This window comes from Hemiscyllium ocellatum, chromosome 38 (assembly GCF_020745735.1).
Source record: "Hemiscyllium ocellatum isolate sHemOce1 chromosome 38, sHemOce1.pat.X.cur, whole genome shotgun sequence".
NCBI lineage: Eukaryota > Metazoa > Chordata > Chondrichthyes > Orectolobiformes > Hemiscylliidae > Hemiscyllium > Hemiscyllium ocellatum.
Window position 1 is genome coordinate 33,858,945 of NC_083438.1, and position 72,089 is coordinate 33,931,033.

The 72,089-nt window shown below is 49.4% G+C and overlaps 1 protein-coding gene across 1 annotated transcript; it reads left to right on the plus strand.

Moving 5' to 3' along the window:
• Window positions 1–7,340: 7,340 nt before the first annotated feature.
• LOC132833980 (serine/threonine-protein phosphatase 2A 65 kDa regulatory subunit A alpha isoform-like) lies at window positions 7,341–52,547 on the plus strand. The gene is made up of 15 exons (XM_060852690.1): window positions 7,341–7,424; window positions 10,029–10,119; window positions 11,485–11,585; window positions 13,334–13,566; window positions 21,909–22,056; window positions 23,444–23,599; window positions 26,526–26,640; window positions 27,883–27,953; window positions 32,763–32,897; window positions 35,918–36,091; window positions 36,916–36,976; window positions 42,785–42,939; window positions 45,709–45,851; window positions 51,336–51,427; window positions 52,284–52,547. The coding sequence occupies exons 1-15, from the start codon at window positions 7,341–7,343 to the stop codon at window positions 52,298–52,300; spliced, it is 1,776 nt and encodes a 591-aa protein (XP_060708673.1). The 3' UTR covers window positions 52,301–52,547.
• The last annotated feature ends 19,542 nt before the right edge of the window (window positions 52,548–72,089 follow it).

Consider the following 72,089-nt stretch of genomic DNA (forward strand, 5'->3'; position numbering starts at 1 on the left):
AGCTACGACAACCAGCATCCGAGCTACAAATCTTTACATAAAGTTTGGGCAGGTTCATGTTTTGGTACAAACCTTTGAAGGTATTAATTGTAGCATGCTTCTGTAAATCCTCATCTAATCACAACTGCAGGTACATGTGGCTCATGTCCAGCTTCCTGAAGGACAGCCTTCCTACCAATTTTGCATATAAATGCTCTAATCAAGGGATTGAGTATTTATCCAGCTGCGAAAAGCACTTCCCAATAGATTAGATTACTTATGGTGTGGAAACAGGCCCTTCGGCCCAACTAGTCCACACCGACCCGCCGAAGCGCAACCCACCCCTACCCCTACATTTACCGCTTACCTAACACTACGGGCAATTTAGCATGGCCAATTCACCTGACCCGCACATCTTTGGACTGTGGGAGGAAACTGGAGCACCCGGAGGAAACCCACGCAGACACGGGGAGAATGTGCAAACTCCACACAGTCAGTCGCCTGAGTCGGGAATTGAACCCGGGTCTTAGGCGCTGTGAGACAGCAGTGCTAACCACTGTGCCACCGTGCCACCCAGCAGGTAATTGAGAAACAAATTTGTAAGGAGCTCTCAGCTATCTGTAAGAATAAAGGGGTGGCAATGGTAGAGGATTTTAACTTTCCAAACATAGATTGGGACTGTCATAGTATTAAGGACAGGAATTTGTTAAGTGTGTACAAGAAAATTTTCTGATTCAGTATGTGGATGTACCTACCAGAGAAGATGCAAAACTTGACCTACTCTTGAGAAATAAGGCAGGATAGGTGACTGAGATGTCAATGGAGTCAAGGCACTTTGGGGCCAGTGACCATAATCCTATTAGTTTTAAAATAGTGATGGAAAAGAGTAGACAGAATCTAAAAGATGAATCGCTAAATGGGAGGAAGGGCAATGTTGATGGTATTAGGCAAGAACTAAGGCATTTGATAAGGTTCCCCATGGTAGGCTTATGCGGAAAGTCAGGAGGCATGGGATAGTGGGACATTTGGCCAGTTGGATAGAGAACTGGCTAATCGGTCGAAGTCAGAGAGTGGTGGTAGATGGTAAATATTCAGCCTGGAGCCCAGTTACAAGTGGAGTTCCGCAGGGATCAGTTCTGGGTCCTCTGCTGTTTGTAATTTTTATTGATAACTCGGAAGAGGGAGTCGATGGGTGGGTCAGTAAATTTGCAGACGATACGAAGATTGGTGGAGTTGTGGATAGTGAGGAGGGCTGTTGTCAGCTGCAAAGAGACTTAGATATGATGCAGAGCTGGACTGAGGAGTGGCAGATGGAGTTCAACCCTGTCAAGTGTGAGGTTGTCCATTTTGGAAGGACAAATAAGAATGCGGAATACAGGGTTAACGGTAGGGTTCTTAGTAAGGTGGAGGAGCAGAGGGATCTTGGGGTCTATGTTCATAGCTCTTTGAAAGTTACCACTCAGGTGGATAGAGCTTGTAAGAAGGTCTATGGTGCATTAGTGTTCATTAGCAGATGGATTAAATTCAAGAGTCGTGAGGTGATGTTGCAGTTGTACAGGACCTTGGTAAGGCCACATTTGGAGTACTGTGTGCAGTTCTAGTTGCCTCACTTTAGGAAAGATGTGGAAGCTTTGGAGAGGGTGCAGAGAAGATTTACCAGGATGTTGCCTGGAATGGAGAATAGGTCGTACGAGGATAGGTTGAGAGTGCTAGGCCTTTTCTCATTGGAACGGCGAAGGATGAGGGGTGACTTGATAGAGGTTTATAAGATGATCAGGGGAATAGATAGTGTAGACAGTCAGAGACTTTTTCCCCGGGTACAACAGAGTGTTACAAGGGGACATAAATTTAAGGTGAAGGGTGGAAGGTATAGGAGGGATGTCAGGGGTAGGTTCTTTACCCAGAGAGTGGTGGGGGCATGGAATGCGCTGCCTGTGGGAGTGGCAGAGTCAGAATCATTGGCGACCTTTAACTGGCAATTGGAGAGGTACATGGATAGGTGCTTAATCTAGGATAGATGTTCGGCACAACATCATGGGCCGAAGGGCCTGTTCTGTGCTGTATTGTTCTATGTTCTATGGTCTAACTTTGATTGGGCAGAAGTTCACAGGTAAAGGGACAGCTGGAAAATGGCAAACCTTCAAAAATGAGATAGCATCCAGATACAGTATGTTTCTGTTCGGATGAAGGGCAGGGCTGATAGGTGTAGGGAATGCTGGATGACTAGAGAAATTGAGGTTTTGTTCAAAGAAAAGAAGGAAGCATATATCAGTATGAACAGTAGGGATCAAGTGAATCCCTAAAATAGTATAAAGGCAGTCGAAGCATACTTAAGAAGGAAAAAAGGGGCCAGGAGATGGCTTTTGCAAATAGGATTAAGGAGAATCCAAAGGGATTCTACAGTTACGTTAAGGACAAAAGTGTAACTAGGGAGAGAATATAGCCTATGTATGGAACCGCTGAGATGGGAAATAATAAATGACTATTTTGCATCAGTGTTTTCTGTGGAGAAGGGAAATAAATAGTGACATCATGAAAAATGTCCATATTACAGAGGAGGAAGTGCTGGATGTTTTAAAACACATAAAGGTGGATAAATCCTCACAACCTGATTGGGTGTACTCTAGAATTCTGTGGGAAGCTAGGGCAGTGATGTTGGGAGCCTTGCTGAGATATTTGTATCATCAGTAGTTACAGGGGAGGTTCAGACAGACTGGAGGTTGGCTAACATGGTGCCACTACTTACTAAATGTGATAGGAAAAGCCAGAGAACTATAGACTGGTGAGCCTGATATCAGTGGTGGACACATTGTTGGAATGAATCCTGAGGGACAGGATTTACAGGTATTTGGAAAGGCAAGGACTGATTGGGGATAGTCAACATGGCTTTGTCCGTAGAAAATTTTGTTTTACTGGCTTAATTGAGTTTTTTGAAGAAGTAATAAAGAAGATTGATGAATGCAGAGCAGTGGACATGATCTATATGGACTTCAGTAAGGTGTTCGACAAAGTTCCTCATGGTAGACTGGTTAGCAAGGTTAGATCACATGGGATAACTAACCATTTGGATACAGAACTGGCTTATAGGTAGAAGACAGAGGGTGGTGGTGGAAGGTTGCTTTTCAGACCAGCGGTGTGCCACAAGGATCGGGGCTGGCTCCACTGATTTCCATCGTTTACATAAATGATTTGGCTGTGAATATAGGAGGCATGATCAGTAAGTTTGCAGATGACACCAAATTGGAGGTGTAGTGGGCCAAATATTGGCAAATGGGACTAGATTAATGATATCTAGTCGGCATGGAGGAGATGGACCGAAGTGTCTGTTTCTGTGCTATACATTTCTATGATTCTAATTGGTGACTTTTGCTGCCCATTCTGCAAACTGGACTGGTTTGATAATTCCTTTGCAGCCTTCTGATTTCTGCCTTTACTTTTGCCTCTGAGGTGAATGACACTGGGCAGGCCTTGCAGAATTACAGAATGGCTTCCTGGTCAATATGCAAGGTGGCCTAAGCTTCTTTGGCAGTCCCTAAACCTTCCTTAAAGATTTCTGGGTATTTAATTAGCATTTCACTCAGGCAGCTATTTTCTAATTGAAAAATGTTGAACCAGTCTAGGTGAATCTTTATCAAACAATTTTGCCCCATCCAACGATGGTGCCAACAGTTGTGGTCACTGAACCAGCTGCCCCAGGAAAGGTTTGGAGGGATATAGGCCGGGTGCTGGCTGGCAGGACTAGATTGGGAGGATATCTGGCTGGCATGGATGAGTTGGACCGAAGGGTCTGTTTCCGTGCTGTACATCTCTATGACTCTATGACTCTCATTAAAGACCAGAACTGAAGCTGTACCATTAATCTGTAAAGGTTCCTTGATACAGGTTCTCAGTCTGACCAACCTTAAGGGTTAGACTTCAGAGGGAAGTTGGCTCTGTGATTACTGAAACGGCTGTGCCAGTATCGATCTCCATGAGAATCAAATGGCCAATTTAACCAAGTTAAAAATCACACAACACCAGGTTATCGTCCAACAGGTTTAATTGGAAGAACACTAGCTTTTGGAGCGACGTTCCTTCATCAGGTGATAGTGGAGGGCTCGATCGTAACACAGAATTTATAGCAACAGCTGATGAAGGAGCGTCGCTCCGAAAGCTAGTGTGCTTCCAATTAAACCTGTTGGACTATGACCTGGTATTGTGTGATTTTTAACTTTGTACACTCCAGTCCAATACCAGCATCTCCAAACCAATTTAACCAAGAGTTGATTTTGATTGGCCCTGACTTGGATGTTGCTAAGCAATTTAACTGTTCAAAACAAGATGGAGGTGGACTTTCCAGGTGGAGGTGCACTCTACTGTATACTGTATTCAGACCTTGTGGAACTCTTTTGCGGTCTGTAGTCCACATACGTGCAGAAACTACAATGGCTTGCCAGGCCAGAGGCTGCAGGAAATTTTAATCATTTGGCCGAGGCTTGGCTTTGTTTTGGGGTTTCGCTGTGGACTGTTCTAGAGTCCCTCTGTTCTGAATACGTCCTGAGAAAGGTTACGCAATTGCCTTCACTCAAGTGGTGTTCCCAAGATCAATCGGACTGGCGAGGGTGTGCACTTCCATCGGAATACCCAGGTAATTCATGTGCTCCACATGCTGCATTTTGCAATGATAAAGCAAGTTATAGTGCCTGTTTAAAGTCCAATTGGACTTCAGCTTGTAGGCGCTTTTGCATGGCTACATCATTAATCCCACATATCGAACACAGTCTCTCAGTATCTCATTAAGTGTTAAACTAAAGTCACATGCCTCTGCCAGTCATCTAAACCTGGTCAAAAATCCCAATACAGATTTGCCTGGTTCTCAAATTGCCAAGTAAAACTGATACAGTCTCAAAATTATAGGAGGCTTGGGGTCATTATATCCCTGAGTTAAATTCATCGTCTCTTGAAACGTTGTAGTATCTGGCGACTCAGGGACACTTAGGCTCCTAATAACCAAAAAAGCAGCGGGTACGCAAGCTGTCAGGGGAATTCCATGATGCTTTTCAACTACCCCAGCGTCATTGTCCTGATATTAATGCATTCTTTCCACATACTGGGCTCAATCTTCAATGGCAGGATCAAACGAATCAAGATTCCCAAATAACAGCATGACGCCAGAAATGCTTACCCCAATCAAAGACAATTGTTGCAAGTGAATTTCTTCAGGAGCAGGCTTTCCTCTCGCAGACACAGAAATGACCTCACAGAGGCCGGTATCCTGTCGCCAAGTCACCCTTTTGTTTACATGTGAAAAGTCGTCGGTACTGATCCAACTCCCTCAGAACCAGCTCCGAGAATGAACAGAACCCCTGACACTTCAGCTACTATCTGTAAGCTAAAGTTCCCTGATTGGACCAGATTAACAGCCCCAAACAGGGAACTCATATTCTATGAGAATCGCCATGCCAACCTCATTACAATCACTGCACTGATTGGTCAGGAACGGGCAAGCATTGGTCTGGGTGGTGGCAGCTGAGGACAATGCACAAAGGCCAATCCCCTGATTACAGGATCACTCCTACAAATCCACAGTCCCACCACTGCCCATCCCGCACATCGCTCACCCCCACAGGATCATCCCCAACCTCCAAGGACCCCCCTCTTCGCCAAGCGCCCTTATGTACAGTAAGTGGCATGCCCCAGCTGCAGGTCTCTCCATCAGACACTAGCCCCTCACTCAGACTCTCTCCCTTCAGAATCTGCCCCCTCAGGGGCACAAACCACTCAAGTCAGGAGCCTCCATTCCCCAAATCCCCACTCCCATCCCGACCCAGTCTCCTTACCCCATCATTAGCCTCCCACCCCTCCCCAGGCCACACATCCCTACCCGCCTCAGACGCCCTCTACTTCCTGCTGGCCTCTTGCCTGTTCCCTTACCCCTCCAACTTATTCCCAGCCAACTCCCAAGTCCACCATCAATCAGATTCTTCACTGAACAAGGATCTAGCCCCCATAAAGGACTACCCCCCACTAAAGCCCAGCCCCCTCCAAGGGACCACCCCCTTGCAGCTCCGCCCACTCCAATAGCAACCCCACTAAAGACCCGCCCTCTCCAAGGGACTACCCCTTGCAGCTCCGCCCACTCCAATAGCCAATCCCACTAAAGACCCGCCCCCTCCAAGGGACTACCCCCTTGCAGCTCCGCCCACTCCAACAGCCAATCCCACTAAAGCCCAGCCCCCTCCAAGGGACTACCCCCTGCTGCTCCGCCCACACCAACAGCCAATCCCACTAAAGCCCAGCCCCCTACAAGGGTCTACCCACCTGCAGCTCCGCCCACTCCAAAGGTCAACCCCACTTAACTTAGGGGCGGCACGGTGGCACAGTGGTTAGCACTGCTGCCTCACAGCGCCAGGGACCTGGGTTCGATTCCCGCCTCAGGCGACTGACTGTGTGGAGTTTGCACGTTCTCCCCGTGTCTGCGTGGGTTTCCTCCGGGTGCTCCGGTTTCCTCCCACAGTCCAAAGATGTGCAGGTCAGGTGAATTGGCCATGCTAAATTGCCCGTAGTGTTAGGTAAGGGGTAAATGTAGGGGTATGGGTGGGTTTCGCTTCGGCGGGTCGGTGTGGACTTGTTGGGCCGAAGGGCCTGTTTCCACACTGTAAGTCTAGTCTAATCTAATCTAATCTAACCCCAGCCCCCTCCAAGGGACGACCCCCCCAGCAGCTCCACCCACACCAACAGCCGGCCCCACTAAAGCCCTGCCCCCTCCAAGAGTCACCCTCATGAAAGCCCCACCCCCTCCAAAAGCCTCACCCACCAATGCCCCGCCCACTCCAACGGCCAACCCCACTAAAGCCCCGCCCCCTCCAACGGACTCCCCCACTGCAGCCCCGCCCACTCCAACAGACAAACCCATTGACGCGCCACCCCAAAAAGCCCCGCCCACTCAACGGACAATTTCACAGAAGCCCCGCCCACTCCAACGGCCAAACCCACTAAAGCTCCGCCCCCTCCAACTATCCTCAAAGCACCGACCTCTTCAACAACAGCCCCCACTGAAGCCCTGCCCCTTCCCCACCATCACTGAAGCCCCTCCCCCTCCCACCAGTCTGGACCAATCCCACCCTATGTCATTGCATCCTCAGCAAGCCCCTCCCACCTGGTCCCCACCCATCCAATGGCCACCCTCATTTAGACCTGGCCCCAGAAGCCCCGCCCTTCTACACCCACCCTAACCACGCCTCTCTCTGTCCCCGCCCCCAAACGCGCCCGAGCCCAGCCTCCGGCCCCGCCCCACACCCGGCACGCTCAGGCCCCGCCCTCTTGCCTGCCCCGCCTCCTCAGTCTAGCCCCGCCCACTCCCGCTAGCCCCTCCCCAAGTCATGGCGGCGTCAGCGACGGTTACTGACGACTCCCTGTACCCCATTGCCGTCCTGATCGACGAGCTGCGAAATGAGGACGTTCAGGTGAAAGAGAGAGCGAACCAGAACAACATCGGGAGAGCACAGGCCCCGCGCTCCCTCACAGAAACAGCCTGTTAAAGGAAGGAGGGGCTTTCAGTCTGGGTGGGGTCAGTGAGGGGAGGGGTCAATGTGAGGGGGAGGGGTCAGTGTGAGGGGGAGAGGTCAATGTGAGGGGGAGAGGTCAATGTGAGGGGGGTCAATGTCAGGGAGGGGTCAATGTGAGGGGGAGGGGTCAGTGTGAGGGGGGTCAATGTCAGGGAGGGGTCAATGTGTGGGGGAGGGGTCAGTGTGAGGGGGGTCAATGTCAGGGAGGGGTCAATGTGAGGGGGAGGGGTCAGAGTGAGGGGGAGAGGTCAATGTGAGGGGGGGTCAATGTGGGAATAGAGATCAGTGTGTTTGGGAGGGGTCAGTGTGAGGGGGTGGGGTCAGAGTGAGGGGGAGAGGTCAGAGTGAGGGGGAGGGGTCAGAGTGAGGGGAGAGGTCAAAGTGAGAGGGAGGGGTCAGAGTGAGGGGGAGAGGTCAATGTGAGGGGGAGAGGTCAATGTGAGGGGGGTCAATGTGAGGGGGGTCAATGTGGGAATAGAGATCAGTGTGTTTGGGAGGGGTCAGTGTGAGGGGGTGGGGTCAGAGTGAGGGGAAGAGGTCAGAGTGAGGGGAGAGGTCAATGTGAGAGGGAGGGGTCAGAGTGAGGGGGAGAGGTCAATGTGAGGGGGGATCAATGTGGGAATAGAGATCAGTGTGTTTGGGAGGGGTCAGTGTGAGGGGGTGGGGTCAGAGTGAGGGGGAGGGGTCAGAGTGAGGGGAGAGGTCAATGTGAGGTTGAGTGGTCAGTGTGGGAAGAGAGATCAGTGTGTTTGGGAGGGGTCAGTGTGAGGGAGAGGGGTCAGTGAGATGGTAGAGGTCAGAGTGAAGGGGAGAGGTCAATGAGATGGAAGGTCAGAGTGAAGTGGTGGGGGTCAGTGTAAGGGCATGGTCAGGGAGGAGGAGAGGTCAGTGTGAGGGGGAGAGGTCAGAGTGAGCAAAAGGGGTCAGAGTGAGAGGGAGGGGTCAGTGAGGGGTCAGAGTGAGGCAGAGGGGTCAATGTGAGGGAGTGGGGTCAGTGTGAAGGGGAGAGGTCAGTGTGAGGGGGAGTGGTCAGAGGGAGGGAGAGGGGTCAGAGTGAGATGGAGGGGTCAGCGAGATGGGTAGAGGTCAGAGTGAAGGGGAGTGGTCAATGAGATGGAAGGTCAGAGCGAAGGGGTGGGGGTGAGTGTAAGGGACAGGGTCAGGGAGGGGAAGAGGTCAGTGTGAGGGGGAGAAATCAGAATGAAGGGGCGAGGTCAGTGATATGGAAGTGTCAGAATGAGGGTGTGGAGTCAGTGAGAGGGGCAGGGTCAGTGTGAGGGGGAGAGGTCAGTGAGAGGAGGGGTCAGTGAGAAGTCAGTGTGAGAGGGTGGGGTCAGTGTGAGGGGGATGGGACAGGCAATGGAAGGTTAAACTTGCAAGAACAGTTAACACAGATTGGGCTTCTGTTCTTTCATGGTGAGAAGTTTATGGTTTGATGGATTTGGAAAGATGAAAACAGAGAAATTTCATGAGGGACATGGATACGATAAATAGACAAAGTCTTTTCCCTGGGGTGGGGGAGTCCAGAACTAGAGGGGCATAGGTTTAGGGTGAGATGGGAAAGATTTAAAAGTGACCTAAGGGGCAATGTTTTCACACAGAGGGTGATGTGTGTATGGAATGAGCTGCCTGAGGAAGTGGTAGAGGCTGGTACAATTACAACATTTAAAGGCATCTGGATGGGTGTGTGAATAGAATCCCTACAGTGTGGAAACAGGCCCTTTAGCCCAACAAGTCCACACTAAACCTCCGAAGAGTATACTACCTCGACCAGTTCCCCTACTCAACTACTCTATATTTATCCCTAACTAATGCACCTAACCTACATATTCCTGAACACTAAGGACAATTTACCACGGCCAATCCACCTAACCTGCACATCTTTGGACTGTGGGAGGAAACCCACGCAGACACGGGGAGAATGTGCAAACTCTACACAGACAGTCACCCGAGGCTGGGATTGAAACCGGGCCCCTAGCGCTGTGAGGCAGCAGCGCTAACTACTGAGCCCACCGTGCCATCTTCTGTAGGAAGGGTTTGGAGGGATATGGGCCAAATGCTGACAAATGGGACTAGATTAAATCAGGATATCTGGCCGTCATGGACAGGTTGGACCGAAGGGTCTGTTTCCATGAATCAATGAGTGTGTGAGATGCCAGGCCTGATGGAAGAGTGCCAGATTTCAAAATGGGCACATGGTACATCTGACTGGCTGATGTGCAGCCATGATTGAAACCACAGGAACCAGTAGACCATGGGTAATTAACACAAGCCACGATATTGGATCATGTCCCTTGTGTTTGCAGAGAATGACTCGGTGTGTCTGAACACAAGCAATTTCTCACATGTGTAAACAAATCAGACTCAAGTGATTCTTGTTAAATGGAGTGTTAGTGCAGCAGTCCGGCTGGTGGTCATTGTTGTCAGGGAAGCTTTAGTTGTGAGGAACATTTTTGAGAAGCGTGTATTAGAGAGTGAGGACATTACCCTCTTCCCCTCCAGCTCCGTCTCAACAGTATCAAGAAGCTGTCCACCATTGCTCTGGCTCTGGGGATGGAGCGGACACGGAGTGAGCTTCTCCCATTCCTGACAGGTGAGTGTGACAGAGAGAGGGAAAGGTTTTTCCCAGCTGTGCCTCCTTCCTTGATATCCCACGCTTTGTCTGGTTTCAACTGCCAAGCCCTCCACGAGGAAGCTGTCACGAGGAATTCTGAGACAGGGCATTCAGTTCATCTGCTGTGCACCAGCATCGTCCCACCATTCGGCCTCGTCATCACCTCCTTCTAATCCTTTCTCCCTCAAGTTGGTTCCACTCTCCTTAAGCTCAACCACACCCTGTGGGTGTCAGTCCCACATTCTGCCACCCCCAACTCTCTGTGGGAGTAAGGATCACATTCCCCCTGCATTCTGCATGGGTGTGAGTCCCACATTTCCCCCCATCATTCCACATTGGTGTGAGTCCCATATTTCACCCCACCATTCCCATGGGTGTGAGTTCCCCATTACTGAGGGATACTGAGACTGGAACTGCGCACAGTGCTCCAAATATGGTCTAACTGAGGGATATGGAGACTGGACCTGTGCACAGTGCTCCGAGTGTGGGTCAAACTGAGGGATACGGAGACTGGAACTGTGCACAGTGCTCCGAGTGTGGGTCTAACTGAGGGATACGGAGACTGGAACTGTGCATGGTGCTCTGAGTGTGGGTCTAACTGAGGGATACGGAGACAGGAACTGTGCACAGTGCTCTGAATGTGGGTCTAACTGAGGGATATGGAGACTGGAACTGTGCACAGTGCTCAGAGTGTGGGTCTAATTGAGGGATACGGAGACAGGAACTGTGCACAGTGCTCCGAGTGTGGGTCTAACTGAGGGATATGGAGACTGGAACTGTGCACGGTGCTCTGAATGTGGGTCTAACTGAGGGATATGGAGACTGGAACTGTGCACAGTGCTCAGAGTGTGGGTCTAATTGAGGGATACGGAGACAGGAACTGTGCACAGTGCTCCGAGTGTGGGTCTAACTGAGGGATACAGAGACTGGAACTGTGCACAGTGCTCCGAGTGTGGGTCTAACTGAGGGATATGGAGACTGGAACTGTGCACAGTGCTCCGGGTGTGGGTCTGACTGAGGGATACGGAGACAGGAACTGTGCACAGTGCTCCGTGTGCGGGTCTGACTGAGGGATACGGAGACAGGAACTGTGCACAGTGCTCCGTGTGTGGGTCTAACTGAGGGATACGGAGACTGGAACTGTGCACAGTGCTCCAAGTGTGGGTCTGACTGAGGGATATGGAAACCAGAATTCTGTTCAGTTAAGCCAAAGCGATCTAATTAAAACTCAATGCAAATTGAACAAAATGGTTTTACTATTTTAACTGGAAACAACTTCCAGAGCTGAGTTTTCATTTCCAGAGGATTCTGAGTGGACACAAACCTATCCATTTCATATTGTAGATACCATATACGATGAGGATGAAGTTCTACTGGCCTTGGCTGAACAACTTGGGTCCTTCACTCCCCTTGTAGGAGGCCCAACACATGTCAACTGTTTGTTGGTGAGTCTTAACGTAACTTCCCTATAGAATAGAATCCCAACAGTGTGAAAACAGGCCATTTGGCCCAACAAGTCCACACTTACCCTCCGAAAAGTAACCCTGCCAGGCCCGTTCCCCAACCTAATTACTCTACATTTCCCCTGACGAATGCACCCAACCCACGCATCCCTGGACACTATGAGGTAATTTCCCATGGCCACTCCACCCTAACCCGCACATCCCTGGGCACTATGGGACAATTTAGCATGACCAATCCACCTTAACCCGCACATCCCTGGGCAGTATGGGACAATTTAGCATGGCCAATCCACCCTAACCTACACATCCCTGAGCACTATGGGAAAAAATTTAGCATGGTCAATCCACCCTAACCTGCACATCCCTGGGCACTACGGGACAATTTAGCATGGTCAATCCACCCTAACCTTCACATCCCTGGACACTATGGGCCAATTTAGCATGGCCAATCCACCGTAATCTGCATTTCTTCGGACCTGGGAGGACACCAGAGCAAACCCACGCAGACACGGGGAGAATGTGTAAACTCCACACAGACAGGGGGAATTGAACCCAGGTCCCTGGCTCTGTGAGGTAGCAGTGCTAACCACTGAGCCACTGTGCCACCCATCTTCCCCTTCTGCCAAGAAGCTGCCTGATATTCCCAAATAGGTTTCAATGAAGGGAAGGAGAGAAATCACTAAATACTAGAGGACAGCTCCAACAAATCGGTTTAATCAAAGGATAATATAAGAACATCTTTTCTGTCAAGGCAACGGGATTACAAGAAGATTGAAATGATAATTGGTGCTCTGCAGACCAAGGTCAGGTGCCCACTTTGGGTCGAAGTTCCAGGCTCTGTAACTGAGGAAGGATATTTCATCTTGGCAGTGGATAGGATAAATAGACATAGTCTTTTCCCTGGGGTGGGAGATTCCAGAACTAGAGAGGCATAGGTTTAGGGTGAGAGGGGAAAGATATAAAAGAGACCTAAGGGGCAACTTTTTCACACAGAGGGTGGTACGTGTATGGAATGAGCTGCCAGAGGAAGTAGTGGAGGCTGGTGTAATGACAACATTTAAAAGGCATCTGGATGGGTATATGAATAGGAAGGGTTTGGAGAGTTACGGGACTAGATTAGGTTGGGATATTTGGTTGGCATGGACAAGTTGGACTGAAGGGTCTGTTTCAGTGCTGTACGTCCCCATGATTTGATGCAGTTCAGATTCACCAGGCTATTTGGCCCAACAAGTCCACACTTACCCTCCGAAGAGTAACCCTGCCAGGCCATTCCCCTACCCAATTACTCTACACTTCCCAGGCCTAAAATATTCTGATCCGGTCCAGAACAGGAGGCGGCCATTCAGCCCCCTCTTTGACCTGTTACACAGGAACAGGAGGTGGCCATTCAGCCCCTCTTTGACCTGTTACACAGGAACAGGAGGTGGCCATTCAGCCCCCTCTTTGACCTGTTACACAGGAACAGGAGGTGGCCATTCAGCCCCTCTTTGACCTGTTACACAGGAACAGGAGGTGGCCATTCAGCCCCTCTTTGACCTGTTACACAGGAATAGGAGGAGGCCATTCAGCCCCCTCTTTGACCTGTTACACAGGAACAGGAGGAGGCTGTTCAGTCCCAAGAATGTATCTCTGTGCCATACAGATTCTCCAACATAATGGTGATAATGTTGTTGGAAAGGTCAGGGTGTTGCTGTGCCTGATGCCGCCTCTCGTCCTTCCCCCTGTACCAGCCTCCCCTCGAGAGCCTGGCCACTGTGGAGGAGACAGTGGTACGGGACAAAGCAGTGGAGTCCCTGCGGACCATCTCCAAGGAGCATTCCTCGTCTGATCTGGAGCGGTACTTTGTGCCGCTGGTGAAACGGCTGGCCAGCGGTGATTGGTTCACCTCCCGGACATCAGCCTGTGGCCTCTTCAGTGTGTGTTACCAGCGTGTCTCCAACCCAGTCAAGGCAGAGCTGAGGCTGTAAGTACCGGTGAGAGTGGGGCTAGAGGCCATGGTGGGTCTTGGGAGGGTTTGATGTTCCTCCTGGGCAAATGTCAGGGACAATACTTGGAGAATTTTGTTTGAAAGCTACGCCTGAATTTCCAGAGTACGTCTCGGCCACCACAGGCCATACACCAAAGGACATTCCCAGGCATTGAGGAAGCGAGGTTGCAGTATAATATGGAAAAGGTGGCAGGCGAGAAAAAGAATGAAGGACTAGAAGCCAGTGCCTCAATTGTAAGACCGTCCCTAATGAATCCCATCAGGGGATCCAGGAGAAATGTTTTCCCCCGAGAGTGGGGAGAATGTAGGACTCACTCCCACAGGGAATAGGGGAATATTTGGGACTCAGTCCTGCAGGGAGTGGGGATGGAACGTGGGACTCCATCCCATGGCGGGTTTGGTGGGGGGGAATGTGGAACTCGATCCCACAGGGAGTTGGGGAGAAGTTGGGAATCACTCCCACAGGGAGTTGGGGAGAATTCTGGACTTGATCCCACAGGGAGTTGGGGAGAATTTGGGACTCCCTCCCACAGGGAGTTGGGGAGAATTTGCAATTCCCTCCCACAGGAGTTGGGGAAGATGCTGGGGCTCTCTCCCACAGGGATTTGGGGATTTTTTGGGACTCGCTCCCACAGGGATTCGGGGAGAATTTGGAACTCGCTCCCAGAGGGAGTTGGGGAGAATTTGGAACTCGCTCCCACGGATGAATTGTATTGAAGGAGAAGCTGGATAAACACATGAGGAAGAAAGCAAGGGGATGAGATGGTGATGGGAGGGAAGACGAAGAGGACGTGGGAGGAGCTATAAACCAAGCCAATAGGATGAATGAGATTTTCTGTTCTCAAAGCCACTGGTAACAGAATTGTTGCAGTGTTGAATGGAGACCCTTTGGTCCATTGTATCCTCACCTAGTCCCCAGTGCCCGTTTCTAACTTAGTGCCATTCCCCTGCATTTTCCCCAGATGTTTGCCCGTTTCTGTTCAGCTATCCCATTCCAGGCCCGAGCGACCTGCTTTGTGAAAATGCTTCTTTTCTCATGTCACGTTCATAAATCACTTTTAATCCAGGCCTGGTCATTCTCGATCCCTTAAAAACCACTGCCAGTTTCCCTAATTTACTCTGTCATGACTTTTAAAAAACTTCTGTCAGATTTTCTAGCTCTCTTCTCTCCCAATCTCTCCAGTCAGTCCTCATAATTAAAATGTTTTATCCCTGGAACCGCTCTAACAAGTCTGTTTTCAACTCTCGCTCGTGTGTTCACATCCTTCTGAGAATGTGGCATCCACAACTGTACACACGACTTCACTTGTGGTCTAACAACTGAACTAACAAGTTTAGAATTCCCTTTATTTCCCTATTAATAAATCTCAGGATACAGTAAGTTTTACTCTCTGCCTGCCCTGCCACCCTAGATCAGGTTTCTCTATTCCTGCAACCCCTTGCAGCCTTATTTGATATTGTCTACCCATGTTTGTCCCACCATTCACTGCTCCACATTGAGGTTTAACCACTGTCACTAACTGCTCATGTCTGCACCCTGTTGGAGTTGAACACTATCACCCTCGCTGTTTATAATGTTTCCATCCACAAAGTTTGCAATGGCCCCCTGTGCACCAACATCAGTATACAACAGGAAAAGCGATGCTCCCAACACTGACCCCCTGGACAACTCTTGTACAAATCTTCCCCCCGACCTGAAAGAGAATCTTTGTTCATTTCTGTCATAGAGTCACGGAGATGTACAGCATGGAAACAGACCCTTCGGTCCAATCCGTCCATGCTGACCAGACCAATCTAGTCCCGTTTGCCAGCTCTTGGCCCATATCCCTGTAAACCCGTCCTATTCATATACCCATCCAAATGCCTCTTAAATGTTGCAATTGTACCAGCCTCCACCACATCCTCTGGCAGCTCATTCCATACACATACCACCCGCTGTGTGTTAAAGCTGCCCCTTATGTCCCCTTTATATCTTTCCCCCCTCACCCTCTAGTTCGGGACTCCCCCACTCCAGGGAAAAGACTTTGTCGATTTACCCTATCCATGCCCCTCATGATTTTATAAACCCCTACAAGGTCACCCCTCAGCCTCTGACACTCCAGGGAAAACAGCCCCAGCCTGTTCAGCCTCTCCCTGTAGCTCAAATCCTCCAACCCTGGCAAAACCCTTTTCCTATCAGCAGGAAACTATCAGCTAATCAGTTAATTTTGTATCCACGCTGCGCCTGTCCCTTCTATTCCTAAGCTTTAACGTTTCTCACAAGCCTGTTGTGTGGCGCTGTGTGGAAAGCCTTCGAAAAGTCCAAGTACACCTCATCAGCAGCGTTCCCCTTATTGATGCGCTCTATAATAAAACTCCAGCAGGTCAGTTAAATATGATTCACCCTAAGAAATTCATACTGCCCCTTCCTAAATGCTCACCTCTTTTTGTTTGACGATTAATTCTCCCCTAAATGTTTTTGGAAACGTGCCCACCACTTTGCATAAGATTAAACCTCTGACTTCTGGCTCCTCAAATTTTTCATTTGCCACAGTTTCATTTTGGGAGCTGGGTTGGTGGGAACAACCCAGTGGCTCCTTTCCACAATCACCTTTTTTTCCTCACTGAAACTGCTCAGGAGCAGACAGCCTGGAACGGTTGTGGCTGCTCGATTCAGGACTAAGGCCAGCAACGGCCGGGACTCTCTCTTGTTCCCGGCTGTTCCCAAGTTCAGGCATGGATTTCAAGCCTCAGAAATACCCTGCTCCTCTCCTTCAGTCCCAAACCCCGGCCCTGACACCACCCCCTCACCCCAACCAGGGTGGCAAGTCCTGAAATCCATCCAGAACCGGGATCGAACCCCGTGGTTTCGGCACCAATCCGACATCCAGCTGATGAGGAATTGGGGGTCAAAGAATGAGGCTCAAGAAAAAGACAGCAGATCAGGCAACATCCGAGGAGCAGGAGAATCGACCTTTCGAACATCAGACCTTCATCAAGAATGACCGCATTCCTAATGAAGGGCTTATGCCCGAAACGTCGACTTTCCTGCTCCTCGGATGCTGCCTGACTTGCTGTGCTTTCCCAGCGCCACACCTTTTGACTCTGATCTCCAGCCTCTGCAGTCGGCACTCTCTCCTGGTGAGGAACTGACCCTGCCAGAGGCAAGTATTGAAAGGCTCAGTTGGTTCCCCTGAAACAGGGAGGCTGCGTTAAGATCTTCCTTGTACATCAAACTGTGGAATGGGACTGGAAACCAAATCTTCTGACTTTGAGTAAGGGACCTCCTCAAATCCACGAGACCTCCTCAAAATCTAAATAATAAGTAAATCCTCGATGTTTTGTATTAAATAACAGTTTTGTGTTGTACATAAGTGTACATGTTTTTTGTCCGTGATGCAAATTGTGCCTTTTTAACGTGACCTGTGTATTTTTACTCTGTTTCGAATCCTGAACCTTGACACACCTACGGTGTGTGATTTCTCTGTGCCTGTTTCTCCTCCTCTCTCCTCTTGTGCCTACATACCCTTCCCACCCCATGCCTACCTGACCTCTCTCCTCTCGTGACTACCTGACCTCTCTCCTCTCGTGCCTCCCTGACCCCTAGCCTCTCGTGCCTACCTGACCTCTCCCCTCTCATGCCTCCCTGACCCTTAGCCTCTCGTGCCTACTTGACCCCTCCCCTCTCATGCCAACCTGACCCCTCTCCTCTCGTGCCTACCTGACCTCTCCCCTCTCGTGCCTATCTGACCTCTCTCCTCTTGTGCCTACCTGACCCCTCCCCTCTCATGCCAACCTGACCTCTCCTCTCACATGCCAACCTGACCCCTCTCCTCTCGTGCCTACTTGACCCCTCTCCTCTCGTGCCTACCTGACATCTCTCCTCTCATGCCTACCTGACATCTCTCTTCTCATGCCTACCTGACCCCTCCCCTCTCATGCCAACCTGACCTCTTCTCTCACATGCCAACCTGACCTCTCCCCTCTCGTGCCAACCTGACCTCTCCCCTCTCGTGCCTACCTGACCTCTCCCCTCTCATGCCTCCCTGACCCTTAGCCTCTCGTGCCTACTTGACCTCTCCCCTCTCGTGCCTACCTGACCTCTCCCCTCTCATGCCTCCCTGACCCTTAGCCTCTCGTGCCTACTTGACCCCTCCCCTCTCGTGCCTTCCTGACCTCTCCCCTCTCGTGCCTACCTGATCCCTCCCCTCTTGTGCCTACCTGACCTCTCCCTTCTCGTGCCTACCTGACCCCACTCCTCCCGTGCCTATCTGACCCCTCCCCTCGCGTGCCTACCTGACCTCTTCCCTCTCGTGCCTCCTTGACCTCTCCCCTCTCGTGCCTATCTGACCTCTCTCCTCTTGTGCCTACCTGACCCCTCCCCTCTCATGCCAACCTGACCTCTCCTCTCACATGCCAACCTGACCCCTCCCCTCTCGTGCCTACTTGACCCCTCTCTTCTCATGCCTACCTGACCCCTCCCCTCTCATGCCAACCTGACCTCTCACCTCTCGTGCCAACCTGACCTCTCCCCTCTCGTGCCTACCTGACCTCTCCCCTCTCATGCCTCCCTGACCCTTAGCCTCTCGTGCCTACTTGACCCCTCCCCTCTCATGCCAACCTGACCCCTCTCCTCTCGTGCCTATCTGACCTCTCCCCTCTCGTGCCTATCTGACCTCTCTCCTCTTGTGCCTACCTGACCCCTCCCCTCTCATGCCAACCTGACCTCTCCTCTCACATGCCAACCTGACCTCTCCCCTCTCGTGCCTACTTGACCCCTCTCCTCTCGTGCCTACCTGACCCCTCCCCTCTCATGCCAACCTGACCTCTCCCCTCTCGTGCCTTCCTGACCTCTCCCCTCTCGTGCCTACCTGATCTCTCCCCTCTTGTGCCTACCTGACCCCTCTCCTCTCGTGCCAACCTGACCTCTCCCGTCTCGTGCCTACCTGACATCTCTCCTCTCGTGCCTACCTGACCTCTCCCTTCTCGTGCCTACCTGACCCCACTCCTCCCGTGCCTATCTGACCCCTCCCCTCGCGTGCCTACCTGACCTCTCCCCTCTCGTGCCTACTTGACCTCTCCTCTCTCGTGCCTACCTGACCCCTCTCCTCTCGTGCCTACCTGACCCCTCCCCTCTCGTGCCTACTTGACCCCTCCCCTCTCATGCCTCCCTGACCCTTAGCCTCTCGTGCCTACTTGACCCCTCCCCTCTCATGCCAACCTGACCCCTCTCCTCTCGTGCCTACCTGACCCTCTCCTCTCGTGCCTACCTGATCCCTCTCCTCTCGTGCCTACCTGACCTCTCTCCTCTCGTGCCTACCTGACCTCTCCCCTCTCGTGCTTACCTGACATCTCTCTTCTCGTGCCTACCTGACATCTCTCCTCTCGTGCCTACCTGACCCCTCCCCTCTCATGCCAACCTGACCTCTCCTCTCACATGCCAACCTGATCCCTCTCCTCTCGTGCCTACCTGACCTCTCCCCTCTCGTGCCTACCTGACCTCTCCCCTCTCGTGCCTACCTGATCCCTCCCCTCTTGTGCCTACCTGACCCCTCTCCTCTCGTGCCAACCTGACCTCTCCCCTCTCGTGCCTACCTGACCCCTCTCCTCTCGTGCCTATCTGACCCCTCTCGCGTGCCTACCTGACCTCTCCCCTCTCGTGCCTACCTGACCTCTCCCCTCCCCTCTCGTGCCTACCTGACCTCTCCCATCTCGTGCCTATCTGACCTCTCTCCTCTTGTGCCTACCTGACCCCTCCCCTCTCATGCCAACCTGACCTCTTCTCTCACATGCCAACCTGACCTCTCCCCTCTCGTGCCAACCTGACCTCTCCCCTCTCGTGCCTACCTGACCTCTCCCCTCTCAGGCCTCCCTGACCCTTAGCCTCTCGTGCCTACTTGACCTCTCCCCTCTCATGCCTCCCTGACCCTTAGCCTCTCGTGCCTACTTGACCTCTCCCCTCTCGTGCCTATCTGACCTCTCTCCTCTTGTGCCTACCTGACCCCTCCCCTCTCGTGCCTATCTGACCTCTCTCCTCTTGTGCCTACCTGACCCCTCCCCTCTCATGCCAACCTGACCTCTCCTCTCACATGCCAACCTGACCTCTCCCCTCTCGTGCCTACTTGACCCCTCTCCTCTCGTGCCTACCTGACATCTCTCCTCTCATGCCTACCTGACATCTCTCTTCTCATGCCTACCTGACCCCTCCCCTCTCATGCCAACCTGACCTCTCCTCTCACATGCCAACCTGACCTCTCCCGTCTCGTGCCAACCTGACCCCTCCCCTCTCGTGCCTTCCTGACCTCTCCCCTCTCGTGCCTACCTGATCCCTCCCCTCTTGTGCCTACCTGACCCCTCTCCTCTCGTGCCAACCTGACCTCTCCCCTCTCGTGCCTACCTGACCCCTCTCCCCTCGTGCCTATCTGACCCCTCTCGCGTGCCTACCTGACCTCTCCCCTCTCGTGCCTACTTGACCCCTCCCCTCTCGTGCCTGCCTGACCTCTCCCCTCCCCTCTCGTGCCTACCTGACCTCTCCCGTCTCGTGCCAACCTGACCTCTCCCCTCTCGTGCCTACCTGATCCCTCCCCTCTTGTGCCTACCTGACCCCTCTCCTCTCGTGCCAACCTGACCTCTCCCCTCTCGTGCCTACCTGACCCCTCTCCTCTCGTGCCTATCTGACCCCTCTCGCGTGCCTACCTGACCTCTCCCCTCTCGTGCCTACTTGACCTCTCCTCTCTCGTGCCTACCTGACCCCTCTCCTCTCGTGCCTACCTGACCCCCCCCCTCTCGTGCCTGCCTGACCTCTCCCCTCCCCTCTCGTGCCTACCTGACCTCTCCCCTCTCGTGCCTATCTGACCTCTCTCCTCTTGTGCCTACCTGACCCCTCCCCTCTCATGCCAACCTGACCTCTCCTCTCACATGCCAACCTGACCCCTCTCCTCTCGTGCCTACTTGACCCCTCTCCTCTCGTGCCTACCTGACATCTCTCCTCTCATGCCTACCTGACATCTCTCTTCTCATGCCTACCTGACCCCTCCCCTCTCATGCCAACCTGACCTCTTCTCTCACATGCCAACCTGACCTCTCCCCTCTCGTGCCAACCTGACCTCTCCCCATCATGCCTCCCTGACCCTTAGCCTCTCGTGCCTACTTGACCTCTCCCCTCTCATGCCAACCTGACCCTTAGCCTCTCGTGCCTACTTGACCCCTCCCCTCTCATGCCAACCTGACCCCTCTCCTCTTGTGCCTACCTGACCTCTCCCCTCTCGTGCCTATCTGACCTCTCTCCTCTTGTGCCTACCTGACCCCTCCCCTCTCATGCCAACCTGACCTCTCCTCTCACATGCCAACCTGACCTCTCCCCTCTCGTGCCTACTTGACCCCTCTCCTCTCGTGCCTACCTGACATCTCTCCTCTCATGCCTACCTGACATCTCTCTTCTCATGCCTACCTGACCCCTCCCCTCTCATGCCAACCTGACCTCTCCTCTCACATGCCAACCTGACCTCTCCCCTCTCATGCCAACCTGACCTCTCCTCTCACATGCCAACCTGACCTCTCCCCTCTCGTGCCTACTTGACCCCTCTCCTCTCGTGCCTACCTGACATCTCTCCTCTCATGCCTACCTGACATCTCTCTTCTCATGCCTACCTGACCCCTCCCCTCTCATGCCAACCTGACCTCTCCTCTCACATGCCAACCTGACCTCTCCCCTCTCGTGCCAACCTGACCCCTCCCCTCTCGTGCCTTCCTGACCTCTCCCCTCTCGTGCCTACCTGATCCCTCCCCTCTTGTGCCTACCTGACCCCTCTCCTCTCGTGCCAACCTGACCTCTCCCGTCTCGTGCCTACCTGACCCCTCTCCTCTCGTGCCTATCTGACCCCTCTCGCGTGCCTACCTGACCTCTCCCCTCTCGTGCCTACTTGACCTCTCCTCTCTCGTGCCTACCTGACCCCTCTCCTCTCGTGCCTACCTGACCCCTCCCCTCTCGTGCCTGCCTGACCTCTCCCCTCCCCTCTCGTGCCTACCTGACCTCTCCCCTCTCGTGCCTACCTGACCTCTCTCCTTTCGTGCCTACCTAACCCCTTTCCCCTCTCGTGCCTACTTGACCGTTCCCTCTCGTGCCTACCTGACCTTTCCCCTCTCGTGCCTACCTGACCTCTCCCCTCTCGTGCCTACCTGCCCCCTCTCCCCTCTCGTGCCTACTTGACCTCTCCCCTCTCGTGCCTATCTGACCCCTCTCCCCTCGTGCCTACCTGACCCCTCCCCCCTTTCGTGCCTACTTGACCTCTCCCCTCTCATGCCTACCTGACCTCTCTCCTCACTGCTGCCACCTACAGGAACTTTAAGAACCTGTGCACAGACGACACTCCCATGGTGCGCCGAGCAGCTGCTTCCAAGCTGGGCGAGTTTGCCAAGGTCCTGGAGCTGGAGCACCTGAAGAATGAGATTATCCCAATGTTCACCACGCTGGCCTCTGACGAGCAGGTACCTGGCAGCTGATTCCCTCCCCGATGGCAAGACATCGGGTCATGAGGCTGTTTCATAGAATCACTACAGTTTGGAAACAGGCCATTCGGCCCAACATGTCCACGCGGACCGGCCAAAGAGTAAACCACCCAGACCAATCCCCCTACGCTATATCCCTGATAAATGCACCTAACCTGCACATCCCTGGGCACTATGGGACAATTTAGCATGGCCAATTCACACTAACCTACACATCCCTGGGCACTGTGGGACAATTTAGCATGGCCAATTCACACTAACCTACACATCCCTGGGCACTATGGAACAATTTAGCATGGCCAATCCTCCCTAACCTGCACATCCCTGGACACTATGGGACAATTTAGCATGGCCAATCCACCCTAACCTGCACATCCCTGGACACTATGGGACAATTTCCCATGGCCAATCCACCCTAACCTGCACATCCCTGGACACCATGGGACAATTTAGCATGGCCAATCCACCCTAACCTGCACATCCCTGGACACTATGGGACAATTTCCCATGGCCAATTCACACTAACCTACACATCCCTGGGCACTGTGGGACAATTTAGCATGGCCAATTCACACTAACCTACACATCCCTGGGCACTATGGAACAATTTAGCATGGCCAATCCTCCCTAACCTGCACATCCCTGGGCACTATGGGACAATTTAGCTTGGCCAATCCACCCTAACCTGCACATCCCTGGGCACTATGGGACAATTTAGCATGGCCAATCCACCCTAACCTGCACATCCCTGGGCACTATGGGACAATTTAGCATGGCCAATCCACCCTAACCTGCACATCCCTGGGCACTATGGGACAATTTAGCATGGCCAATCCACCCTAACCTGCACATCTTTGGACTGTGGGAGGAAACTGGAGCACCCGGAGGAAACCCACGCAGACACGGGGAGAATGTGCAAACTCCACACAGACAGTCGCTCGAGGCTGGGATCGAACCGGGGTCCCTGGCGCTGGGAGGCAGCATTGCTGACCACTGAACCACCTAGATTTGATTTCCGGCGTCCGTAGTTCTGTGGGCTTTTTGGAAACTTCTTCCTCCCTCAACTCTGTTGAGTCTTCGAGGAATTCTGTCCACTTCAAAAAAAAAGACGAGTCACCTCTTGTTCACCGAAAAGCTTGAGAATACAGGCTCAGTCTCCTCAATCTCCCATCGGGCAAACCAGCCATTTCCAGAGATCAGTCCAGTGAACCCGTGCTGCGGGTAAGTTTCGCAGTTCTCAGGGAAAGAGACTGTGACGGTCTGCAGTAAGTGTTGATGTTCCATGGCCAAAGATGGTTGAGTGCGGTTAGCTGCTTCCCAGACGCCGCTGTTGCTGACCCCGCTGCGTCTGGCCCTTCCTTCGCAGGACTCTGTGCGGCTGCTAGCGGTGGAAGCCTGTGTCAGCATTGCTCAGCTGCTGAAACGTGAAGAGGTGGAGAAGCTGGTGATGCCCACCCTGCGCCAAGCGGTGGAGGACAAATCCTGGCGCGTGCGTTACATGGTGGCAGACAAGTTTACTGAGGTAAGCTGGGCATGGGCTCAGGCCAGGACAAAAGATCTGAGTTGGTACAATTCGAGACCTACATGCTGAAACATCGGCACAGAGGTCAGGTCCAGTCACCAAGTCACCGTCCACCTCACTAATGCACAGTCCACTGAACTGAGCAGATTCCAAAAAAAAATCTCCCCCACATAACCGCCGCAGTAGTAGTGCTTATTTTCCCCAGCACTCATGTCATGTGTTTGCGGGTGTTAGACACAGTGAAAAAAAACAATGAGTGCGGAAATCTTTATTCGTATTCCACCACCAGGAAGAAAGGGAACACACGAGTGCCCAGGTTAACGTTGAGCAATGCCAAACTAATCAAAAAAGTGAAGGGGAGGGCAGGGATTAAATCAAAATAGAATGGGAGGAGGAAATAAAACACTGCACACCCCGTGGTGCCCACCTCTCCCTGAAAGCCTCGAGGGTTCCCATGATCATACTTTAATTCAATTTTTATTTTATTCCCCACACTACCACCTAACTGCGGTAGAGCTTATTTTTTCCCCAGCACTCATGGTGTGTGTGTGCAGGTGTGAGACACAAGGTGCACGAACCTTTATTCAAATTCCCACCACCAGGAAGAAAGGAAACACCCGAGGGGCCAGTGACAAGCAGTGCCCTCACGTCGAAGGGCAATGCTGTGTGATCAAACAGTGAAGGGGAGGGTGGGGATTAAATCAAAATAGAGTTGGAGGGGGAACTAAAACTCTCCACACTCCATGGTGCCCACCTCTCCCTGATATCCTCGAGGGTTTCTGTGGTCATATCGGTCAGCCAGGCCTTCCTGATTGGCCCATGTTTACACCCCAATCCACAAGCTCATGTGAGACTCCCTCAGTAATCCACCTGGTTCCAGTCACTACAGAAGCCCTCTGTTTTGTTCATGTCCTAGGTATGGAAATCTGCCATCCTCACCCGGTCTGGTTTCTAATTAACTGCAGACCCTTTACTGGTCCCAGTGTAATTAGGGGTGAATCAAAAAATAAATGCTGAGTGACCCTAACATTATTATTTTTTAAAATTTGACCTCAACAATTCCTACACTGGCTGAAATTTCCTTGTCAATCTCTCCCCTTGCCTGAGACGCAGTGACCCTATGGTTCAAACCATCATATCTCTCTCTCTCTCTCTCTCCCTCTCCCCGTCTCTCTCTCTCTCCGTCTCTCTCTCTCTCTCTCTCTCTCCGTCTGTCTGTCTGACTCTCTCTCTCTCTCTCTCTCTCTCCGTCTGTCTGTCGGACTCTCTCTCTCTCTCTCTCCGTCTGTCTGTCTGACTCTCCGTCTCTCTCTCTCTCTCTCACTCTCTCTCTCTCTCTCTCTCTCTCTCTGGGAGTGGACTGTGGTGACTTTACCTTTTGGTACATTCTGACATGAACGTTGCAGGGAATTTAGCGGGTGGGAAAACCCCGGGAATTTTATTTAAATGCTCCAATTTCCTTTATTTTTTAAAAACATTTGCGTCACTCATTTTATCCTTGCTTACCCACCCCCACCTCATTCCAAATTTTGTTGTGTTTTTATCAGAAATAGGAGGAGGGGAAAGAGCTGGGGGGGGGGAGGGGTTGCATTGTGAAAAAGGCCACAGCGATGGGGAAGGGAGTTGTCAATCTGGACGGGATAAAATCACAGATTGGTCTGTCCAAATACACGCACTAAAAATGCAGCAGATGATGGAGATCTAAATCAAACAAGCTCAGAAAGCGCTGGAGAAACTCAGACCTACGCAGATGTGGTTGAATACTAACACCCTGCCAGCAACATCCACATCCCATGAATGAAGAAAGAATAATTTAAAACTTCTGTCATTCTATCAAAGTGAATACAAGCACCCTGGTTCGTGCACGGGATTTAGCCCCCCTCAGCCCCAGGGATTGTCCTGGTAGATCAGCACTGCAGCCTCCACCTCCTTCCTATCCTCTATCACCTCCACTTCCAAGGCTGCCTTTACCCTTCAGAGCGACACTATTCAGAACTGAAACCAGTCACTCCAGTTGGGGATCTGTCTCAGCAAACACCAGGCTGGCATTATGACCCATCCTGTGATTTAACCCCTTCGTTTCTGGGGAGGAGAATGGATGAGGTTGACATTGAGATTTAAAAGCTTTTTCACGTCTTTCTGGTCCTCCTCTCCATCGTCCCCCCAACACCCCACACCCGGCACCTTTCCCTGCCACTGCAGGAAGTGCAAAACGTGTGCCCACACCTCCACCCCACTCACCCCCATCCAAGGCCCCAAAGGATCCTTCCACATCTGACAGAAATTTACCTGAACCTCTACCAATGTCATCTACTGTATCCGTTGCACCCGATGTGGTCTCCTCTACATTGAGGAGACAGGACGCTTCCTTGCGGATTGTTTCAGAGAACATTTCAGGGACACCTGCACCCCCAACCCCATCGCCCCGTGGCTGAACACTTCAATTCCCCCTCCTACTCCGTCAAGGACATGCAGGTCCTGGGCCTCGTCCACCACCAAACCGTCACCACCCAACGCCTGGAGGAAGAACGCCTCCTATTCCGCTTGGGATTAATGTAGATTTCAACAGCTTCCTCATTTCCCCTCCTCTTCCCCCCCCCCCCCCAACATTTTCCCAATCCCAAGCCTCCAACTCGACACAATCCTCTTGACTTGTCCGTCACCTTTCCCATCTATCCGCTCCACCCTCCCCTCACCCTCCTCCACCTTCACATTCCTGTTGCATTCTCAGCTACCTTCCTGCCCATCCTCACCCCCTCCCATTTATCTCTCAGCCCCCGGCCCACAAACCTCATTCCTGATGAAGGGCTTATGCCTGAAACATTGATTCTCCTGCTCCTCAGGTACTGCCTGGCCTGCTATGCCTTTCCAGCACCACGCTGTCAACCTCGTTCTCCCCATCGTTTTGACTCTTTGTCTTCAACAGTTGCAGAAAGCCGTCGGGCCAGAGATTACCAAAAAGGACCTGGTGCCAGCCTTCCAGAACCTGCTGAAAGACTGTGAAGCAGAGGTGCGGGCATCCGCTGCAAGCAAGATCAAAGGTCAGGTTCCATTTCCAGTTTACTGTTTTGAAAGAAGCTGCAAAATCCTGTAGCAGTGCCCACTCCCTCAGCACTGACCCTCCGACAGTGCGGCACTCCCACAGCACTGACCCTCCGACAGTGTGGCACTCCCTCAGCACTGACTCTCTGACAGTGCGGCACTCCCTCAGCACTGACCCTCTGACAGTGCGGCACTCCCTCAGCACTGACCCTCCGACAGTGCGGCCCTCCCTCAGCACTGACCCTCCGACAGTGTGGTATTCCCTCAGCACTGACCCTCTGACAGTGCGGCACTCCCTCAGCACTGACCCTCTGACACTGCGGTGCTCCCTCGGCACTGACCCTCCGACAGTACGGCACTCCCTCAGCACTGACCCTCCGACAGTGCAGCACTCACTCAGCACTGACCCTCTGACAGTGCAGCACTCACTCAGCACTGACCCTCTGACAGTGCGGCACTCCATCAGCACTGACCCTCCGACAGTGCAGTACTCCCTCAGCACTGACCCTCCGACAGTGCAGCTCTCCCTCAGCACTGACCCTCCAATCGTGCAGCGCTCCCTCAGCACTGACCCTCCAATCGTGCAGCACTTACTCAGCGCTGACCCTCCAACTGTGCGGCACTCCGTCAGCACTGACCCTCCGACAGTGCGGCGCTCTCTCAGCACTGACCCTCCGACAGTGCAGCGCTCTCTCAGCACTGACCCTCTGAGATTGCAGTACTCCGTCAGCACTGACCCTCCGACTGTGTGGCGCTCTTTCAGCACTGACCCTCTGACAGTGCGGCACTCCCTCAGTACTGACCCTCTGACAGTGCGGCACTCCCTCAGCACTGACCCTCCGACAGTGCGGCGCTTCCTCAGCGCTGACTCTCCGACTGTGTCCACTCCCTCAGCACTGACCCTCCGACTGTGTCCACTCCCTCAGCACTGACCCTCCGACAGTGCAAAGCTCCCATTGGCAATGGCAATGTCCACCTCAAGGTTTATGGTGTAGTTCTCAATCCCAAAATCTTTTGCTCAATGTACTGCTCGATGTTGAATTTTGGCCATTGACATCATCTGTCCCGAACCTTGTTATTCATGTGGTTTCTGGAGCATGTGAGGTAGGATTCTAATGACGGCTCATTGCTGAAGAAGGGCTCATGCCCGAAACGTCGAATCTCCTGCTGTGCTTTTCCAGCAACACATTTTCAGCTCAGGATTCTAATGAAGGTTATCAATGAGTCACTGTTTCTTTCAGATTTCTGTGAGAATCTACCTACAGAGGGACAGCAGCAGATTATAATGACACATATTCTGCCCACTATTAAAGTAAGTATTTCAAATTTAACCCAGCCATTTTACCTGTACTTCACTCTGATTTCAGACAGAGCTTTGCTCAGTCCCCACCTTGTGCTGTCCCTGTCCTGGGAGTGTTTGATAGGGGACAGTGTAGAGGGAGCTTTACTCTGTATCTAACCCCGTGCTGTCCCTGTCCTGGGAGTGTTTGATGGGGGACAATGGAGAGAGAGATTTACTCTGTATCTAACCCCGTGCTGTCCCTGTCCTGGGAGTGTTTGATGGGGGGACAGTGTAGAGAGAGCTTTACTGTGTATCTAAGCCCGTGTTGCCCCTGTCCTGGGAGTGTTTGATGGGGGACAGTGTGGAGGCAGCTTTACTCTGTATCTAACCCTGTGCTCTACCTGGAGATTACCATTAACTACAAACCAAACTGGACTAGCCACTTACATACTGTAGCTGGAAGTGCAGGTCAGAGACTGGGAATCCTGCAGCAAGTAACTCCCCTCCTGACTCCCAAAGCCTGTCCCACCATCGACGAGGCACAAGTCAGGAGGGTGAGGGAATACTCCCCACTTGCCCCGGATGGAGGCAGCTCCAACAATACTCGAGAAGCTCGACACAATTCAGGACAAAGCATGCACTCCCTCCACCACCACCGATGGTCAGTAGCAGCAGTGCGTCCCATCAACAAGATGCACTGCAAAAATTCATCAAGGCTCCTTCGACAGCGCCTGGTATACTCTCGAGGGACAAGGGCATGTACATGGGAACACCACAGAGTTCCCATCCAAGCCGTTCCCTCGGCCGACTTGGAAATATTCTGCCATTCCTTCAGCGTCATTGGCTCAAAATCCTGGAATTCCCTCCTTAAGAGCAGTGTGGATCTACCTACAGCACATGGCCTGCAGCAGTTCAAGAAGGCAGCTCACCCCCACCTTCTCAAGGGGGCAACTCGGGATAAATAAATACCACACCCAGCCAGCAAGGCCCACATCTCATGCATGAATAAATTTCAAAATAAGTTTGCTTGATTTGAACAAGACATTGCACTAGGCTCTGAGGATAACCATAAATAACCATGTTGAGTCATTAGATTAGATTAGATTACTTAGTGTGGAAACAGGCCCTTTGGCCCAACAAGTCCACACCGACCTGCCGAAGCGCAACCCACCCATACCCCTACATTTACCCTTTTACCTAACACTACGGGCAATTTAGCATGGCCGATTCACCTGACCCGCACACCTTTGGACTGTGGGAGGAAACCGGAGCACCCGGAGGAAACCCACGCAGACATGGGGAGAACGTGCAAACTCCACACAGTCAGTTGCCTGAGGCGGGAATTGAACCCGGGTCTCTGGCGCTGTGAGGCAGCAGTGCTGACCACCGTGTCGCCGACATATTGACAAAACGTTCACTTTCAACAGTCATCATTAAAACAGTCACAAATTGTTCAGCAGCTGTCGATTGGACTCAATCTGCTGTCATCTAATGTAGCGTGATTCATCAGAATCTTCGATTGGTTTCTCTCTGGGGGTCCTCGGTAACTGCTGTTGTACTTTTTAGCCGTGCACTTCTGCAAAATAACTTGGCTCAGAGGTGGTGGACTGCTCACTTCATGCTTGACATGTTTTTTTCTTCCTTGTGCGATGTCTAATGCCAGTTTTGTCTCATGCTCCCCAGTTGTTCTGCCCTATGGGCCTGGGAGATTCCGCTCAGCTCCAGATGCTGATTTACAACCTCGGTTCTTTTGCACATGTTGATTGTTTTCTTGAAACTAGGTTTCAATCCTCTCTTAATAGACATACCCTCATTGTGAAACCTCTTATAGCTAATAAATTAGATTATCCTTCAGTTGCACAAATTCACAGGATTTTCTTGAGTTGCATTAATACAGTCACATATTAATCAGTGGACTCTGGGTCCCTAATATCGAATATGCGTTCAGTCAGGTTTCCAAATTTCTGCTGTCCATTTATTTTTGTCCTTCAGAGAGATGTCCGGGTGAAGGACACGTTGGAACAATTTCTTCCCGCAATGATAGAAGTCTCCCTACTCACAGCTGCTCTGGTTTCTTCAGTAAATCAGTCGCAATTTCATAATTTTGCTATCATGAATGGAAAAAATTACTGGTGCTGTGTTTTATTTCACTTTGGGCAGGGAGAGGAAGAATTGTAGCCAGTGTGTCTTACCCAGTGCTGTCTCCGGTGGCCTCCTTCCTTTTTTGGGGAATTTTTGTCAGATCTGAACGTTCCTGTGATCGTCTTTTGACAGTTGTGCTCTTAAAACACTCAATCTCAGCTGTACTTGGACACGTTTCAAGCTGAGTCTAGTTTGTACCTGTTTTTGTTGTACTGCATGTCTGCGATGGAACCTTCACTGTGGAAATCATGTGTCTGCAACAAGGTAGACGCAAATAGTTTAGTATGGTATTGCATTTCTTTGCTAAACACTGGCCTGAAGGGAATGTTTACTTCTCTGCAATAAAACTCTAATATACCCTGTCATTAGATTATAAATGACTGTAATCCTTCCCTGCGCACCAATAATCTTCTGCTCAGTTTCCTGGCCAGGGATTAGGTTCTGGAGGCTTATTTGAGGGCTGCTCAGTTATGACACAAAGCTTCGTTGGAAAAGGGGAATTCCTCTACCGCAGAGATGGGACAGGCGACACCATCGATTAAATACCAAAACCCAACCATCTCGATTGCGTTCCTGTTTTCCAGAGGTGATATATTTCTCAGCAGTGAATGGGAGCCTCAGCACTGCTGTTGGACATGAGCATAAGAATGTCTGGGGCAGGGTCTCAAGGTAGTCTCCAAGGAAAGCACCAATAATCCAATGTATGACAGATCGAAAGAGAGTGCGTGAAAGTAGCACAAAATGCCGTCTACGGGGGCCCCGCAATCACCAACGTGTGGTTACAAACACTCATACTTATGAACAGGAACCATACAGAGGTGTACTTTTAAAGATCTGACATATAAATGTTCCCCATACTCTCAAACAAATATTTTATATCGCTCTGCACTGTGCTCCAACTTGAGGACAAGCTGACCTATGAACGGACTCAAGAATGGAACCCATTCACAGACCGGGTATTTGTTTCAGTGGTTGAATATTAACACTCATCTTCCCAAGGTGCGTTCAGTATTGTCCATTCTACATTCTCCCCTCTCTACGTCGTGGTGTCACTGACAGCGGAGAGGTGGGTCCCCATTTCTCACTCCTGCTCTCGGTGTGCAACTCCCTCTTCTCTTGATGGCATCGGCCACCTAGAGGGAGGTCACATTCTCAGCGCCACCCCCATTCTAGGCCAGGCAGTCATGGCCCCAGCGCAGAGTGTGTGCAGGCGCTGGACCTGGTTTTTCGTAGCAATGTCCAACAGAACCATTCTGGTCTCTGAGAGATTTTCGGCAACTCCCCTGGGCAGACCTTGCCCTGCGTCTCACAGCAGCCCCATTTCCAGCTGAGGGCTGGTTCTGGATTCAGCAGGCTCCTGTTCTCAAACTGTCCTCCCGCTGTGAGGACCCTCAGCCATACCGTCTGGTGGTCTCTGCTCTGGTTCCCATGGATACTGACCTCCCCAGCCAGCTTTTGACCAAGCTGTGTCGGTGACTCGGGGTAACCTCCTGTAGCCCTCCCCCAGTAAACAGTGGGTGTCTCCACTAATAGGAGCAGGGAAGTGTCTCATGGCGGGGGGTGGGGGGAGGAGTGTATCGTTGGCTTCAGGCATGGCATGGTAGGGGGTTTGGGGGGGGGGGGGGTGCATGGGGAATAGCATAGTGATCCTGGGTTGCAGAGATTGTTGGATGCATTTTAAATGTGATACACAAATCATAGAATCTCGACAGTGTGGAAGTTGGCCATTTGGCCCGTCACGTCAACACCGACCATCCAAAAAGCATTCCACCCATACCCCATCCCTGTAACCCTGCATTTCCCATGGCCAATCCACCCTAACCTGTACATCTCTGGACATTATGGGGTAATTTAGCATGGCCAATCCACCCTAACCTGCACATCCCTGGGCCCTATGGGTAATTTAGCGTTGCCAATCCATTCTAACCTGCACATCCCTGGGCACTATGGGACAATTTAGTATGACCAATCCACCCTAACCCACACATCCCTGGGCACTATGGGCCAATGTAGCATGGCCAATCCACCCTGACCTGCACATCCCTGGGCACTATGGGACAATTTAGCATGACCAATCCACCCTATACTGCACATCCCTGGACACTATGAGTAACTTAACATGGCGAATCCACCCTAACCTACACATCCCTGGATGCTATGGGACAATTTAGTATGGCCAATCCACCCTAAACTACACATCCCTGGACACTATGGGCCAATGTAGCATGGCCAATCCACCCTAACCTCCACATCCCTGAGCACTATGGGACAATTTAGCATGGCCAATCCACCCTAACTTGTACACCTTTGGACTGTGGGAGGAAACCAGAGCACCTGGAGGGGCCCCACGCAGACACAGGGAGAATGTGCAAACCCCACAGAGACAGTAGCCCGAGTGTGGAATCAAACCCAGCTCCCTGGTGCTGTGAGACAGCAGTGCTAACCACTGAGCCACCGTGCCACCCAAGATGTTGGAGCCCAGAGTGCCCCATGGGGAACAGACTGCCCTGCCCTGCAGGAACTCTTTAGCCATGTGTCCGAGGGAAGGATATGCACGTGATCAACCCCTGCTTTTCAGTCCACCTTAGCTTAATCTCAAAACAGGAGGAGTCTGCCCTCTGTGTCTAACTCTGAGCTGGAGCTGCAGTGTGGAAAGTCAGAATGGTTCTCACTGAGCTGTGTTCTGCCTTGAAACAGGACATGGTATCGGACGCGAATGAGCATGTGAAGTCTGCTCTAGCTGCTGTTATTATGGGCTTGTCACCGATGCTGGGGAAGGAGAACACCATCGAACATCTCCTGCCCCTCTTCCTCGCACAGCTGAAAGATGATGTGAGTGTCTCTCTGTGTGCCGAGAAGTTCCTATTGAACCTGTTCCCACTGCCTGTTAAGGCAGCATGTTCAAGATAAACAGCTCACTGTGTGAGTAACAAACTCTCTGTGCCCTCGCTGATTTGACACTTTGCTGCAATTTACTTTACCACCACTGCCTTCTTTCCCTCTCTTCACTGTCACTATCTCTCTCTCTGCATGGTCACTGTCTCTCTCTCCTTTGTCACTGTCTCTCTCTCTCCCTCTCCCCCCACTGTCACTGTCTCCCTTTCTCTCACTCTCTCTGCATTTCACTGTCTCTCACTCCACTGTCACAGTCTCTCTCTCTCACTCCACTATCATTCTCTCTCTCTCTCTCTCTCTCTGTCTCTCTCTCCATTGTCACTGTCTGCCTTTCTCTCTGCACTGTCACTGTCTTTGTATCTCTCTCTGTCTACTGTCACTGTCTCACTTTCTCTCAATTTGGAGAGGCCGGTGTTGGACTGGGGCGTACAAAGTTAAAAATCCCACAACACCAGGTCATAGTCCAACAGGTTTAATTGGAAGCACACTTGCTTTCAGAACAATGCTCCTTCATCAGGTGATAGTGGAGGGTTCAATCCTAACACAGAATTTATAGCAAAAATTTACAGTGTGATATAACTGAAATTATACATTGAAAAATACCTTGATTGTCTGTTGAGTCTTTCATCTGTTTGAATACCATGATAGTTTCACTTCTTTCATGTGTAAATCACAAAACCTCAAATGAGGAGGAACGTGACAGACACCTGGAAGTACTCGGGGATGCCCTCACAAGAACGGGGTATGATGCCCAACTCATCGACCGCCAGTTTCGACGTGCCACAGCAAGGAACCGTAATGACCTCCTCAGGAGAGAGACACGTGCTGCAACGACAGGGTACCCTTCGTTGTTCAGTATTTCCCAGGGGCTGAAAAACTACACCATGATCTTCGTGACCTGCAACACATTATTAATGAGGATGAGCACCTCACCAAGACCTTCCCCACACCTCCACTGCTCACCTTTAAACAACCGCCAAACCTCAAACAGATCGTTGTTCGTAGCAAACTGCCCGGCTCTCAGGACAACTCCATACCACCCTGTCATGGTGGACGCTGCAAGTCGTGTCAGAGTGTGGGCATAGATTCCACCATTACGCGTGGGGACACCTCCCACCTTGTACGTGGCAGGCACTCATGTGACTCAGCCAGCGTTGTCTATCTTATACGCTGCAGGCAAGGATGCCCGGAGGCATGGTACATTGGGGAAACCGAGCAAAGGCTACGACAACGGATGAATGGGCACCGCACAACAATCAACAGACAGGAGGGTTCCCTCCCAGTTACACTTCAGTGGTCCAGGACATTCATCCTCAGACCTTCGGGTGACCATCCGCCAAGATGGACTTCGGGACAGGCAGCAGAGGAAAGTGGCCGAGCAGAGGCTGATAGCTAAGTTCCATATCCATAGGGGGTACCTTGGGGTCATGTCACATTACAGGTGACCATCATTGTACTATATATTTATATATATTATACACACACACATACATCCTCTCAGAGACTTAGACCACTCTACACTCACTCACTCACATAAACACTCTCTCTCACGGACACTCACAACCCCCCATCCCAGACACACGCACACACTCCCACACTTTCACATGCACCTCCTCACAGATTTAAGACACTCTACACTCACTACACACATATATACATTCTCACACTCTCAACCCCCAACCCAGATAGACACACAGACACACACAAGACAGACAAAGACCCACATGCACACATATGTTTTATGGAGTGAATTTGTACTTGCAGAGTTACATTGTACTTTGCTCAAAAACTGCATGAATTCATGTAAAACTCTGTTATCTCACTTTTTAGATTAGAATCAATCTAAACATCAGGTCATAGACAGAGAACACCGGGGGGCTAACACCTTCAACCTATTGTCTAGCTATCGCCATTGTTACAGCTAACCCGAGAATGCAACTTGTTAAAAAAAGGTTTTGTGATTTACACATGAAAGAAGTGAAACTATCATGGTATTCGAACAGATGAAAGACTCAACAAACAATTAAGGTATTTTTCAGTGTATAATTTCAGGTACATCACACTGTAAATTTTGCTATAAATTCTGTGTTAGGATCGAGCCCTCCACAATCACCTGATGAAGGAGCGTCGCTCCGAAAGCTAGTGTGCTTCCAATTAAACCTGTTGGACTATAACCTGGTGTTGTGTGATTTTTTTCCCTTTCTCTCGCTCTCTCTGCATTTCACTGTCTCTTGCTCCACTGTCACGGTCACGCTCTCTCTCTCCATTGTCACTGTCTGCCTTTCTCTCTCTACTGTCGCTATCTGCCTTTCTCTTGCTCTTTCTGCACTGTCACTGTCTCTCTCTCTCTCTCTCTCTCTGTACTGTCACTGTCTCCCTTTCTCTTTTCTCTTTTCTCTCTCTCTCTCTCTCTGTACTGTCACTGTCTCCCTTTCTCTTTTCTCTCTCTCTCTCTGCACTGTCACTGTCTCTCTCTCTCTTTCTGTGCACTATCACTCACTCTTTCTTCACTGTCTCCATTTCTCTCTCTCTTTCTCTCTGCATTGTCACTGTCTCCCTTTCTCTTTCTCTCTCTCTCTCTCTCTTTCTCTACACTGCCAGTGTCTCTCTTTCTCTCTGCACTCTGTCTATCTTGGTCTCTCTCTCTGCTCTCTTACTCTCCACCTACCTGTTTTGGTCTACTGTATTTCCCCCTCTCTCTGCTCTCTTTTTCTCTTCGCGATCTCTATCTTTTTCTGTGCTCTCTCCCTATCTCTGTCTTTATTTTTCTCTGCTCTCTGTTTCTCCCTCTCACTATGTGCTCTCTCTCCCGCTTCACACACTCCTTCTCTCTCTGTGATGTGTCTTTCTGATTCTCTCTTTTTTTTCCCTCTCTTTCTACTTGTTCTGTCTGCATGCTCTCTCTCCCTGTGCACGTCTCTACCACTCCCTCTGTCTCTCTCTCTCTTGCCCTGCAGTGCCCAGAGGTCCGACTGAACATCATTTCCAATCTGGACTGTGTGAACGAGGTGATTGGCATCAGGCAGCTGTCACAGTCTCTGCTCCCTGCCATCGTTGAACTGGCAGAAGATGCCAAATGGCGGGTGCGATTGGCCATCATTGAGTACATGCCTCTGTTGGCAGGCCAGCTAGTAAGTATATGGTTGGATTTACTCATTAAGAAAGACAGAATTCTAATTTCTCTAGCATCTTTCACCACCTCAGGATGTCGCTCAGTGTTTCACATCCAATGAGGTGACTTTCTGGAAGTGTGGTCTCTCTCGTCACAGGGCGGCCATTTTGCACACAGCAAGGTCCCACAAACAGCAACACGTCCAGGAGCCGCCTCATCTGTTTCAATGACCCTAGCTGAGGGATAGATATCAGCCCCAGAAAACTGTTTTGAGTGTTGTTGGAGCTGCCTTCAGCCGGGCAAATGCTTAGTTCTTGCCTTGTCGATAGTGGACAGGCTTGGCAGGATCAGAGGGTGGTGAGTTGCTGGCTGCAGAATTTCCAGTCTCTGAGCTGCTCTCATCGGTCATAGTTCAGCCATGGCTGGGGCCATTTCAGTTTCTGATCAATGATGACTACCAACCCCCCCCTCCCAAAACACACACACACACACACACACACACACGGATTTAAATATAGGCTATTCAGTGACGGTAATTCCATAAACATCCGGGAGAGATGGTTTGATTCAGTAGTATTGGTTGAATGGGACTCCTGTTCCTGTGTAACAGGCTGGAGGAGGGGGGCTGAATGGCCTTCATCTGTTGCTCTGTATGCCGAATGTATTGACAGCTGCGTAAGGAGAAGGAGGATCTGTGCTTTGGTGCTGGGTCCGTTAGCCATGAGAGAGTGGCTGGGTGCACAGGACGGTGAAAATACACAGCCGGTGTGATATTCAGTCTGTCTGCTGCAGGGACTGGGCACACAGCCCCCCTTTACAAATATCGTCTGTTTTCCTCCACAGGGTGTTGAATTCTTCAATGAGAAACTGAACTCCCTCTGCATGGCGTGGCTGGTGGATCATGGTGAGGATAATGTTGCTTCAGTGTAAACACTGATGTATGAGTATTGGACATTTTTATTCAGGAGGAGGGTGGGGGGCAACCTTATGAGGGAGATTGTACCTTGGGCTACTCTAGTCATTGCATAATGTAGGAACTTGGAGCAGGAGGAGGCCATTCAGCCCCTCGAGAGTCTCCGCTATTCTGCTAGATCACAGGTTTTCTTATTCATTGATGGGATGTGGACATTGCTGGCTGGGCTAGCATTTATCGTCCATCCTAATTGCCCCCACAGTAGTTAAGATGGGGGACACGTTGGCTCAGTGGTTAGCCAGGGACCTGGGTCTGATTCCAGCCTCGGGCGACTGTCTGTACATCTCCCCGTGTCTGTGTGGGTTTCCTCCGGGTGCTCCGGTTTCCTCCCGCAGTCCAAAGATGTGTAGGTTAGGGTGGATTGGCCATGCTAAATTGTCCCAGAGTGCCCAGGGATGTGCAGGTTAGGGTGGATTGGCCATGGGAAATTGTCCCATAGTGTCCAGAGATGTGCAGGTTAGGGTGGATTGGCCATGGGAAATTGTCCCATAGTGTCCAGGGATGTGTAGGTTAGGGTGGATTGGCCATGCTAAATTGTCCCATAGTGCCCAGGGATGTGCAGGTTAGGGTGGATTGGCCATGCTAAATTGTCCCATAGTGCCCAGGGATGTGCAGGTTAGGGTGGATTGGCCATGCTAAATTGTCCCAGAGTGCCCAGGGATGTGCAGGTTAGGGTGGATTGGCCATGGGAAATTGTCCCATAGTGTCCAGAGATGTGCAGGTTAGGGTGGATTGGCCATGGGAAATTGTCCCATAGTGTCCAGGGATGTGTAGGTTAGGGTGGATTGGCCATGCTAAATTGTCCCATAGTGCCCAGGGATGTGCAGGTTAGGGTGGATTGGCCATGCTAAATTGTCCCATAGTGCCCAGGGGTGTGCAGGTTAGGGTGGATTGGCCATGGGAAATTGTCCCATAGTGTCCAGAGATGTGCAGGTTAGGGTGGATTGGCCATGCTAAATTGTCCCATAGTGTCCAGGGATGTGTAGGTTAGGGTGGATTGGCCATGCTAAATTGTCCCATAGTGTCCAGGGATGTGTAGGTTAGGGTGGATTGGCCATGCTAAATTGTCCCATAGTGCCCAGGGGTGTGCAGGTTAGGGTGGATTGGCCATGGGAAATTGTCCCATAGTGTCCAGGGATGTGTAGGTTAGGGTGGATTGGCCATGGGAAATTGTCCCATAGTGTCCAGGGATGTGCAGGTTAGGGTGGATTGGCCATGCTAAATTGTCCCATAGTGTCCAGGGATGTGTAGGTTAGGGTGGATTGGCCATGCTAAATTGTCCCATAGTGTCCAGGGATGTGTAGGTTAGGGTGGATTGGCCATGCTAAATTGTCCCATAGTGCCCAGGGGTGTGCAGGTTAGGGTGGATTGGCCATGGGAAATTGTCCCATAGTGTCCAGGGATGTGTAGGTTAGGTGCATTAGCCAGGGGAAATGTGAAGTGGTAGGGGAATGGGTCTGGGTGGTATACTCTTCGCACGGTCAGTATGGGACATGTTGGGCCAAATGGCCTGTTTCTACACTGTAGGGATTCTATAAAGAGTCAGCTACATTGCTGATGCTGTCCCTCAACTCCACGTCATAGCATTATTACAGTGCAAGAGGCTGTTCAGTCCACGGGGTCTGCATCAACGTTTTGAGCATTCCAATTTACTTCCCTCTAACCATAATCCTGGAGATTGGATGGTTTACTCAGAAACAACATCCTCTTGAATTCCCTGGTTTAACCAGCTTCCACAACACTCCCAGGCTGATCTTTCCTAACCAAAACACTCACTGTGTGAACAATGGTGTTCTCACCCCGCATTTGCTTCTTTCGGCAAAACACTTTAAAACTATTCCATTCTCACCCTTCATCCATTCCGAGCAGGAATTTCTACCTGTCCACAGGATTTTCAAACTTCAGTCAGATCTCCCTCAGTGTTCTATGCACTAAGGACACTTCTGCAAATGATTCAGTCGTTTCTCATCCCACCCCCCACCTTTTCCTCCACATCCCATCCCCCACCTTTTCCTCCACATAGTTGGTTATGTGGAACAATTCATCTTCCACAGCTACACTGGCACTACCTCCCCCCCACCTTTTCCTCCCCATACTCACTCTGAACAACGTCTCTTTCCAATCCTCCCACTTCCTCCAAACCAAAGGAGTAGCCATGGGCACTCGCATAGTCCCCAGCTATGCCTGCCTCTTTGTTGGATATGTGGAACAGTCCATCTTCCGCAGCTACACTGGCACCACCCCCCACGTTTTCCTCTGCATAAAAATTTACTGCATCCGCTGCACCCGATGTGGCCTCCTATACATTGGAGAGACAGACCGCCTACTTGCTGAACATTTCAGAGAACACCTCTGGGACACCCGGACCAACCAACCCGACCGCCCCGTGGCTGAACACTTTAACTCTCCCTCCCACTCCGCCAAAGACATGTAGGTCCTTGGCCTCCTCCATCGCCAGACCATGGCAACACGTCTCCTGGTGGAAGAGTGCCTCATCCTCCACCTAGGAACCGTCCAACCACAAGGGATGAATGCAGATTTCTCCAGCTTTCTCATTTCCCCTCCCCCTACCTTATCTCAGTCCCAACCCTCAGACTCAGCACCGCCTTCTTGACCTGCAATCTTCTTCCCGACCTCTCCACCCCCACCCCCTCTCCAGTCTCACCTTAACCTCCTTCCACCTATCGTATACCCAGCGCCCCTCCCCCCTACCTTTTATCTTAGCCTGCTTGGCACACTCTCCTCATTCCTGAAGAAGGGCTCATGCCCGAAACGTCGATTCTCCTGCTCCTTTGATGCTGCCTGACCTGCTGCGCTTTTCCAGCAACACATTTTTGAGTTCCTCATCACAGCCCACTTTTCCTGCCCTCTCATCATAATCCTGACTGATCCAAAATCTACCAATCTCAGCTTTAAATATGTACAAGGATCCTGCCCCCACAACTCTCCATGGTAAGGAGTTCCCTCTTCGCCTCAGTCTTAAATTGACACTCCTTTATTCTGAGTCCTCAACTGTCCCATGAGTGGAAATGCCCTCTCGGTATGCACCCTGTTAAGAATCCGATATTTTTCAAGGTAGCTAGAAATCCACAAGTCTGTCTCGAACATATTCAATGACTTCAAGCTTCCATAGGCCTCTAGAGGATTCGAAAATTCTAAAACCTCACCATCCAGGATTTATTTTTGTTCCCTTGTGGGTGTTGCTGGCTGGGCCCAGCATTTATTTTCTCTCCTTAGTTGCCCTTTCAGAAGGTGGTGGTGAGCTGCCTTCTTGAGCTGTAGCTTATGTGAAGAAATTCTGAACTCTACTGCACCCTTAATATGAGACTGTGTCCTTTGGTTCTGCCCCCCCCCCTCGCCAAAGCCAATGAGAAACATCCTTCCCACATCCATCCTCTTGAGGCCTGTACAATACAATGAGCTCACCTTTCATTTATCTCATAGCGACGGAATACTGACCTGGTTTACTCAATCTTTCCTCAGGGGACAATTCCAGAGGTCAGTTCTGGTGAAAGGTGGTCATTTCCGGTGTGATTTCCAAACTTGATCCCTGAAACCATAATTCAATCCAGTTTCTGCTGCCCTCTTACTGACCCCCCCCCCCCCCCCCCCAAGAACCATCTTCTTAGAACTTTGCACATTTTTTTCCCTCATCAGATAATTTTTTTTAGATTCCATTCCCTACAGTGTGGAAACAGGCCCTTCGGCCCAACAAGTCCATACAGAGCCTCTGAAGAGTAACCCACCCAGACCCATTCCCCTAAATTTACCCCGACTCATGCTTAAAAATGTGTTGCTGGAAAAAGCGCAGCAGGTCAGGCAGCATCAAAGGAACAGGAGAATCGACGTTTCGGGCATAAGCCCTTCTTCAGCCCTGACCTAATGCACCTAACACCACGGGCAATTTAACATGGCCAGTTCACATGGTTTTTTTGCTTCTTCTGCCACTTAGTTGGCATGAGTGTGTGCCCGCTGGGGTTCTCTAAGCTTCCGCCAATGGGAGATGTTCCTCACGTGAGTTTGAACGCCTTGATTGAACCTCCTTCCAGATGTTTCAGCCCCAGTTCCTCCAGTCTGTCCAGGTAGCTGAAGTCCCTTCCATCTGGAATGAGATCCTTGAGAAGATCCTTTATCCGAAATGCTCGGGACCAGCTGTTCTTCGGAATTCGGAATTTTTGGGTTTTCAAAATGTGACAGTTTAATGGTGAAATTTTTAAAAATCTTACCAGAGGAGCAGACTTCTAAGTAAGAACATGCTTGGCCACGCCCCCCCCCCCCCCCCCCCCCCCAGTTGCACACATCGAGTGGGTGTCGACTTGGGTTAACTGTTTACTCGCTAAACAGCCTTGTTAATGAGAAAAAAACTTCACAAAAAGAACTTTGGATTTTGGAGCTTTTTGGTTTTTTGGATGTTCGGATAAAGGATCTTCTACCTGTATTATGAATCATAGGAGCAGGCACATTGTGTGTGTGTGTGTGTGTGAGTGAGAGACAGAACATGGGTCAGTCTTAGATGAGTAAATAAGTAAGTAATTGCATATTAACACTGTGTTTCTAAGTGGAGTAAATATTGAACCCACTCCGAACAGTATTACTTTTTCAGACATGACTCCATGCCTCTATGTTATATCTAGATAGACTAGATTAGATTAGATTACTTACAGTGTGGAAACAGGCCCTTCGGTCCAACAAGTCCACACCGACCCGCAACCCACCCGTACCCCTACATTTACCCCTTATCTAACACTACGGGCAATTTAGCATGGTCAACCCACCTGACCTGCACATCTTTGGACTGTGGGAGGAAACCAGAGCACCCGGAGGAAACCCACGCAGACACGGGGAGAATGTGCAAACTCCACACAGTCAGTCGCCTGAGTCGGGAATTGAACCCGGGCCTCTGGCGCTGTGAGGCAGCAGTGCTAACCACTGTGCCACCGTGCCGCCCACATTCCAATTGGATGCCTATTTGGTTGGAAGTGGTGAGCAGAGATATGGGGAAAGGGCAGGAGATTGGGACTAGGTAAATGAACTGGTGTGGATATGATGGGCCCAATGGCCTCCACCTGCAGTGTCACAATTCTGAGATACTAAGCATAAACACAGACCCTGAGAGCTGGGCCGAATGGTCTGAACCTGTGATGAACTCCCAAATCAGTGATGATTACTGCAATATTGCCGAATCTGGTGCCAGATGGGAACATTATTGCTGAAAGCAGAAGCAACACTGTTGAAGTCTTTCTTCTCATACTCATCAGGACAGATGCAAGAAAACAAAAATTCAGAGAGGGTAATCATTTGTGCAGCACGTGAGCCAGAGTGCTGATTGGTTGAGACTTGCTACAGGGAATGCCCCAGTCACGTTTCGACCAATTAGAGTCCATTTGCTATTTTTGACTTAACAGAGAAGAGTTTGGATACCTGTTCCCTGGTGCATTCTCCCACAGTAACACTCCAACGAATCAGAGTCAAGTCATTTACCTCGTGCAGCATGAATTAACCAGCAATCCCTCCAAAATTCGGTTTTCCTGCATCTATCCTGATCGGTGCCAGCCAAAAGGCCCTTGTTCCTTTTTTCTGCAATAATACTAAATTTTCTAAAGGGCTTAAAGCCTGAAACTGTGTTGATGAGAGAGTATCGTGCAAGGCCAGTAGATATCGTTCTTGGTCGGTCATGGTCTTTCTGGCCTAGAACTTGTGATGTTTTCCTTCTCTCTCCCCTGCCCCCACTCCTGTCAGTCTACGCCATTCGCGAAGCAGCCACCAACAATCTGAAGAAGCTCACCCAGAAGTTCGGCAAGGTCTGGGCTCAGAACACTATCCTCCCCAAGGTGCTGGCTATGTCAGCCAATCCCAACTACCTCCACCGGATGACCACACTCTTCTGCGTCAATGTAAGTCTCTCACCGTCCGCTGGACTGCCCCCCCCCACAGCCCCTCCCTACATCCGCGTTCTTCCCGAGACCCCCACAGCATGGCGACCTTCACTGCAAAGGAGTCAGGTCACTCTGTTTCCTTTTCCAATCGGTCAGGCCATGTGTCTGGTCCAGCACACATCACCCTTCCCCGACTGCTGCTTGAGTATAGAGTGACGAGCCACTTTCTTGAACTTCTGCAGTTTATCTGGGGCCACGTTTGGGCAGAGAGAATAAAGGGAGGTCCGCAGGATGCGGGAGAGTCAGGCAAAAAGTGTGATTCAGGAGAGTCGGCGTTTCGGGCATAAGCTGTTCACATTCCTGATGAAGGGCTTATGTTTGACATTCCTGCTCCTTGGATGCTGGCCGTGCTTTTTCAGCATCACAAGGTTTAGGCAGAGTTCCTGAAAGATTCTTCCCTCTTCCAGAGGGTTCGACAAACGTGGAGGCCACCCGGGTTGAGGATGCAAGCTTTTCTTCCCCAAAAGGCACTCAGATGAGGTTTTCCAATAATCGATGGTAGTTTCCTGGTCACCAAGTTCCCAATCCCGATTGTTTTTCCCCCTTCACGTTTATAGCTAATGGCCATCCCTAATTGTTCAGAGGCCAGATGTAGGTAAGGAGAGCCGACTCCATTCTCTGAAGGGTTTTAGTGACCCGGATGTTTGACGCTATCCACTTAATTAATACTCCATCCAGCACCTTCAATATTCACTCCCTACACCACTCAGTAACAGCAGTGTGTACCATCCCCTCCCTCCCCCCACCCCCCCTCAGTAACAGCAGTGTGTACCATCCCCTCCCTCCCCCCACCCCCCTCAGTAACAGCAGTGTGTACCATCCCCTCCCTCCCCCCACCCCCCTCAGTAACAGCAGTGTGTACCATCCCCTCCCTCCCCCCGACGCTCAGTAACAGCAGTGTGTACCATCCCCTCCCTCCCCCCACCAACGCTCAGTAACAGCAGTGTGTACCATCCCCTCCCTCCCCCCACCCCCCTCAGTAACAGCAGTGTGTACCATCCCCTCCCTCCCCCCACCGACGCTCAGTAACAGCAGTGTGTACCATCCCCTCCCTCCCCCCACCGACGCTCAGTAACAGCAGTGTGTACCATCCCCTCCCTCCCCCCACCGACGCTCAGTAACAGCAATGTGTACCATCCCCTCCCTCCCCCCACCGACACTCAGTAACAGCAGTGTGTACCACCTCCTCCCTCCCTCCCTCCCCCCACCGACGCTCAGTAACAGCAGTGTGTACCATCCCCTCCCTCCCCCCACTGACGCTCAGTAACAGCAGTATGTACCATCCCCTCCCTCCCCCCACCCCCCTCAGTAACAGCAGTGTGTACAATCCCCTCCCTCCCCCCACCCCCCCTCAGTAACAGCAGTGTGTACCAGCTACAAGACCCACTGCAGGAACTCACCAAAGACCCTCAGGCAGCACCTTCCAAACCCACGGCCACTTCCATCTGGAAGGACAAGGGGCAGCAGGTACGTGGGAACACCACCCCCCTGAGAGTTCCCTTCCAAGCCCCTCATCATTGGATGCATATTGCCATTTCTTTGGTGCAGCTAAGTTAAAACCTGGAACACTGTTCCTCGCCGCCCACTGTGGGTGTACCTACACTCTAATGACTACAGCCATTTGAGAAGGTGTTTCATCATTATCTTCTCAAGGGCACTTAGAGATAGGTAACAAATTCTGGCCCAGTGAGTGATGTCCACATCCAGTGAACAAACTCAAAGGAAGGCGAGCTACCTGACGGCATCCACTAGAAGGGACCATGGTGCAATGGGTTTCACATTATCTCTGTCTCCAGCCGCCCCCACCCCGTCTCTCTCTCTCCCTCTCCCCCTCCCTCTCTCTCTCTCTCTCCCTCTTCCCCTCTCTCTCTCTCGGTCTGTTTCCATGTTTCTCCCTCTCTTATTTTTCTCCCACTTTCTTGTCTCTCTGTGTCTTCCTCTTCTATCTCTCTGTCTCTTGCCTTTGTCCCCCCTCACCCCCCCCCCCCCTCCCCACATACACACACTGTCGCACTCTCTGTGTCTCTTTCTGTTTCTCCCTTCCTTCTGTCTCATCTTGGAGTGAGAATTCCATCGGTTTGATTCTATCAGACTCTGAGGCCAGTCATCTAGTCTGGCATTCCAGTGTGAGAAACCTTTAGGATGTCTGAAAAGGCTTCACTGAGCTTTGCGTTGTGGTTCCCATTGTACCGTTGAGAACACAGCAGTGGCCGATTTATGAACAACAAGATTCCACAAGCAGCAATACAACAACGGCCTAGATCATTTTCTTCCTCTGAGTAACGTCATTTAAGGAATTGATCTTGATTCCAGGAAGAACGGCCCTTTCCCCCACCTAATCAGTCACCCACACCTCTCCCAAGTAGGAGGGCTGTGGGATCTGTGTTATCTGCCTGAGTTTGGTCCCTGGATTTCTATTCTCAGCCGTTCCTAACCTCAGAGGTGCTGTCTTTCAGGAGACCCATTAAACCCCGCAGGCTCACTCACTGAAGAGAACCCCTGAGGCTTCCAGTGGGGAGGAGGGATTCGAGGGAGCGCTGGCTGTGGCAGGAGTGGGTCGCCTGGCTGCTCTGCCCACTTTGCTGTTTGTGGGATCTTGCTGTGTGTTCGAGGCAATGAACAGCAGGGCAGGTTTTTCTCACGGGGTGGGCGGTGATGCACGACATACGCGCACAGGTCCCACCTCTAATTCTAACTCCCACCCCCACCTCCCCGCCCCATCTCCAGGCTCTGTACGAAGTCTGCGGGAAGGACATCACCACCAAGATAATGCTGCCCACCGTCCTGCGGATGGGGAGTGATGCTGTGGCCAATGTGCGCTTCAATGTCGCCAAGACACTACAGAAGATCGGGTCCACCCTGGATTACAGGCAAGTGGAGCTGTCTTAACACATGCCAGGTCAAATGTCCTCACCCACCCAGTTTCAGTTCGATGATCTGTTCCCTTCCTGGCAGTATTTGGAAACTGGGGAAGCTTATCCAAAGAGCGCATTCACTTTTCTTTCGCACGTTCACTTTGCAGTTAGTTAGTTGCAGGCATTCATTGCCTGTGTAAAACCAGGTCACCAATACAGATCGTCGGCGCCTTCAGGCCCTTAGTGAACCGAATGGGTTTCTACAACAATTGAGCAGACCTGACCATCCCAGACCAGGCACCCCCCAGCTTCCAGCTTGATTCCCATCCTGATCTCACACCGTTTTCCACCCAATTCCTCCGACCTCTCCTAAGAACCTAACTAGCATCCTAGACCGTCCCCACCTAGCAAAGTAGACCATTACCCCTGCTCACCTGGCACATTGCCCCCTCACCCACCATTAGGTAGATCGAATGGACTGTTGATCCAGAATTATTCCTGATTTATTCTGTTTAATATCTATATCCATATATTTAAAAGACCTCTGACCTCTAATCTGAAACTTCCTTTTAGTTTTATCTATCACACAGCATTCAAATGTCTTAGAAACTTTCCATGAAAATATTGCCAACATACATCATAAATATGCCTGCCAGTCTGCCTGTCTCTCACTGTGATACCAGTCAGATATTTCTGGCTCTGCAGTACACTGAATGCAACAGACTTTCAACACGAAGGAGCTAGGTGAGAGGTACCAAATCCTCACTGTGTAGTTCAACCCGTAAGCACACTTGTTCATGTCCCAGCTTCCCATCTAAATCTCCTGCTTCTCGGAAAGTTGTTGCAACTGCAGGACTACAGCTCTTACCTCGATTCGCTTACATTCCCAAGAGTAAAAGAGTGCAGAAGATTTTTAAGACTGTTTTTCCTACAATAATGGTAACCACTTTTGATCAACTTGATCACAGAATTTCTCTTTAAGTACAAGTCTGGATTTTGTCTTATATATGTCCCATCAGGAAACACTCTGTCGATACACTTCTACAGCAAGGCCCACACTTTCCTATCTTCCAACTTGGATTCTTTCCAGCTATCTAGTTTTATTGGTTTGCCTTCCTCTATGAAATTACCTTTTACTTTGTTTGTAGCTACCAAAACTGCAGAGAGGTGGACGGGGAAGGGGGAGCTGTGCCTCAGTCAGAAGGTGGGGCAACTGTACTCAAACTGGGGTGGGAGTGGGCCAGAGCCACTGACCTCCAGCTGGGAGGACTGGAGGGCAAGACTGTGACACTCGATAGGAGGTCACTTTGCTGGGGTCACAGTCACCACTGAGAGGTCAGGGTCACTGCTGTGGGGTCAGGGTCACTGTTGAGGTGTCAGGTCACAGCTGTAGGGTCACGGTCACCACTGTGGGGTCAGGGTCACTGCTGAGGGGTCAGGGTCACAGCTGTGGGGTCAGGGTCACTGCTGTGGGCTCAGGGTCATGGCTGTGGGGTCAGGTCACAGCTGGGGTGCCACGGTCATGGCCGTGGGGTCAGGATCCCCATTGTGGGGTCGAGGCCACCTCTATGGGGTCAGGGTTACGGCTGGGGTGGCAGGGTCATGGCTGTGGGGTCAGGGTCACCACTGTGGGGTCAGGGTTACCACTGTGGGGTTAGTGTTATGGCTGTGGGGTCAGGGTCACTGCTGAGGTAGCAGGTCACAGCTGTAGGGTCAGGGTCACTGCTGAGGGATCAGGGTCACGGCTGTGGGGTCAGGGTCACTGCTGAAGGGTCAGAGTCATGGCTGTGGGGTCAGGGTCACCACTGTGGGTTTCATGGTCAGTGCTGAGGGGTCAGGGTCACTACTGAAGGGTCAGAGTCATGGCTGTGGGGTCAGGGTCACCACTGTGGGTTTCATGGTCAGTGCTGAGGGGTCAGGGTCACTGCTGAGGGGTCAGGCATGGTTGTGGGTCCCCTGTTCAGGTCAGACTGCAGTGCTCAGATTGAGTGATCGGAGGACGGTGGGATAATAGATTGTGGGTCAGGTGATATACCCTAATTTGTTTCCCCCGTCCTGGTTGAAATGTTGGGAAATCTGGTGGGAATGGACAAGTTGACCAAAGGGTCTGTTTCCATACTGTACATCTCTGTGACTCTATGACATGCTGTACAATTACTTCTAACCTGACCCAGAGTCTTGCCCTCTCTTTGTCCTTCTCTCTTACATCATGTATCTGGATTCGACTTTCATTCTGATAGCTTTAAACAGCGCTGCCCAGCTCGGCTGATTTAGTTAGAGACTTCTGCCTTAGGTGCTGTGAGAGAATGGAATTATATTCCCTTCCCAAATCTGGGAATGGTCGCTCATCCCTGAAGGAATTTTTGGATTTCTCCCGAAAGACGTGTAGAACTGTAGCTCCAAAAGAGTTGCAGTCAAACTTTTGCATGGACTGCCTATACCAGGGCAGATATTAATTAACATCTTGGTTCATATTTTACGAGGCATCTCACCTGCCAACACATGTTTTCTTTCACATAATAACTAAAGCAACCTTTCCTTGCCACGTTCATTGCCATAATGTTCATATTTTGGCACATATCTCCCAAATTCATCATTGTCCATTTGCCCCACAATGTCTGTTATGAATTTAGCCAGTACCCACCTCCAGCAGATGCTGGAGATCAGAGTTGAAGAGTGTGGTGCTGGTCAGGTCAGGCAGCATCCGAGGAGCAGGAGAATCGACGTTTCGTGTGTAACCACTTCATCAGCTCCTCATGAAGAGCTTATGTTGATTCTCCTGGTCCTTGGATGCTGCCTGATCTGCTGTGATGAAGGACTTATGCCTGAAATGTCGATTTACCTGCTCCTCAAATGCTGCCTGACCTGCTGTGCTTTTCCAGCACCACACACTCGACTCTGATCTCCAGAATCAGCAGTCCTCACTTCCTCCATAAAGTTGGCAAATCTATTGCTGGCAGCACATTCCATGCCCTTACTACTGTGTAAGAACCTACCTCTGACATTGGTCCTGTATCTATCACCCCTCAATTTAAAGCTACATTCCCTTGTGCTAGCCATCACCATCCAAGGAAAAGGGCTCTCACTGTCCACCCTATCTAACCCTCTGATCATCTTGTACGTTTCTATTAAGTCAGCTCTTAACCTTTGTCTCTTGACTGAAGACAGCCTCAAGTCCCTCAGATTTTCTTCATAAGATCATACCTCCATACCAGGCAACATTCTGGTAAATCTCCTCTGCACCCTTTCCAAATCTTCCACATCCTTCCTGTAATGCAGTAGCCAGAACTGTAGGCAGTACTCCAAGTGCAACTGCACGAGAGTTTGAACGAGATTAAACTGAGACACAATCTCAGAGAATCTCGAGAGCATGGAAGCAGGCCATTTAGTCCATCATGTTTGCACTGCCCCTCCAAAGACCACCCAACCCAGACCCTGTCCCTGTAACCCTGTACCTGCTGTGGCTAAACTGCAAAACTTACTCATCGCTGGACACTATGGGACAATTTCCCATGACCAGTCCACCCTAACCTGCACATCCCTGGACACTATGGGTAAGTTAGCATGGCCAATCCACCCTAACCTGCACATCCCTGTCACCTATGAGACAATTTAGCATGCCCAATCCACCCCAACCTGCACATCCCTGGGCACTATGGGACAATTTCCCATGACCAGTCCACCCGAACCTGCACATCCCTGTCACCTATGAGACAATTTAGCATGGCCAATCCACCCTAACCTACACGTCCCTGGACACTATGGGACAATTTAGCATGGCCAATCCACCCAATCCTGCACATCCCGGGGCAATATGGGACAATTTCCCATGGCCAATCCACCCTAACCTGCACATCCCTGGGCACAATGGGACAATTTCCCATGGCCAGTCCACCCTAACCTGCACATCCCTGGGCACAATGGGACAATTTCCCATGGCCAATCCACCCTAACCTGCACATCCCTGGACACTATGGGACAATTTACCATGCCCAATCCACCCTAACCTGCACATCCCTGGGCACAATGGGACAATTTCCCATGGCCAGTCCACCCTAACCTGCACTTCCCTGGGCACAATGGGACAATTTCCCATGGCCAATCCACCCTAACCTGCACATCCCTGGGGACTGTGGGACAATTTAGCATGGCCAATCCCCCTAACCTGTACATCCCTGGACACTATGGGACAATTTACCATGGCCAATCCACCCTAACCTGCACATCCCTGGGGACCATGAGAGAATTTAGCATGGCCAATCCACCCTAACCTGTACATCCCTGGACACTATGGGTAAGTTAGCATGGCCAATCCACCCTAACCTGCACACCCGTGGGCACTATGGGTAAGTTAACATGGCCAATCCACCCTAACCTGAACTCCCGTGGGCACTATGGGTAATTTAGTGTGCCCACTCCACACTGACCTACACATCCCCGGACACTATGGGACAATTTCCCATGGCCAATCCACCTTAATGTGCACATCCCTGGGCACAATGGGTAATTTAGCATGGCCTAATCCACCCTAACCAACACATTCTTCGCCACTATGGGACAATTTAGCATGGCCAATCCACCCTAACCTACACATTCCTGGGTACTATGGCTAATATAGCATGGCCAATCCACCCTAACCTGCACATTCCTGGGCACTATGGCTAATATAGCATGGCCAATCCACCCTAACCTACACGTTCCCTGGACACTATGGGACAATGTAGCATGGCCAATCTACCCTAACCTGCACATCCTTGGGCACTATGGGATAATTTAGCATGGCCAATCTATCCCAATCTGCACATTCCTGGGCACTATGGGTAATTCAGCATGGTCAGTCCACCTCAACTTCGTTATCTCTGGGCACTGTGGGTAATATAGCATGGCCAATCCACCCCAATCTGCGTATCCCTGGGGCACTATGGGTAATTTAGTGCGGTCAATCCACCTCAACCTAGTGGGAAACCAGAGCATTCGGAGGAAACCCATGCAGACGTTGGGGGTGGGGGGTGCGGGGGGTGATGTGCAAACTCCACATAGACCGTGGAGGGTGGAATCGGGTGTGTCCTCTGTGAGATTCTCTGGAAGATCTCATGGCCAGTATAAGAAAGAAAAGTGGTAGGGGAGGGAGTCCTACCCAGTGTCCTGGCACCAATATATAGATCGCTCGACCAACATCACTGTAAGATCAGATGATCTTGGTCATTATAGCACTGTTTGTGGCAGCAGATTATCAGAAGATTGGCCACCGTGTTTTCTTCTTCATTGGAACAATGACCAGATTTCAGGACAAAGTCCTTCATTCAGTCAATAGGCTGTCAGAGATTGGAATAAAGTGATAGAGAATTGCAAATAATCTTGAATTTGACGTTCACCCTGGGCATGTTAGGAAGCATTGACTCTGTAAGAGAGAGAGAGAGCGCTGTGACAGTTGGGAAGGATGCTGTATAACTGTTTCTCTTCCTGTTCCCTTCCCTCTCTTTTCTTCTGTGCCTTCAGCCCGTTGCATAACGAAGTGAAGCCGGTGCTCGATAAACTGAGCAAGGATCAAGACATCGATGTGAAGTACTTTGCCCAGGAAGCATTAATCGGTGAGAGGCCTGGTTAAAAGGGAGGGTGGTGGTGGTGGTGGTGGTGGCGGAGGTTTGGGGAAGATTGAAATTGGCCCTGAGGTCCTCCTCCTCCTCCCTGCCTCCCTTGGTGGGTGGTGGGTGGGGAGAGAGGGGGCCCTGAGGAGAGAGGGAGCCCTGGCTTGCTGTCAGGCTGAAACGCTGCCCACATCGCCCACTCTTGAAGCCAACGCCTGATGTTAGGCCATTGGGTCGCGGGTGCAGGCCAGGCAATGGGGTTACTGTCTTCAGCATGAGCAGGTTTACGCTCCCACCTCCCCCCTCCCAACTCATCCCCCTCATCCAGCACCCTGCAGAGGAATCTATCACAGTGACCACAGAAGAAGCAAGGTTGGCAAGGGGGGAGTAGAGTGAGAAGCTGCAAGGGAATATAGAGGGATCTTCATAAATTAAAGAGGGTTAAGGGCAAGACCATGTGTCCCTTCTGTGGTGGGTGGGGAGGGGAGGGGGGACAGGTGAGATCTAGAGACCCAGCAAAGGAAGACAGTCAGTAATAAATCTAACTGGGAATTCAGGAGAAATTCCCTCTCCTCAGAAAGCGGGGAGAAGGTGGAACTGGGTCCCTGAGGGAGTGGTCAAGGTGAATCATGTTGATCTGTCAAAAGGGGGAACATGGACAAATACATGAGGGACTAAGGAATACAATGAAATGGCAGAAACAGGAGATGACAGGGTCCTGGTGTGTGCTGTCAAATTCAACTGTTAGAGTCGGATGGAAGTTGTCTGTGGAGAATAAATCCAGGCGGTGACTTGATGAGCCAAATGACCTGCATGCCTGCTGACCCCTGACCTTTCAATAATCCTTTCCCCTCTCCAGTGCTGTGCCTGAATTAATGCGGGGTCGATCCACAGTCATTGCCTTCCCAGTTTCCGTACCGGAGCAGAGTGGCTTCTCCTCCACACGGGCAGGCAGGAAGGAAGGAAAGAACACTCAAAGAGATTCATCTCTTAGCCAGAGGCCTAAAGTGGTCAGTTTATCATCTCGTTGCAACTACTGCCTTGCCCACCATTGTTACCTCTCGTTTCCCTCCCCTTCCCTTGCTCCACTGTCCTGTTTCCCTTGAAGCCTGCAGTTTACAACGTTACAGTTTAAATGTTGGTCATTTTCTGTTGTTGTTCCAGCTGAATGAATTGTTGTAAAATAAAGATGGTTCAAGTGTTTACTTCAACAATGCACCCCTGACCAAGCTGAGCGGTTTTTAATCAGACAACACTTCACAAGGCAACATCTAGTCAATGACAACAGAAAAAAAAGAGTACCACACCGTCGGAGGGTCAGTGCAGAGGGAGTGCCATACTGTCAGAGGATCAGTGCAGAGGGAGTGCCGAACTGTCAGAGGGTCAGTGCTGAGGGAGTGCTGCACTGTTGGAGGGTCAGTGCTGAGGGAGCACCGCACTGTCGGAGGGTCAGTGCTGAGGGAGTGCCGCACTGTCGGAGGGTCAGTGCTGAGGGAGCGCCGCACTGTCGGAGGGTCAGTGCTGAGGGTGCACCGCACAATTGGAGGGTTAGTGCTGAGGGAGTGCTGCACTGTCAGAGAGATAGTGCTGAGGGAGCACGGCGCTGTCGGAGGGTCAGTGCTGAGGGAGTGCCGCACTGTCGGAGGGTCAGTGCTGAGGGAGAACCGCACTGTCAGAGGGTTAGTGCTGAGGGAGCATTGCAGTGTCAAGGGTCAGTGCTGAGGGAACACTGCAGTATCAGAGGGTCATAAGACATTAACCAGGGGCCATTCTGACCTCTCAATATATTATAATAATCACATGGCCCACTATTTGAAAGTTTTGGGGATGTGCCCTGATGTCATGGGAAATGTTATGCCTACAAAAGCACACTGAGATAACAGATAAACGCAATGTACAATGGATGCTAGAAATCTGAAATAAAACCAGGAATCACTTGGAGTATCTCAGCAAGTCTGTGTGAAGAAAAAACGTAACATTTCAAATCTAATATGACTTCTTCGGAACCTGACTGTGGGTGGCGCTAGAGGCATGCAGTGTGATATTGAATGCAAACGCGCGAGGTAATGAGTCCACATGGGGAGGATGCCTTCTCTCATTCTCTGTCCATGAAAAAACTGTCTCTTCCCAGGGCTTCAAAGCCTTGGAATATTCAGTCATTTATACATGAAAACAGAAATCTCGTGTGCACACTAGTATGGGAAACAGACACTTCTGTGTTCCCAAATGTATATACACACAGGAACAGAGAGATGATTAATTCAGTTAACCTGTCTTCTAAGCTATATCCTATTTTCCGCCAAGTTTATACCTACCTACATAATACTCCATTTGCCACTTCTTTGCCCCCTCAATTAGCCTATTCATATATTTGTAGCCTGCATATTCCTGTCGACAATTTAATATTCTTTTTATCTTTGTGTTATCAGTGCAATTTGGCAACCGTCCTCAATTGGGATTTGCCGAAGCCTGATCCACCATCGACAAGACACAAGTCAGGAGTGTGATGGAATACTCCCCACTTGCCCCTGGATGGGGGCAGCTCCAACAACACTCAAGAAATTCAACACCATACCAGGGACAAAGCAGCCCCCGCTGGATTGTCACCCTATCCACAAACATCCCCTCCCTCCCCCCACCAATGCTCCATAGCAGCAGTGTGTACCATCTACCACAAACTCATCACCCCTCCCCACATAAACACACACACACCCAGATATAAGTTTGTGGGGTGAATTTGTACTTGCAGAATTATATTTTAGTTTGCTCAAAAACTACATGAATCCAAGTAAGATTCTGTAAATCACTTTTTTAGAAGTAGAATCAGTCTGAACATTGGGGTACTGACAGCCTCACGCAGGGCACCTCTCACCTTCAATGCATTCTCTGTGACAATGTGGCACCTATTGTTAAAGTTCACTTGACAATGTCACTTTTAAAAGAAACTCTGGGATTTACATATGAAATAATTGAAGCCAATATGGTCATTCTAATAGATGAGAGACTTAACAAACACTCTGGGTCTTTTCCAATATATAATTTTAGTTGCACCACACTGTAAACTTTTGCTATAAATTCTGTGTCCCACAATCTTATACGTAACAACCACCTGGGGAAGGAGTAGCACTCCTCAAGCTAGTGTTTCCAAATAAACCTGTTAGACTATAACCAGTTGTGGTGTGATTTTTAACTTTGGTTTAGAGGGATATGGGCTGGGTGCTGGCAGGTGGGACTAGATTGGGTTGGGATATCTGGTTGGCATGGACGGGTTGGACCGAATGGTCTGTTTCCATGCTGTACATCTCTATGATTCTGTGCAATGCAGAATTCACTAAGGCTCCTTAGACAGTACCCAAATTGAACACCGGTGAGCAGGTTATTGTGAGGCAAGTGCTGCTTGACAGCATCGTTGAGACTCTTTTCCATCGCTTTACTGATGATCGAAAGTGGTAATTGGCTGGGTTATATTTATCCAGCTTGTTTTTTTTGTGTACAGGACATACCAGGGCAATTTTCCACATTGTCAGGAAGATGCCGGCGTTGTTGGAAGAGCTTGGCTGGGGGTGTGAAAGTTCTGGAGCACAAGTTGGAACATTATCAGAGCCCATTTCCTTTGCGGGATTCAGTGCCTTCAACCATTTATTGGTGTTGTTTTTATTCTTTCGTGGGGTGTGGCCAGCATTTATTGCCCATCCCGAGTGATATCAAGTGAATTGATTTGGCTAAACACTGGCATCTATTTTTTGTCGCTTCTTTTAACCTCTGGAAGAGGCTGAGATGGATTCCATTGGCCAATTCTGGCTGGAGATTCTTGCGAGTGTTTCAGCCCTATCTTTTGCACGGATGTGCTCTGCTTCCCTGTTATTGATGTTGGGGATATTTGTAGAGCCTCTTTCTCCAATGACCTGAATGATTGTTCACTGTAATTTGATTCTGTATGTGGTAGCACAGCAGAGCTTCCATCTGATCCACCAGTTGTGGGATGACTTGACTGTTTCACTGTGAAGATAGCTGTGTTCCTGCTTCATCAGGTTGACAGAATATTTTTAGGTGTAGCTAGCAGTACCACTGGCATGCCCTCCTGCACCCCTCAGTGAACCAGAGCTGATCCCCTGGCTTGATGGTAATAGTAGATGCCAGTGATGTTGCAGACAATAGACAATAGACAATAGGTGCAGGAGTAGGCCATTCAGCCCTTCGAGCCTGCACCACCATTCAATATGGTCATGGCTGATCATTCCTAATTAGTATCTGCTTCCTGCCTTATCTCCATAACCCTTGATTCCACAATCTTTGAGAGCTCTATCCAACTCTTTCTTAAATGAATCCAGAGACTGGGCCTCCACTGCCCTCTGAGGCAGAGCATTCCACACAGCCACCACTCTCTGGGTGAAGAAGTTTCTCCTCATCTCTGTTCTAAATGGTCTACCCCGTATTTTTAAGCTGTGTCCTCTGGTTCGGCACTCACCCATCAGCGGAGACATGTTTCCTGCCTCCAGAGTGTGCAATCCTTTAATAATCTTATATGTCTCAATCAGATCCCCTCTCAGTCTTCTAAACTCAAGGGTATACAAGCCCAGTCGCTTCAGTCTTTCGGTGTAAGGTAATCCCGCCAGTCCAGGAATTGACCTCGTGAACCTACGCTGCACTCCCTCAATAGCCAGAATGTCTTTCCTCAAATTTGGAGACCAGAACTGCCCACAGTACTCCAGGTGTGGTCTCACCAGGGCCCTGTACAGGTAGTCTCAGTGTGAAAGTGGGACAGGGGTCACAGTTACCCATACAGTTTTGGATATATATATCTGTGGCCGGCAGTATGGTGAAAGTGAGGTCAAGTATGTTTTTTACTTCATTTTGATTCTTTCACCACCGGCCGTAGACCCAGTCTGTCAGCTGTGTCCTTTCAGACCTGGTCTGCTCAGTCAGTAGTGAGGCCACTAAGCTACACCGAGGTGTCTTTACTCTGTGTTTCATCAAAGTTTAACATGGAGGAATACATCAGCTACATAGAGGACAGTACATGTAATCAGCAACTTGCCCATGTTGGATCTGATGGAAGGAGAGCCCGTGGTATCCGTTGTCAAGGTTGAGGACTCTTGAGGTAACTCTCACCCAACTATATAGCACTGGACTGCCATCTTTGCTGCACGTGACATCATGGCAGTGCAACACCCCCGAACCCATACTGAGACACTGTTCCACATACAACTTCGTTGACACAGTATTACACCCTCACCCACACTGAGAGACTGTTCACACACTTCTCCATTGAAACTGTTACACACTCACACTCACTGAGACACTGTTCCCCACGGAAAGGGATTCTATTAATACATTAAGGACAAAAGGGTAATTAGGGAGAGAATAGGGCCCCTCAAATATCAGCAAGGCAGCCTATGTGTGGAGCCACAGGAGATAGGTGACATACAAAGTGAGTATCAGTGTTTATTATAGAGAAAGACATGAAAGATATAGAATGTGGGGAAATAGGTCTTCAAAGATGCCCACATTACAGAGGCGGAGGTGCTGGATGTCTTAAAATGCATAAAAATGGATAAATTCCCAGGACCTGATCAGGTGTACCTTAGAACTCTGTGGGAAGCCAATGATGTGATTTCTGGGCCCCTTGCTGAGATATTTGTATCATAGATAGTCACAGGTGAGGTACTGGTCACTGGAAGTTGTCTAACATAATGCCACTTATTAAAAAAGGTGGCAAGGACAAACCAGGGAACTATAGACTGGTGAGCCTGACATCGGTGGTGGGCAAGTTGTTGGAGGAAATCCTGAAGGACAGGACTTACATGTATTTGAAAAGGCAAAGGAGATCCAAGATGGCGGCGACTCAGCAAGTCTGAGTTTACAGTGCTCTTCCCAAAACCTGGGTAAAGTGAGTTACTCACCCCCACCACACTTGCCAAACCACCCAAAAAAATTTTCTAACCTTAATTAGCTGTTTACTATTATATTTAAGCAGTTTAATATTAAGTGGATAATGAGTAAACCAAAGGGATCCCGCAGCTCTCAGAAAACAAAGACCCCTCCCCCACCCTCCTCTCCTCCTCCGGCTGCAGCTGATGTAAAAACAGGCCTTGTAGAGATGATTGCCAGGCTGGAAACGACACTCGTCAATTTCATCGCAGAATCCAGACAGAGATGGATTGCATTCGAAGAAAAGCTGCAGAAACACAGCCAGGCTCTCGAGGAATTACAGGGCCGAGTGAAGGGGGCGGAGCTAAAGTCCACGACCTCCGAGGCTGCAGCACAAACAGCTGCAGAACAGGTGCGAGCTCTGGAGCAGAGAGTCCGGGCCTTTGAAATCTACATGGATGATATTGACAACAGAAATCGGAGAAAGAATATCCGTCTTCTGGGCCTCCCTGAACAAAAAGAGAAGGGACAGTTAGTAGTATTTCTGGAGCGATGGCTGCCCCAGCTTTTAAACCTGGGGGCTGAAACTGACCGGGTAAGGGTGGAGTGGGCCTACCGGGTCGCAGTACGCGGATCTGGCCCAAACCAGCGCCCACGCCCGGTCCTGTTCCGGCTGCAGAGTTATAGGGAGAGGCAGATACTCCTGGATGCCTCCAGAAAGCTTGGAAAGGATCCTAAAGCTATGATTCATGAAGGATCCAAGATTATGTTATTTCAGGACTTCTCCCCGGCTTTGGCACGAAGGAGGAAGGCGTTTGATGAGGTGAAAAAATGTCTAAGGAACTTAAATATTCAATACATCTTACGCTACCCAGCGACGTCATGCTTTAACCACGAAGGATCCGAGTATAATTTTAGATCACCAGAAGAGGCTAAGGAACTTTTAGACTCGTTTAAATAAATCGTAAGAGACAATTTATGTTGGCTTGCCTCTTCCACACTCCGTGGGGAGAAATGGATACTTTACTCTACTTTACTTTTGCTTCTGGGAGCAGGGTTGTCTTCCCTTGCTATTTTATGTTATTATACTTAACTGTAATTTGTTGGAGTTGTAATTTTATAGTTATGTGTGTTTGTACGTGGCATTGATGCTATCAGATATACTCAGGTATGGGTGGGGAGGGGTGGGGGTGGGGCGCTCACTGTTAACTCTAGCTCGGTATTATATCTAAATCCTATTAAGGAGCGCCCGGGTCAAGGGTGGGACACTGTTTGGGAGAGGATATGGTGGACCTTTAGAAAGGAAGTAAGGCCCCCTGAGAATAAGGGGGAGGATCTCCATTCAAACATGTTTTTTTTTGTTCTTATTGTTTGGAAATAGTTTCCTTTTTATTATACTGTTATGAGTGTATTAGAGAACATTTTCTCTTGTTTGAAGGATGTAAGTGACTCAACTATACACTCTGGATAATTGTGGATTAGATTAGTTAACTGAGTTTCATTGTTTTTCTTTCTTCTTTAGTATCATTCCTTTGAATTTTGATGATTATATATTTAAGATCTATTTTTATATTAATGTTTGTGCTTGAAAGTTCTGTTTATTTTTGTAAATCTGTCAAAATATTAAATTTCTAATAAAAATATCTTTTAAAAAATAAAAAAAAAGAAAAGGCAAAGACTGATTGGGGATAGTCAACATGGTTTTGTCCGTGGGAAAACATGTCTCACTAACTTGATTGTGTTTTTGGAAGAAGTAATGAAGAGAATTGGTGAGGGCAGAGCGGTGGACATAATCTATCAGTAAAACATTCGACAAGATTCCTCATGATTGACTGATTAGCGAGGTTAGATCTCATGGGATACAGAGAGACTAGCCTTTTGGATGCAGAACTGGCTTAAAGGTAGAAGACAGAGGGTGGTAGTGGAGGGTTGCTTTTCAGACTGGACGCCTGTGACCAGTGGAGTGCCACAAGGATTGGTGCTGGATCCACTGCTTTTCATCATTTATATAAATGATTTGGATGTGAACGTGGAAGGTATAGTTAGTAAGTGTGCAGAGGACACCAAAATTGGAGGTACAGTGGACAGCGAAGAAGGTTACCTCAGATTACAACAGGATCTTGACCAGATGGGCCAATGGGCTGAAGAGTAGCAGATGGAGTTTAATTCAGATAAATGTGAGGTGCTGCTTTTTTGGAAAGCAAATCATAGCAGGACTTATACACTTAACGGTAAGGTTCTGGGGAGTATTGCTGACAAAGACACCTTGAGGGAGTGCAGGTTCATAGCTCCTTGAAAGTGGAGTCACAGATGGATAAGAAAGTGAAGAAGGCATTTGTTATGTTTTTCTTTTTTGGTCAGAGCATTGAGTATAGAAATTTGGGAGGTCATGTTGCAGCTGCACAGGGCTTTGATAGGGTGCTTTTGTGTGCAATTCTGGTCTCCTTCCTATTGGAAGGATGTTGTGAAACTTGAAAGGGTTCAGAAAAGATTTACAAGGATATTGCCAGGTTTAGAGGGTTTGAGCTATAGGGAGAGGCTGAATAGGCTGGGGCTGTTTTCCCTTGAGCATCGGAGGCTGAGGGGTGACCTTCATAGAGGCTTATAAAATCATGAGGGGCATGGATAGGATAAATAGACAAGGTCTTTTCCCTGGGGTCGGGGGAGTCCAGAACTAGAGGGTGTAGGTTAGGGTGAGAGGGAAAAGATTTAGCAGGACCTAAGGGGCAACGTTTTCATGCAGAGGGTGATGTTTATATGGAATGAGCTGCCAGAGGAAGTGTTGGAGACTGGTGGAGGGATGATTTTCATTCCCTTGCGCGGGGGGACCTAGAATCAGGGGATGTAGAGTCAGTGTGGATAGAGCTGAGAAATACTAAGGGTAAAAAGACACTCTTGGGAGTTACCTACAGGCCCCCAAATATTTGTCTGGATGTTGGATGTAAGTTGAATCAGGAGCTGAAATTGGCCTGTCGCAAAGATGTTACTACAGTTGATATGGGGGATTTCAACATGCAGGTAGACTGGGAGAATCAGGATGGTATTGGGCCTCAAGAAAGAGACTATGTGGAGTGTCTCAGAAATGGATTCTTTGAACAGCTGGTGCTGGAGCCAACCAGGGAGAAGGCAATTCTGGATCTGGTTTTGTGCAACGAATCAGAATTGATCAGGGACCTCGAAGTGAAGGAGCCATTGGGAAGTAGTGACCATAATACAATAAGCTTCAATCTGCAATTTGAGAGGGAGAGGGTACAATCGGGAGAGGGTACAATCGGAAGTGACAATATTTCAGTTGAATAAAGGGAACTATGGAGCTATGAGGGAGGAGCTGGCCAAAGTTCAGTGGTGCAATACCTTAGCAGGGATGACAGTGGAGGAACAATGGCGGATATTTCTGTGTATAATGCAGACGTTGCAGGATCAGTTCATTCCAAAAAGGAAGAAAGATCCTAGGAGGAGGCATGGTGGCCGTGGGTGACGAAGGAAGTTAAGAAACATATAAAGTTAAAAGAGAAAAAGTATAACATAGCAAAGATGAGTAGGAAAACAGAGGACTGGGAAGCTTTTAAAGAACAACAAAGGATTACTAAGAAGGAAATATGCAGAGAAAAAATGAGGTACAAAGGTAAACTGGTCAATAATATAAAGGAGGATAGTAAAAGTTTGTTTAGGTATGCGAAAGGCAAAAAAATGGTTAAGACTAAAATTGGGCCTTTGAAGACAGAAACAGGGGAATATATTAGGGGGAACAAAGAAATGGCAGAAGAATTGAATTGGTACTTCAGATGTGTGTTCACTGAGGAAGACACAAGCAATCTCCCTGAGGTAACAGTGGTTGAAGGACCTGAACTTAAGGGAATTTATATTTGCCAGGAATTGGTGTTGGAGAGACTGTTAGGTCTGAAGGTTGATAAGTCCCTGGGGCCTGATGGTCTACATCCCAGGGTACTGAAGGAGGTGGCTTGAGAAATCATGGATGCGTTGGTGATTATTTTCCAGACTTTGATAGATTCGGGATCAGTTCCTGCAGATTGGAGGATGGCCAATGTTGTACCACTTTTTAAGAAAGGTGGGAGAGAGAAAGCAGGAAATTATAGACCAGTTAGTCTGACCTCAGTGGTGAGAAAGATGCTGGAATCTATTATAAAGGATGAAATTACGACACATCTGGACAGTAGTAACAGGATAGGTCAGAGGCAGCATGGATTTATGAAGGGGAAATCATGCTTGATTAATCTTCTGGAATTTTTTGAGGATGTAACTCTGAAGATGGATGAGGGAGATCCAGTAGATGTAGTCTACCTGGACTTTCAGAAAGCTTTTGATAAAGTCCCACATAGGAGGTTAGTGAGCAAAATTAGGGCGCATGGTATTGGGGGCAAAGTACTAACTTGGATTGGAAGGTGGTTGGCTGATAGGAAACAAAGAGTACTGATAAATGGCTCCTTTTCGGAATGGCAGGCAGTGACCAGTGGGGTACCGCAGGGACCAGTGCTGGGACCGCAGCTTTTTACAATATATGTTCATGATATAGAAGATGGTATTAGTAATAACATTAGCAAATTTGCTGATGATACTAAGCTGGGTGGCAGGGTGAAATGTGATGTGGATGTTAGGAGATTACAGGATGACCTGGACAAGTTAGGTGACAAGTCAGATGCATGGCAGATGCAGTTTAATGTGGATAAATGTATGGTTATCCACTTTGGTGGCAAGAACAGGAAGGCAGATTACTACATAAATGGAATCAATTTAGGTAAAGGGGCAGTATAGAGAGATCTGGATATTCTTGTACACCAGGGAGAAAGTGAGATCTGCAGATGCTGGAGATCAGAGCTGAAAATGTGTTGCTGGAAAAGCGCAGCAGGTCAGGCAGCATCCAAGGAACAGGAAATTCGACATTTCGGGCATAAGCCTGAAGAAGGGCTTATGCCCGAAACGTCGAATTTCCTGTTCCTTGGATGCTGCCTGACCTGCTGCGCTTTTCCAGCAACACATTTTCAGCTCTGTTCTTGTACACCAGTCAATGAAGGTAAGCATGCAGGTACAGCAGGTAGTGAAGAAGGCTAATAGCATGCTGGCCTTCATAACAAGAGGGATTGAGTATAGAAGCAAAGTGGTTCTTCTGCAGCTGTACAGGGCCCTGGTGAGACCACACCTGGAGTACTGTGTGCAGTTCTGGTCTCCAAATTTGAGGGTAGACATTCTAGCTATTGAGGGAGTGCAGCGTAGGTTCACGAGGTCAATTCCTGTAATTCCTGTAATATACAAGCCCAGTCTCTACTGAAAGACTGGAGCAACTGGGCTTGTATACCCTTGTGTTTAGAAGACTGAGAGGGGATCTGATTGAGATATATAAAATTATTAAAGGATTGACACTCTGGAGGCAGGAAACATGTTTCCGCTGATGGGTGAGTGCCAAACCAGAGGACACATCTTAAAAATACAGGATAGACCATTTAGGACAGAGATGAGGAGAAACTTCTTCACCCAGAGAGTGGTGGCTGTGTGGAATGCTCTGCCCCATAGGGCAGTGGAGGCCCAGTCTCTGGATTCATTTAGGAAAGAGTTGGATAGCGCTGTCAAGGATTGTGGAATCAAGGGTTATGGAGATAAGGCAGAAACAGGATACTGATTAAGGATGATCAGCCATGATCATTTTGAATGGTGGTGCAGGCTCGAAGGGCAGAATGGCCTACTCCTGCACCTATTGTCTTTTATATTGTTTACAATTACATTTAAAAGGCATCTGGATGGGTAAATGAATAGGAAGGGTTTAGAGGGATATGGGCCAAGTGCTGGCAGATGGGACTAGGTCAGGTTAGGCATGGACAAGTTGGACCAAAGGGTCTGTTTCCATGCTGTACATCTTTATGACTCTATTACTATCCATGTGATGTTTGCACATTCTCCGAGTGCTCCAGTTTCCTTCCACAGTCCAAAGATGTGCAGGTTAGATGGCCATGGGAAATGCAGGGCTACAGGGATCGGGTAGAGAGGTGAGTCTGCTTGGGATGCTCATTGGAGGATCAGTGTGGATTTGTTAAGCCCAATGGCCTGTTTCCACACTGTAAGGATTCGATGAATGAATATGGAAATTGCCCACACAGCTCCATTACACCCACTTACCTACACTGAGACACTGTTCCCACACACCGCTGTCATGACTGTGTTACAGCCCTCATTCAAACTAAAGACAATGTTCTCATTTCCCACACAATTTTATTGTTTGAGTGTTTACACCCCTCTCCCACGTCCTCAGAGACATTGCTCCATTGATACAGTGTTACACCCTCATCCACACTAATACAGTATCTTCATTTGCCACATAGCCTCATTGATACAGTGTTACACACCCTCACCCACACCAAGAGCTCGTCCCCACACACCTCCATTGACATGGAGTTACACCCTCACCTGCACTGAGGTACTGTTACAGCACACTTCCATCGTGACAGTGTTACACTCCTCACCCAAACGAATACAGTGTTGTCATTCCACAGACAGCTCTATTGATATAGTCTTACACCCCCTCACCCACATTGCGAATACTGTTCTCACATACTTCCATCATGACATTTTTGCACTCCTTACACACACTAAGGTAGTCTTCCCATTCCACTCCCAGCTCCTTTGAGAATGTGTTACACCCGCACCCAAACTGAGACGCTGTTCTCTCCAGATACTCAGTGGCACAGAGTTGCACCCTCACCCGCTAAGATGGCCGTGGAGTAAGGTTTCAGAACCTAGGGCTTGTCTGCTCTTCATTTCTTAGCTTTTTCTATCTCTTTTTGTTTCTTGCTACTATCACTTGCCTCTTGGTGAAGAGTTTGGTCACAGCAATAGTATCAGCAGCAGTGAGTGGGCCCAGCAGTGCAGGCCTGGGTCGGCCCAGCACCAGTACAGAGTCATGGCAGTGGAGATGGGTTTTGGTTCCTGATGGCATCTATGTCCAGTACAGATTCATGGAGGAGGTGGAAGAGGTGAGATTGGGCCAAGAACGACACTCTGTGGCATTAGCATCAGCTGTATTAGCGAATTGACCATAAAGCAGACCCATAAAACAGTAGACTCAAATTGCTTGTGCCTACATTGGACTCATAGTGGCAAGGATGTTGGTGAAGGTGAAGTGGTGCCGAGGAACGGTGACTTTCATTCTAGTGGTGGCAGCACAGTGATGGGTCTCATGCCCTGACCAACAGGCCCATGGTCTTAGATGGAGCACTTAACAAGAAGGACTTTAAAGCTGGACACTTCTATTATTTTTTTTCATTTTTCTGCCTTGGTACTCTATGTTTTGGTTAACTTTTCTGTGTTTTAAATGGCACCTGAGATTGGCAACACTGTGCAGCACTTTTCGTTGCATTTTGTACAAGATACATGTGACTAAAAATACATCAATGCAAATAAATAAATCAAATCAAGGCGGTTTTCCTACTCCCAACAGTGCTCCATTGAGATGGTGTTACACCCACCTCACCCACACTGACAAACTGTCCCCCACCCCATACACCTCCATTGTGACAGTGTTACACCCTCCTCACCCACACTGAGAAACTGTCCCCCACCCCATACATCTCCATTCTGACAGTGTTATACCCCCACCCACACTGAGAAACTGTCATTCAACCCATACACCTCCATTGTGACAGTGTTACACCCCCACCCACACTGAGAAACTGTGCCCCACTCCACACACACCTCCAATCTGACAGTGTTACACCCCCACCCACACTGAGAAACTGTCCCCCACCCCACATACCTCCATTGTGAGTGTAACACTTCCACCCACACTGAGAAACTGTCCCCCACCCCATTCACCTACACTGTGACAGTGTTACACCCTCACCCACACTCAGGTAGTGTTCACCCCTCCCGACCCACCCACCCACACTGAGACAGTGTTCTTATCCCACACACAACGCCATTGATTCATGTTACACCCCCATCCACACTGAGACACTAGTACCATTCCCCACACAGCTTAATTGAGATAGTGTTACACACCGCCACCCGTGATGAAACACTTTTCCCTTTCTGGAAACAGCTCCATTCAGACGGTGTTAACAACTACCTAACTGTACTGTACTTGTTCCCATTCCTCACAGTTCCTTTAAGACAGTACTGCATCTCCTCACCCACGTTGAGGCTTTGGTTTCCACTGACCTCATTGATATAGCATCACACACTGGCACACAGTGAGATATTGTACCCTAAACAAACCACCATGACAATAACATGGAGGCAGGAAACATGTTTCCGCTGATGGGTCTGCCTGTGTCCCAGCTGAAGCAACATCCTTCATTTGTCACTGAAGTGGTGTTTCATACATTTAGATGAGGCCATTCAGCCCATCAAGCCAATCCACACTACAGCAAGTATGGAGACTGTTCCTCTTATACTCTGTAGAATTTTCTCCATTATTCTGCCCATCCTGTATCAAGCCAGTGGTACATACCCCATGTTCTCCCTTCCTTATTCTATTTGTCACACCTTGTCAATCCATCATTTTCTGACCTTGCTTGACTTTGATACTATCCAATGTCAGGAAAGATCAGCTAACAACATAGGATTTTGTAAAGCATACATATCCTCAGTGAATCCTCGCTTCTAACATCTCAAACTCATCAATTGTTTATAGAGAAACAATGAGCCTTATTGCAATTCTCAAGGTCACTGATAGCTGCCAACCAGTTCCCCTGCTCTTTTATTAAGATCTGTTTCATGCAGTGGTTTACAACAATTCCTAAAACAGCATTAATATATTCCTTATGCCTTCAAGAATTTCACCATGACTCAATGGGGTAGCACACTGGTCATCAAGACCCATTATTCCAGAAGTAATCACAAAAGGTAAAGATTTTAAAATAACTACACTATTTTCAGAAACAGATTGATAGACAATTCAGACCAGATTTCTGTTTTTAACAAGAATAACTATTTATTACAAGCAATTAGATTCCAGCTACAGGTAAACAGTTACAAACTGTCAGCATACAATACCAAAAAATAAAACGTTAACTCCTTTATAAACTTCCCTTTACACCCACACACAGATAAACAGGCATGGAAAATAGGTTATGGGCAGAGAAAAAGTGGGAAGGCAGTTCAGTAGTTTCTATTCACATGTTCCTCAGATGATCCTTGTGATTCTGATGTTGATCAGAACATTGCTTTCTGTCATCTTTCTCCAGATGCTGCCACTAGTTTGAAAGACATAGGGTGGCAGGTTTGCTAACAAGCATTCTCTCAATTACCAGTTAAAAGTCACAGCTTACAATAACTGTTGAAATAAAGAACACATATTTTCCTTCATGTTTAATGTTGGTTTTCACAGCTTAGAGCAGAGGGAGACAGTTCCTGAGCTGCGAAAAATCAATCACTTCTCTCTGTTCCAGGTCCAAGCTGTCCAGTCAAGTGAGAATGATCTCAGAGTACAACTTGATCAGATGGGCCAATGGGCCAAGGAGTTGTGGATGGAGCTTAATTTAGATAACCGTTTTAGGGCAGATCTTATACAGTTAATGACAGGGCTCAGGGGAGTGTAGCCAAACAAAGAGACCTAGGGGTGCAGGTGCATAGTTCCTTGAAAGTGGACTCATAAGGAAACAGGGTAGTGAAAAAGGCATTTGGCATGCTTGCCTTCATTGATCGGTACATTGAGTACAGGAGTTGGGACACAATATTGCAACTATACAAGACATTGGTGAGATCAAGTTTAGAATATTCTATATTATTCTGGTGGCCCTTCTATAGTAATAGTCATAGAATCATACAGCGTGGAATCACAGCCTTCGGTCTAAACTCGTCCAGGTTTTTCTAAACAAAACTAGTCCCATCTGCTATCCCTACATATCCCTATAAGAAAGATGTTGTTAAACTTGAGAGGGTGCAGAAAAGATTTTAACAAAGATGTTGTTGGGACTGGAGGATTTGAGTTTTAGGGAGAGGCTGAATAGGCTGGGGTTATTTTACCTGGAGTGTTGGAGGCTGAGGGGTGACCTTATAGAGGCTTATAAAATCACAAAGGGCATGGATAGTGTACTATCTACAAGATGCACTGCAGAAATTCACCAAAGATCCTTAGACAGAACCTTCCAAACCCATAATCACTTCCATCTAGAAGGACAAGGGCAGCAGGTACTTGGGAGCTACTGCAAGCTACTCACCATCCTGACTTGGAAATATCCCGCTATTCCTTCACACTCATTGTGTCAAAATCCTGGAATTTCCTCTCCACCGACGTTATGGGTCAACCCATAGCAAGTGGACTGCAGTGATTCAAGAAGGCAGCTCACCACCACCTTCTCAAGGGCAAATAGGGATGGGCTATCAATTCTGGCCAGCCAGCGACGCCCACGTCCCACAAGTGAAGAAAAAAAGTTCTTTTTCCCATGGTGGAAAAGTCAAATTTTAGAGGGAATGAGTTTAAAATATTAAGGGGAACATTTAAATAGGACCTGCAAAGTAACTTTTTGACACAGAGGTGGATGGTGCCAGAGGAAATGGTGGAGGCGGATACAATTACAATATGTACCAGGCATCTGGATGGTTATATGCATAGGAAGGGTTTAGAGGGTTATGGATCAAATGCTGGTGAGAAAGTTTATAGCCTCAAAACTTGTCTTTAAACATTTAGACTAAAATGTAATGCTGAATTATAGAACACATTTGCTGAACTAGAAAATAGACAGGCAGGAAAGCTCAGAAAAAGCAGGGAACTCAAGGAATGCAGAAGATAGGGACATCTGTGCTCACCAAGTGACAACAGAATGCTGTAAGGCAATTAAGAACATTTGCCTTAGTATTGATGAATCTGTGTGAACAGGACACCAACTGATAACATTCACAGCCGTTTCCTTGTGAAATTAATGACAGTGTTTGATTCTGACCCTGAAACGAAACTTGGTACTATCAAAAGTCTTGTAATTGACGATCAGATCCTGTCAATTATAATGGATTCTCATTACCCCTTGCAAGCAAGGCAGAAACAGAGGGAAAAAAATCTTTGCTGTTACAAGACCCTGACTTGAGAGTTCAAAAAGACACTAGAGAGAGAGAGAGAGAGAGAGAGCATTTTAGTGCTGAGGTTGCTGAAGCCAGCAGAAAATTAACTCTTAGTGCTTACCGGCTATGGATTGAATTTAATTGCATTTTGGGACTTTATGATGATATTGAGTAGCCATTACCGGTTATTAAATACAAACTCTGTAAAAGGTAACATTGATGAAGCTTTAAATTACTTTCTGGTCTTGCAGAGCACTCTACAGACATTGCAAACTGCCCCACTGTCAATTCGAACTAATCAGATCTTATGTCTTATTTGAACTTGAATCACAACCCCGAGAAGAAAGCATGTTTAATTTGAAGACTAATGCATCAGTTTAAATGCAACCTTATGGTAACATCTCAGCCTCAGATACAGAATAATGCAATGCTTAAAAGGCAGGAATCTGCTCCTAGCTTAGAAATTATTCTAGGCCTAAAATTGAAAAGGTTCTGGCACAATGTGTCAGGAAGCCATTTTATGGTCAAAAGTTTGCCCTCCTTGCTAAGAAGCCATTTTGTAAATCCATTCTGCTCTGTGGGACTTGATTGGCCAGGACCTGCTGGAGGTATATGTCAGTATGCTTCTGGTAGGTACCATGAATGAATCCATGAGGAAAGGCATCATCACCCTCATCTACAAGCGGAAGGGGGAGAGGGAGAAAATCAGAAATTGGAGACCAATCTCACTATTTAATGCAGATTACAAAATCTTGGCAAAGGTTATTGCCAACCGGGTCAGGTCTGCTCTGGGATCGGTGATCCACCCTGACCAAACCCGTGCTGTACCGGGCAGGAAGATCGTTGAGAGTCTCGCACTCCTCAGGAATACAATCACCTACGTGTAGGACAGGGGGGTTGGACACCTGCCTCATCAGCCTGGACCAGGAGAAAGCCTTTGACAGGATATCACACACGTATATGAGAGATGTTCTCTCCAAAATGGGCTTTGGGGAGGGAATCTGCCATTGGATCAGACTGCTCTACACCAACATTGTCAGTGCAGTCTCAATCAATGGGTGGGAATCAGATAGCTTCCCAGTCAGATCTGGAGACAGGCAGGGCTGCCCTCTCTCTCCTGTCTCGTTTGTGTGCTGCATAGAGCCATTTGCCAAGTTCATCAGGAAGGATGTGAGCCTGAGAGGGGTGACTATTCCGGTAGTGGGGGCCTGCAGGTTAAGGCCTCCCTGTACATGGATGACTTCGCCGTTTTCTGCTCTGATCCGCTGTCCGTGCGCAGACTCATGTGCATATATGACCAGTTCGAACGGGTCTCGGGGACCAAGATCAACCGAGGCAAGAGCGAGGCCATGCTCTTTGGGAACTGGACCGACCAATCCTTCATCCCCTTCACCATCAGGACTGACCACCTGAAGTGCTGGGTATTTGATTCGGAGGGGCGGAGGCGTGTGCCAAGTCTTGAGGGAAGCGTATCAAGAAAGTGAGGCAGAAACTGGGCAGATGGAAGCTACAGGCGCTCTCCATCGCGGGTAAAAACCTGGTTATCAGGTGTGAGGCACTGTCAGTGTTGTTATATGTGGCACAGGTCTAGCCTATTCCCAGGACTTGTGCTGTCGCAGTCACCCACGCCATCTTCCATTTTATGTGGAGATCAAAGATGGCCCGGGTCCAAAGGGACTCGGTGTACAAAGCTCTGGGCAATGGGGGAAAAATCACACCAAATGCCACCCTCATCCTGATGGCCACCTTTGTGTGTGGCTGTATCAAGCTGTGTGTGGATTCCTGGTATGCAAACACAAAGTGTCACTACGTACTGAGTTTCTACCTGTCCCCGGTGTTCAAAGGATGGGCATGGCCCCGCTGCCGTGGAATACTCCAAGTGGTTGGACCATTCCATATCACCTGTCCTTCGTAGAGAAATTTATAAAGAAAAACACCTTTGACCACAAGTCCACCAGGAAGTGGTCAGCACGTAGTGTCTTTGAGACCCTTCGGGAAAAGGAGAGGGCAGATCCTGTTGAGCGGTTCCCCGGGCAGACTATCAAAGTCATTTGGCAGAATGTCACATCACCAGAACTTTCCAACAAGCACCAAGACATGGCTTGGCTGGTGGTGAGAAGGGCTCTGTCTGTGAGATCCTTTATGCACACCTGGACTCTCTGCCGCACCGCACGCTGCCCTCGAAGCGGCTGCAGGGGGGACGAGACTATCACACACCTCCTTCTGGAATGTGCCTATGCAGAGGAAGTCTGGAGAGGAATGCCGTGGTGTTTGTCGAGGTTCATCCCGAGCAGCTCCGTGACGCAGGACTCCGTGCTCCACGGCCTGTTCCCCAGGACACACACCGAGACGAACATCAACTGTGCCTGGAGGATCATCAACCCCGTGAAAGACACTCTTTGCTCTGTCCGAAACCTATTGATCTTCCAGCTGAAGGAGCTGACCCCGACTGAGTGTTGCGGACTGGCACATTCCAAGGTCCAGGACGACATGTTGAGGGACGCACTGAAGCTTGGGGCAGCTGTCGCCAAGGTGGGGTGGGGAAAGACCACCGTGTAACGTCTGCCTGCCAAAGAACAGGGGCCCATGCAGTAAGTGGGCTCTGCTGAAGCCTCAGCTAAGTATATGGGTAGGAAATGTACAAACGTGTACATATGATTACTCCATCACTGTGTGCATAGAAATGGAATGTTTACATATGTATGGCTTGACCAATTGTACAGATCATCAAAATATTTTTATGAATAAAGTATATTTTTTAAATAAAAAAATTGTATCTGAGATGTGAGCTGTGCAAGGTTACCTTGTGAACTCTCCAATTAACTCAGACTGGTAACTCTTTATGATAGTTTATCTCACTAGCAGGTGCGTAACTCGGCTGGATATGTTTTTCCCACCTAATAAATGGCTTAGAGCCCGAAGGGATGATTAGTCAATTAACGCTTCTTCCTTACAAATTATTGTCTTTCATAGTCATCTGTCTAATTAAGAACATGCAATGTTTTTGTAAACTTTTGTATAAAGGAAGCCACTTTATATTAGTACATCGGAGTAGACTGCCGGAGCACTTGAAGAGCTGGTACCCCATTCTCATAGGTTATTAGAAACTACAGCCTCCATTGTCACCAGTGGACTTATATAGGAGAGAGGCCGTATAAATGTACTGACTGCAGAAAGAGTTTCACACGGTCTGGGCATCTCCATTGTCATCGGTGGACCCATACAGGACAGAGGCCCTATAAATGTACTGACTGTGGAAGGAGTTTCGTACGGTCTGGGCAGGTCCACCGTCACCAGCGGACCCACGCAGGAGAGAGGCCGTATAAATGTACTGACCGTGGAAAAAGTTTCACATGGTCTGGGCGCGTCCACCATCACCAGCGGACCCACGCAGGAGAGAGGCCGTATAAATGTAGTGACTGTGGAAAGAGTTTCATATGGTCTGGGCATGTCCACCGTCACCAATGGACCCACACAGGAGAGAGGCCGTATACATGTAGTGACTGTGGAAAGAGTTTCACACGATCTGAGCACCTCCATTCTCACCAGCAGATCCACATAGGAGAGAGATCGCATAAATGTACTGACTGTGGAAAGAGTTTCACATGGTCTGATAGCCTCCATCGTCACCAGCGGACCCACACAGGAGAGAGGCCGTATAAATGTCCTGACTGTGGGGAGACCTTTGTTTATCTCTATCAGTTGAAAGCTCACACTTGTTTTAAAACCTGCCAACATTGTGGAAACGACTTTAAAGATTCAGCAACTTTTAAAGTTCACTTGAGAA

What these genes read in the sequence shown, in the direction of transcription:
- LOC132833980 (XM_060852690.1), top strand. Translation starts at nt 7,341, where the DNA reads ATGGCGGCGTCAGCGACGGTTACTGACGACTCCCTGTACCCCATTGCC. An exon ending in GCTTCTCCCATTCCTGACAG is followed by an intron (nt 10,120 to 11,484) that starts GTGAGTGTGACA and finishes TTCATATTGTAG; the next exon opens with ATACCATATACGATGAGGAT. An exon ending in GTCAAGGCAGAGCTGAGGCT is followed by an intron (nt 13,567 to 21,908) that starts GTAAGTACCGGT and finishes TGCCACCTACAG; the next exon opens with GAACTTTAAGAACCTGTGCA.